The following is a 72089-nucleotide window of genomic DNA, read 5'->3' on the forward strand; positions in this document are numbered from 1 at the left end:
CTGAAAAACATCTGGGTTGATTCCATATTTTATTATTATTATTTACAATAATAATAAAATATGGAATCAATAATTTACATATATTATTTATTTACAATTTAGCAACTGTAAATTGTTAGGGTCTGTAAACAAGTCGGATGGCGCCTGGCATTTTGCCAGAGAAATGTTAGGGTTTGTAAACAAGTCACGATGGCGCCTGGCAAAATGCCAGAGGGAGTGGTTTGTGAAGTAACGCCAGCAAGCCATTAAGTGTGGAGATTCCTTATTGGTTGACTGCTGTATCTAGTTTATGTTAATTAAGATAAGCTGTGTGGAATGTATAAATACCTCTGTTGTCCTACAATAAAGGGCTCCCACTCCTGCTGTTTCAATCTACACAAGTTGCTCATCACTCCCCGGTTATTTTGCTGCAGCAGGACTGTGGCAGTAAATAGTGTTGCAATAAACATGGGAGTGTAAGATTCTTTTTGATATAATGATTTTACCTCCTTTGAATATATATTCAGTAGTGGAATTGCTGGATCATAAGATAGTTCTAGTTTTAGTATTGTGAGGAATCTCCAAACTATTCTCCATAATGGCTGTTCCATTCCCACCAACATATATACAAGTTCCACTTTTTCCACATCCTCACCAGCATTTATCTATTGATTCACTGTCTTTTTGTTGAAAGTCATTCTAACATTGTGAATTTTATCTGCATTTCCCTGATGATCAGTAAGACTGAAAACCATTCACATACTTAATGGTTTTATGTCTTCTTTTGAGAAGTGTCTATTTAGTTACTTCCTTAGCCCATTTTTAAATTGAGTTATTTATTTTTGTGTTTTTTTTTTTTATTTTTGTTGGTTGATTGGTTGGTGTTCCTTTTGAACTTGTTGGCTCCTTGTACAATCTGGATATCAACCCCTTATTGGATGAATAGTTTGCAAATATTTGCTCCTGTTCTGTAAGCTGCCCCTTAATTCTGTTGATTACTTCTTTTGCTGTATAGAAACTTCTTAGTTTAATATAATCCCATTTGTATATTTTTACTTTTGTTGCCTCACAGGCTTAAACACATAATTATTAAATTAGTTAACATAGATAATATATTCATATTAGATCACATTTTCTGTGTTAGTCTTAAGCATATAAAATAGGTGGTCCCCATTTTGCTGCATAAAATTAAAGCTGAAGAAACTATAATACAGTTCAAGTAAAGTACAGATATGAAATTCACATGAAGGCACTTATTTTATAATTTATAACCCATTAATATATGATTTCTACTTACATTCAGTTTGTAGTAGAAAAGTACAGAACTCATAAACTTGTATTTGAAAGAGATATTAGGTGAGTCATTTAATTTAATTCTCTACCCCCTACCCCTGCTCCATGCAGAAGTTTCTTCTTTTGTATTCCTGAAACAAAGAATAACCAGGATCTGTTGGATAATTCCACTACTAATGTTTCTTATTCAGGGGGACAGTTTATTTTATTTCTTGACCACTATGATGGTTAAACTAATCTTCCTGACTTCAAAATGGCAGGATAAAGATGTTTCTAGCCTTTTTCTGCTAAAATTTACAAGCAAACAGCACAAAACACAAGAAGCAGAAAAAGAAACTCTAACACAAGGAAACCAGAATTGAATCCACAAACCACAAACCACAATGAATAAGAACTAGAACAAAAGATATAATGGTAAATGATTCAACAGAAAAATAGTATGCTTCACAGAGAAGGAGTTGAGTAGAATTTGAGGTTGACACTCAGCAAGTGGAGACACAGTTGAAAGATACTGTGCCTGGGTGAATGACTTGATGTCTCCTGGGGTGTTTGTTTTAATTAGGGTAAGGAACATTGGGAATTAGGAATGAAGGGTCCCAAATCCCAAGTCACAAAAACAAATCCCTTTCACAATAGTTGGGGATAGTTCTCTGAGAAGCTTAACTAAAAATGTTCTGGACTTTGGGATATGAGGCCTGGAGGAGGATTAGGAACAATGACAATAGGAGATGGTGATTAAAGAAATGAAAGAAATGAGACTCCAGATTAAAAACCCATTAGGTGTCTGAACTAGGGTTATGGCTCAGTGGCAGAGTGCTTACTTCACATATGAAGCACTGGGTTCGATCCTCAGCACCACATAAAAACAAGTAAGCAAGGGCTGGGGTTGTGGCTCAGTGGTAGAGCGCTTGCCTAGCATGTATGAGGCACTGGGTTAGATTCTAGCACCACATAAAAATAAATAAAATATAGGTCCATTGACAACTAAGAAATACTTTTTAAAAAAAGTAAACAAAATAAAGATATTATGTCCATCAGTAACTAAAAATTAACAACCAATTAAAAAAAAAGAAAAAGAAAACTAAAAAAAATTAAATTAAAAAAACCCATTAGGTGTTCAACATAATAAATGAAAAAAAGATTCACATCAAATTTTATCATTGTAAAACTTCAGAACATTAGGGATGGAGATCCTAAAAGGTTCCAGAGGGCAAAAAAGAAATAGATCATATGCAAAGGATCAATCATCAGAATGACCTTGTATTTTTAAGAAAAAATTTGAAAATAGAAAGACATTACTTATTCTCTGACCATAATTATTTTTATAGAAATTATTTTCAACCTAAAACTTTATATTCAGCCAACTTATCAATCAAGAATAAGTAGCAAAGAATAAGTGGCAAAAGCATTTCAGACAAAGACTCACATATATGCTTTCTCAGAAAGCTGCCAGAGGATATATTCTAGCAAATGAGGAAGTAAGCTAAGAAGGAGAAAGAATGGGAACCAGGAAACAGGGCAGGGTTAAAGGGAATTCCCAGGATGTCATCAGGGGAAGCACCAGGCACCCAATTGTACCACAGGCCTTGAAGGCTACTAGATCAGACTGGAGGAAGAGAGCAAGGCTCTGAGACTATTTGTATAAGGGGATGAAATTGGCAAGAACATATCAGAATGTATAAATTATCTGACAGATTTGGTCTTGGGGAAAACTATAGAGAGAAATTTTACAGGGTTCTTATGCAGTTTAGAAAAACAGAGTAATCTCATTACTAAGCAAATGAAAGAAAATTAATGATTAACTCCAGGAAAAACAAAGTTGCACAAGAATGGAACTATAATCACAGTGTTGTGCTTAGTTTAGCAGTGAACACTATGTCAATAATGAAAACATAGAATACAATTTACAATTTGAGATGTAATTGTATTGGGAAAAGGGAGTTTAAATAACAAAATCTTCATTGATTATCACGGCAAGACAATTGGTAATGTCAAAAATTGATGAGCTGACAGCAATATAGTTAGCCTTCCACATCTACCTGTTCTAAATCCACAATTCAATATGTTTCAGATTAGAAAAAAACATTTAAATAAATCTGAGAGCTTGGGGTATAGCTCAGAGGTAGAGCACTTGCCTACCATGCATGAGGCCCTGGGTTTGATCCCCAGCACTTAAAAAAAACAAAACAAAAAAAAAAAAACTCCTTTGAACATGTACAGTTTTTCTTTTATCCTTTTCCCCTAAATAATACAGTATAACAACTATTTGCATAGCATTTATATTGTATTAGGTATTAAAAGTAACCTAAGATGATTTAAAGCACATAGGACAATATGTGCAAGGTATACAAATACTACACCACTTTATATAAGGGACTTGAGCATCAACAGATTTTGGTTAAGGGAGGGTGTCCTGGAATTTTCCAAGGATACCAAAGGATACCATATGAACATTATTAACAAATGAGAAAATAAGTTCCAGAATAAATATCCACAACAGTTTAATATTATTACCTCTGGAGAGCACAACAAGGTTGGAAGAAGGTGGTGGGATGAGCTTGTTATTTTTTTCTTATGACAAGCTTTTAGCATCATTGACTCTTTAAAGGTATTATCCTATAATATTTGCATTAAAATTAAAATGTTATTTTCAAAAAAATTAATTTATTCCTTACCATATCTAAAAGGCTTAGAAGTATAATTTGTGCTCTTTTAAGGTTGACTTCACAATACAACTCTGAGCTTTATTAATTTGTCTTCTTTATCAGCCTCCTCCAGATTTGGGGTTCCTATCAGGCCACAGATGTATTCTTAAGAGCTACAGTTTTGTACGTTTGTATTTATTGGAATTATAATTTAAAATTTATGAGCTTATTCTCCATCATCTGAGTAGCTGCCATTTTGGTCGTACTCTGATCAGGTTACTATAACAAAAATACCATGAGCAGGATGATTTATGAGCAATGGAAAATTATTTCTCGTAGTTCTAGAATCTGGGAAGTCCAAGGTCAAGGTGCAGGCAAATATAGTGTCTGGTGGGGGCCCACTTCCTCATAGATAGCCATCTTCTCACTGCAATCTCAGATGGGAGAAGAGGTGAGGGTTTGCTCTCTGAAGTTTTTTTTGTTTTGTTTTGTTTTTAGTTCTCTGACTTTTTTTTATAAAAGCACTGATCCCTGACATGAGGGCTTCAGTAAATTAGCCTTTGACCACCTCCCAAAGGACTCACCTCCTAATAGCATGACCTTGGGGAGACAAAAACATTCAGATGATAGCTAGTAGTAATTATATATTAGTGTCAATGAAGTCCAAATGATGATGACAAGTCATATGAATAAAACTTATGTAATCATTTAAATAGACTGAATTTTTTAAATTCCTTTTATTGCTATGACAATTTGCCAGAAATTTAGTGGCTTTAAAGCAAAACTCCAAAGGACTAGCAGTCATTACCATATTCACATTCGAAGTAGCAATTTGGGTTTAACAAAACATTATCTGTCATATAAAAGTAATTATGTCCATTTGAATCATAGTTTTGGTTTCATAGGGTTTTTAAACAATATGCATTTAAAAATACATATCTTGGGCTGGGGATGTGGCTCAAGCGGTAGCGCGCTCGCCTGGCATGCGTGCGGCCCGGGTTCGATCCTCAGCACCACATACCAACGGGGATGTTGTGTCCGCCAATAGCTAATAAATAAGTAAATATTAAAAAAAAAAATACATATCTTATAATAACTGTAAGCACAAGAAGGGTATACCTGTTTTCATATTGGTACATATTGGTACAAATAATAATAATTTAATTCAATCACAGTCAGACATTAATCCTTTAAATTATTTTCAATATTATTTGTTATTTTGCTAAAATAATCTGTACATTACTTAAATTTGAGAAGCACTGGCTTATTATTTGTGTTTGTGTAGAGATCTGATTGGGTCAGTTGCCACAATTCCCTATGGAATGCCTCCACTTTGTGGTGCTCACAAGTACTCATTAACTTAGAAGGAAGTACTTTCTCCTTTCATCAATTTTAATTTACCAGTTTTATTATCAAATAATGCAGTAAGCAGCCTTGTTGTCATCACCATTGCAATTTCTTTATCTTAACCTCTGTTTATTAAGTTCATTCATCCATATAAAAAACTTGTGTCTCCCCTCATCTTAGAGAAGAAATAGGAAAAGTTTGAGAGCAGGATTTTTAAAATTCCTTTTATTGCTATGACAATTTGCCAGAAATTTAGTGGCTTTAAAGCAAAAAAAAAATTATTATTTTATAGTTCTAGAGGTCCAAAATCTAAACAATTTCTGTCAGCAGGATTGCACACCTCTGGAGGGTCTAGGAGAGAATGCATTTCCTTGCCTTTTCCCACATTTGATTCTGACCCTCCTTAACTTATGAGGATATTGTGATTATAGTGGGCTTACCCAGACAACTCTGGATAATACTCTCATCTCAAGATCATTAATCATATCTGCAAAGGCCTTTTGCCATGTATTGTAACAATCACAGGTTGCAGAGATTAGGACATGGACGTCTCTGTGGTGGCATTATTCTGCCCTACTGCAAGGGACATAACGGTACCCACACTATCCCCAGAGCATAAACTCTTGATGGAGGCTTTGGAAAAGAGTGGAAAACACATTCTCCAGAAACAGAAAGAAAAGCAGGGTAGACACAAATTAAGAGAAAGCCATTGTATGTTGGTGGGGAGGACAGTCATTTTCTGAGGAAGCATAAGTAACATTGATGGCTTGAAAAGTGTGGAAAATCTGCTATAGAGGGTGAAAGCAATCCACCATCAAGGAGCACATGGTGGAGTGCTTCTCTTAGAATTCATCTGAGATGGGAACATAGTCACCAGAGGAAAATCTGAGATCGTTCCAATTTCCATGCACATCAAAGTTACACAAAACTCGGGGCCAAAACAGCCATCTAAATTTTTATTTCAAACTCTGCAAATATACCACTGACACCAGAATTCAGGTGGCTCTGACACTTCCTTTTTATTATGCCACTGTTTTTCTTTCTCCATGATTCTGTAAGAAACCTGACACTAATTAGGCTAACCCAAGAAGGAAAAAAAAAAATGATGACTCATAAACCACACTGGAGATAAACCAAGAAATAAGAAAAATTGATCTCTATTCAAAAGAATGACAATGGTGAAAAACTGCACTCATCAGGGGGCTAAGCAGGATTTAAATTTTTAAAAGAACAAAACATGGAGAGTCTGATAAGGTCTACCAGCTGCTCGTATTCTCTCTTACTATGTCATATGATGTTCATGTTCCCTGCCCCACCCCCTCCTGCTGCCTCCTTGTGCTTGTGGGCTGTGTGTGTTTATATGTGTGTGTGTGTGTGTGTGTGTGGTTTCTCTCAGCCCTGTAAGAATGCCACCCGCCTGCCTGCTCCTGCTGTTGCTGCGGCTCTGACTTGCTTTTTTGCTCCCTCTTTCCTCTCTCTTCTCTTCCTGCTTAGCTCCTTGCCTTCTGGTAAGTGTGACAAACACTCCCCCAGGCCCTGTGAGAAGATAGATGAGGGTGCGGTTTGTGGTGTTCCAAACTTGCAGCTTTGAGACTGCCAGGGAACTGTTGAAGAACTTTCCATTGTTGTATTTGAATAATTAAAATGTGTGGCTCAGGAAGGCATGGTGTGTGGGATAGTTTGCTGGGACTGCCTGTACAAGTGAAAAATTCTCAGAGGAGGGTGGGAGCCCATAAAGTTTATAGAAGATAAAATCTAGAAATAATTTCTTTGTTGTAAAATACGTTACTATAAAAGTAATAAAATTTTTTGACTATGTTTTCACAAAGGCCTCTTTAGGGATTAAGTTGTCCTGTGGCTTACAATGACTCAAGTATTCTGTTTTAAAATACATATGGAATAGGAGTTTAAAGTTAAATATCCACAGAACTAAGTATTAAAAACCTCAATGACTATGGTATCTGGTAAATGAATAAATCAAATACAAACAAAACACTTGCATGTAGTCTAATCACAGTAAAATTATATGGACAGAGTTTTAAAGTAATTGCCTTAAACTTTGATTTGGTTTATTTTAGATTTATCTCATCCTAGAATAATCTCCCCAACACTTGAAATGCCACATATGGCTTTAAACTAGCAAATGTTTACTATTTCAATTGATTTAAAAATTATTTTCTTGGGTTTCAAGGATGAATTGCTAAATGCCATGATTCATTTTTAGAAGAACTTAAAATAGCTCTGGCTGGACAGCAGGTGCTATGTGTATCTCTCCAAGATTAGGAGGCAAAAGTTATATATAGATGAATGTGCATCCTAAGTGGAGGTCAGGATAAAAAAAAAAAATCCAGTGACAAGACAATGAAGCTGATGGCTGCATAATTTGATAAACAAGTTGATGAATTAAATTGGTGAACTTGTTTCCTTCTAAGTTAATGTGTATTTGGTGAGAGCCATAGGTAGGTGGTAATGTCTGTACACTGAAATTTCCCCTCCCATTGTCATCCAAGCATTTGATGTCTACTCACCTAAGAATAGGAGAAGGAAGCTGTGCTGTTTAGAGAATAGTATGTTTTTGTTTTTATTTTCTTGCCAACAGAATAGCAAAACTTGTGAATTGTGAGAATCTTGCCATAGTTTTATACTGCTAATTATCATCTTCATTATTAAATATTATTTACAAATAAAAAACACCACAGCTTAAAGGACTAAGTTAAATTTATTGCAACCCTAAAAATAATAGTGGCCAGAATCTCTAGAATCTTCATCCCACTCTTTCATGCCTGTTCCCGAACAGCCCATATTATATCTAAATTATTTTTCCAGTTCATCTCTTCCCTGTTTATCATGCACTGCTATTTCTTTAAAAATATTACATTTTCCTAGAGCTTCATGACTTAGTAAATAATGATTTATTTTCTTCTCTAAAAAAAAGTCAAATTTTTAGAGTGGAATAAGAGGAAATTGCAGAAATGTAAGAAATTAACAATACAGGCATTATTATGTTTCCATATTATTTGGTTTAGGTATACCTTCCCTCGTTCCCTGTCTTATTCCAAAAGCAATGCTAGTTTGATCCTCCAAAAGTGTTTTGTTGATTGATAACTGCATGCTGCTCATCTGGGAAAAAGCATATACTAGAAAACCAAGAAATATCTCCTATAGTAGCATAGTGATGCATTTACATCAAAGCATACTAATCAAATCTTGACTTACAAATCAAAATAGAGTTTAGGGATGTTATTATTATGAATGATTTTAATAAGAACAATGGCTCTTGACAATTAAGTTTGAAGGAAAACATATATATCCTGTATCTTCAATGATTGTAACTCTATACAGAATTATATAAGAAAATCATGATACAAATTGGCCTAAGCAAAATGTCAAATAATACAAAAATCAACAGCACAAATTAATCAGTTAATATCAATAATAAGGGATGCTACAGAAAACAAAAAATATGTGGGTAATGTGACTTGATTTGAAAAAGGGCTTCCCATTGTTTCTACTTTACTAATTGTGATATCAATAGTTTATTAAAGTACAGTCATTAAATCTTAGAAAACATATTAATTGGTACCTATTTGGGAAGTATCCTGCCCATTAATATGTAACTGGATTAATAAGTAAAACCTAACTGTCCTTACCACTAGACACTACTTCCAGTATGGAGACTAATCACTCTGAACAGCTCTCAACTGAAGAGTCAACTCTGCCAGGAGACAGTTCATCATCACCTAATCAAAATGGCCTGGGGAAGCAAAACGGTCAGGATTCCTCAACCTCGCTCCAAGAACCAGAGCAGGCAACAAGTGTGCACCCTGTAAAGGGAGCTCAGGATATCTCCGAAGAGTTGAATCGACAACTGGAAGACATTATTAACTTGTATGGATCTGCTGCCAGTACAATAGGAAAAGAAGGCTCTGCCAAAACACAGGAGCAGCCTGAAAATGCAGAGGCACCTGACAATGAGGATGGGGACTGTGAGGAAACCAATGAAGAGGCCGAAAGAGAACCCCTTGCTTCTGAAGAACCATCCATAGTCAAAGAACCTGTTGGCAATAAAGAGCAAAAACTGGAAAAGAAAATCCTAAAAGGATTAGGCAAGTACTTATTTTCTAATACATGACTTTTATTTATTCCTAAAACAGGGTACTTCCTCCAACCTTTATTAAAAGCCACATCTCATATTTGGATTACCAGAATACCTTCCATCAGAGTTTCCTAAAGTTTCTAGTCACTTCCCTTCAATAGAGCACAAGTAAATTTTCAACACATTACATATCTACTCTCTGTCTCAATGGCTTCCTATTGCTTGCAGGGAGAAAACCAAAATTTATAACAGATTTTTTTGAGGCCCTAATTGTCTAACCCCAAGCAGTCCCAGCTTTACCTCACATACCTCTGCTCCTCTTCAGCATCCTCTACCTGAATATTGTGACCCTGTTACCACTCTCCCTGCAATCATTCTGATCTTCTCTTTCAAAGAATTGAATGTCATGTTCTATTCCCCAAGGGACTGTACATATCCCAATTTTATTTACCTAAAAATCTCTACACATTCCTCACTGCCACCCCAATTCAGCCATTTGGGCACTTGACTCGTACTCATCATTCAATTCACCACTAAAATGGCATTTCCTTAGCCAAACACTAGATAATTCTTAACTGTTTTGGGTCTTTACAGTACTATGTATCTTTCCATCATAGCTTTCATCGGTATTTGAAATGATTTTTTAAATTATCTGCTTAATGTATTTCCTCCTTACTAGATCTTTGTCTCAAAAGCAGTGTCTCAAGAGGGTGTATGTGTATTTGATGTCACTGGATGCATATTCCATAGAACAGAGGATGACACATTTTAAGTTCAATAGATATTTGTTATAAGAATGAATGAATGAATGAATGAGAAAGAAATTGTTTAAAGCAAAACTAGTGGAGTCTAGATATAAGCAAAATATTAAAATATAGATAGGTTTGTATATACAATGAGTGTCAATTAGATCACTTAGTAGTATGTGTTCCATTATTATATAAAATATTTCTCACTGCATAGAATTCACCAGAAATGTTATCAATTGCATTTGTCAACAACTGCAGAAAATATATACTTGAACTCTTATTAATTCTTTTGTTCAATGAATATTTATTTCTTAATGCCTGGTCTTTATGAGGCACAGTGAGAGGTACACAAAAATATATAAGCCATGGCCTTTTGGTCAAGGATATTTAGGTATAGAGAGGAAAGCAGACATGTAGACTAATTGTTACATAGGAGAAGTGCAAAATCAGGGAAAGGAAATATTTTTTGAAGAGCACGAAGGATTGATAGTACCTAAGATAGCTGTGAAAGAAGAATAAGAGTGCTAATTTTATAGCTATGTACTGAAAGAATGTTACTGCACATGGAAAGTCTTCCTGTCTTCCTCTTCCTGTCTTCCCTGGTGAATTTCACTGGAACACTTCCTACAAATGCCACCTCTTATGCCGTGCCCAGGTAGAATTAGCCTCACTTTCCTTAATTTGCCACTAATCTGCAGCAATTATTTGCTTATTTTTTTTAAAGAGAGAGAGAGAGAATTTTCTAATATTTATTTTTTAGTTTTCAGCGGACACAACATCTTTGTTTTTGTATGTGGTGCTGAGGATCGAACCCGGGCCGCACGCATGCCAGGCGAGCGCGGTACTGCTTGAGCCACATCCCCAGCCCCAATTATTTGCTTATATATCTGCCTTCTATACTAGATGGATAACCTATCAATAAAGGTGATGACATCTTATTCATTTCTAGAAGATAGTGTGTACAGAGTAAAAGGATACAGACACTGGAGTTAGAAATGGGTTCAAACTCCAATAACAAATTATTATCTGCAAACTTAAAAGTAAATCTCCATTGCAGTAGGATCTCCTTGATGATTGAACTCATTGTTGCAAAGCTTTCAAGAAGTGCTAAAAGATACATTCTAATGACAGACTTGATCCACTCACCATAAAGATGAAAAGTATCCAGAAAAATACCTTTAAAATAGCTTCAAGTTCCAAAGTACAAGGTGGAAAGAATTCCAGTGTCTTTAGAAAATAGGGAAATATAATAAAATTACACTGTGATATAGAGCAGATTTTTCTTTCTCTAATCAGAACATCTTAGACATGTCCCTTTGCATTAGTCATTGTTAAAGTTTCCATAAAACCGTATCCAAAATCTCATCCTAGAGTTGAACAATTTCAAGTGTTCCTAAACAGAATGGTTTTTAACCATTTGTTTTATCATCCTAAAACTTACATAGGAATCCATGTGTGTGTCTTGTATTGATGGAAAAACATGAATAGGGATAAAATTCAAGGTAACCAATTTGGGCTTCTTCTTTCTATTCTATGAGTTATTTCATAATTTGTTTTAATCTTACAATTACCAAATAATCAGAATACTTTTGTTTTTTATTTTTAGTATAAGAAAAATTCTGTTTCTCTAGTACTGCACTGTCTACAAGTTACCAAGTTCAGAATGAATGTGTTTGACTAGAATCAATGTTTGTGACTCAGAGACACACTCTAATCACCCTTGTGGAGCTAAGCACTTTTCTGTGCCATCCCATTCAAAATCATTTGCATGTTTTGTCAAACACAGTATTATTTTTGTTAGTAAATTAAGACACTTTTAGGCAAACCTATACTAATAATAACCACTTTAAACTTATTTCAGTTATTTATTTTAGGAGATTTCTTGACTGCTTATCAATTAAATGACGCTGCACTTTTTCTACATCAATGGTTTTTCAAACTTAACTTTGCATTAGAACCAAATGAAGAATTGGTCAAAATTCGGAGATTTAGAACTGGTAGGTCCAATGTGGGGGTCAAGGCACCATGACAATTTTGACACAAGTAGATGTAGAAGCAATGTTGCTATGGCTCCAGAAAGGGATTCCTCTACCCTATTGGAGAAAACAAAGTTCTGGCTGTAGTCTTCTTCGAGAACCTTTTTGTTAAAAGTTCTTTAAAAAATATTTGTATTACTTATACATGGACACACGTCTTTATTTTATTTATTTTTTTTATGGTACTAAGAATTGAACCAGTGCCTCACACATGCTAGGCAAGTGCTCTACCATGGAGCCACAACCCCAGCCCTATCAAAACTTCTTTTTAATAAGCATTCAATGCATACTTAAAGGTCTACCCTTAAACTTTGCTTTCATTCTTAATTAAAGTCTTTAATTATAGTATTATCAGATATTAGTTGCTTTGTTGGTAGTTTTGACACACTGAAATGTCCTGACTCCATAATTCAAAATTTTCCAAAGTATATTATTGAGGATATATGATTTTTCAGACAAAATTAAACAGTTTCCTCAAGGCCAGAATTTTCTGATCTCCAATATACACATACACAATGAAAATCCCAAATAGTGATGGGCATAGATTCCATCATTTCCTAAACTTATTAAACCAGCAAGACCTTTTTACCCCAGGACACCCTGAGTAAGTTGGAAATGTGTCTAAAGCCAAACATAAAGGACTTGCTTTTACCATAGAGGATGCTTATTCTCCACAGTCAATGCACCCACACTAAAGCAGTTGGGGAGCATTTAAAAATTCCTTTAGCTGGTAGAATTTCTTTCTCTTGGGCATCCAAAGAAAAAGAAAGAAACAAACAAACAAACAAAAAGATTCCCCATTATAAGGTACTATGTTTAAGTTTCCACAAGTGTCTTGTTAATATCTAAAGTATCCCCCATTCTTCCCCACCCCACCCTTCAGGGTCATAGTGATTTAGTAATCATTTCTTTGACAACCTTACATGGACTGCAAAAGTACCACAAAATAATAAGATTAAGACAATCATAATATATAATATACCTTCTAATACTTTGGTTATAACTGACTGACTAGGAAGTCATAGGTTTGAAGTATAAACCTGGGAGAAAAACAAAGCTGATACACAGGTCCATTCTGAGCTCAGAATCCATCTAGTCAACTAATTTTATACACAGGGAAATTAAAATGCAGAGAGTTTAGGAGTCTGACAAAAAAAAAAGTTACTCTAGGACTAAACTCAGAATCCATTGAGTTAACCCACTAATCTTATAAACAAGAAAATTGAGGGTATAAAAAATGCAAAGAAAGGTTGCTCAACAATGACAGAGTCAGTTTTAGAACTCATGTCTCCTCTTTTTAGTCCAGTGTGAATTTAACTATATTATCCTTCCTATTCTCTAGATATATGAAGCTTATTTCCTTGAAAAGATATGCATAGATGCTCAGTAATTATTTGTCTTACATATGTTATTTTTAAAATTATATTATTAGGGACAATTAATATTGAAATGTCAATTTGGGTCTAACATTTAAAGAATGTTTATAATATTACTGTTGTTAAGTTTTGATCACAACATATGGAAACCAGGAAGAGGATACAAAGGCACACAAATATGTATTCAAGACAAAATTTTGGTCCCAAAGATCAAAAAAATAATTTTGGAAAAGACAAAACATAGTTTTGGAAGTTTGAATACATCAAATCTACATAAGTTGTCCACTATATTTAGTATAAACAATCATTACTATGCTAGAAGTTCAGGAAAAATTCTGACCCACATTGCTACAGCTGGTTCAGTTGTCTTAATTTAAGATTTTTAATTTCTTTGATGTGAAAATAATACCTTCAGATTCCAGTACAATTGTGCCAGTGACCACAGCCACATGTGACACTCTAGCTGCACAGGTGGTTCAACTTTCATGTAGACTTCTATCCAACCTAGCATTTTCTTTGTTAGGATTTTCCTGCTCTTTAATTTTAATTTTTATGTTTCCTCTTGGTGCATATTAATTACATAGAATAGTGGGTTTTATTGTGGCAAAACAGAGCCTTTTGCAGTGTGGTAGCCATATGCCTTCCCCAGCTGTAATGGGGAAGAAGTAAAGCTTGCTGTGGAATGACACATCAAAGAGGAGGCAGGTGATCCCCCTCCTGATACGATGTTTCACAGTCAAGTCAGTTGTTTTTGCCCTGTATCTAACTGTGTCAGCAAATGACCCTGTTTCCATGGGAATGTAATTATAGCTTTTCTTAGAGGATAAGCAATTCTCTAGCTATTCCCCTCTTCCTTTGTTATGCACACAACATCCTAGTCAAACAAAAACAATTCAAGTTTAAAACCTAAAGTCTCTGATGTCACAAATTTATAAATTGGACACATACTCTATCTCAAATTTGTTGAATTTTTTGTTTTGTTAAAGGTGTATTTGTTTTTTCAAAGGTGTATTGATATATCTGAATGTTAACCTTCTATACAAAATAATGACTTTTAGAGCAGAAAGAACCTTAATGAATACAAAGGTTAAATAAACAATATTAACAATAGACTGTCTGTATAGCTACTGAAAACAAAACCTAAGGAGAGAGATTCTTAATTGGGGAGACAGAACCACTGGACTCACTCAATTGTTTCTAACTCCACCAAATAAAACAAGTAATGATTTCATATGTCAGTACTCAAAATGAGAGGTGTCCCAGCATACACTGAAAGTCACAGGTGAGAATAAGACCTGTCTTTCCTCTAGTTGTAGTATTCACATGATACCAGTGTGAGATAGTTGGCTTTGTTTTATCCTATTATTATCAATGTTTACTGAGCACTTGCCATTGGCCAAACACTGCTAGGCCTGATCCACTGTAATCACTTGCCTTTAATGAGTAACAATAACCCGGAGAGTAGTTGTTCAATTTCCTGGTCTAAAGTCAAGGTGCAGATCATCCCAGATGCTAGAGGAGTAACTGAAATCATGCATCCAGTAAGGGTGGGGCAGCAGTGACTATCAATTGCAAAGGAAAGCATCATGCCACAGGCTATAAATGAGGAGATGAGAGGCCCCACTCACGCACACCTTCTCCCTTGTCTTAGGCTGTGTCTCTAATCTGAATTAATTCACTGGGCAAAGACAGATAAAAACTAATGGCTGGGAATGAGGTCATTTTTCTTTATTTCAAAAGAATTTTCTTTTATTTCTCTGGGTTTCCCTAGAATCCAAATTCCCCATTTCAGTACAGTGAGTGATTTAGAACAAGAAGAGTAACCTTGGATTCAAGCCTTGGTCATGCCAGCACTAATTATATAACTTTGTTTTTTTTTTCTGAGTCTTAGATACTTTATCTATAAAAGTAAACCAGTTAGTCTGGATAGTCTTTGAAATTTCTTCTAGACCTAAAATTCTTAAATTTCATGTAAGGTTGCCAGATTAAGTAAATAAAAATAAAATATGCCCAGTAAACTTTGAATTTCAGGTTAACAGTTAATAATTTTTTAGTACATATTCCATGCCCATAGTTCCTCTTGGCAACCCTAATTCCATCAAACATTTGCCTGTCCGGTATGGAAGCAGATATTCTAGCCAAGATGAAATGTCAGTTCTTGAGGAATAGGTTGTCAAAATTGGTTAACATTCTAGTGTGAATTTGTGTCAGAAAACATGGGCTCTATTGGATGGTTTGACCACCCCACTTTGAAAACCCTGAGAATCCCTGTTAAATAATCATGGACAGATTAGTTTTAAAATGTAGCACCAAGTCCAATTGTGAGCAGAAAATGAAACTGCCATCAGAGATTAATAAGGCCTGGGTGGGGCAAAGGAAGCCCTGAGAAGCCCAAGTCCAGAATCATGGAGACAAAAAAAGAACTGTGGAAAAGTTCTTCCATGTTTCGAATGTTTTCCTCTATATTGATCTTATTCTGGGATATATGATTAGAGTTTACATTATATATGATAGAATATATGATCATAGAACAGGTTTGTGAGCAAATAGAGGAGAAAGGGATACTAAAAGAATATGGACGGGGATCAGTAAATGAGCACACTACACTGTCAAGTTTCTCTGCTTTTAATTTTAATTTTAGCAATTCCATGTGTTGATACTGGCCTTTTCATGCTAACCAGGAATTTTGACTTGTTGTTTTGCTTCTTATGAAAGTAGGAAAATAGGTGATTTATTCTTTCATAAGTCAGTATTTTGATACATAATGTGTCTTTTGAATATTAAGAATACAAGGCAGAAAGTAACAAGAATGAATTCTTAAGATGAAAATTTGGGCATTATTCTTACAGCAAACATTGAGAGTTTACCATGACATGAACTTGTAGCACGAATTTTTCATAAACTTCTCAGCTAATCATAATCCTCACTCTATGAGGTAGGTGTCATCCTTTTGTATAGGAAAAGGAGGCTGAGGCAGGAGGATCATGAGTTCAAGCCAGCCTCAGCAATAGTGGGCACTGAGCAACTCAGTGAGATCCTCTATCTAAATAAAACCCAAAATAGGGCTGGGGATGTAGCTCAGTAGTCAGGTGCCCTTGAGTTTAATCCCCAATATCTCCCCCCACCCAAGAAAGAAAGAAAATTGTATCTGAGGTTTAGAAAGGTTAGTAACTTGGTCAATGTTGGTAGTAACTTGCAAGTAACCAATCTGAGATAGCAGTCCATATCAACTAACTACAAGCTCAACACTTATTTTTTAAGTAACACTCCTCTATGCCCTTTTTTAAGGCAAAGAAGCCAACTTGCTAATGCAAAATCTGAACAAGCTACAGACACCTGAAGAAAAGCTTGATTTTTTACTCAAGAAGTATGCTGAATTGGTAAGATCTTTGATTGGCTCTCTTTTTTTTTTTTTGATCAGCAATATCAAAACTAAAATTCATAAAAGAATTTTTTAAGGAAAAGAAAAATTGATAAATAACAGTAAAAGAAAGAAAAAGGATAGAATCAGAATCTACCTTCACCTATGTGCATAATTTTGGGAATGAGAGAAAAGTACAGATAATTGAAAATCATGGATATTTTTAAGTTCTTTTAAACTTTAGAATAAAGCAGAAATATACTCAACATAAGGATAATTAAATCTTAAACTATTATTCAGTCATATCTCCAAGGAACAAAGAAAGGAAGGCAGAGAGTTGAATTAATGCTACCCCTCAGTTTATGGCACACTCTTGTCTGGTATGGCTCATTTCTCTATTTCTCCTTCTTCTCTCCTCCCCTACAATAGCAAAGTAATCGTTCCATGAGAATTGTTCTGTGCCTACTTCCAGGTCCTCCCCTGGCAGCCTTCCTCTCAACAGGGCCCCAGAATCAAGGGAAGCCAAACCAAGTTATGTAAGAGTTGTTGAATGGGCATCTTCTTCTCAGGCTTTAAAACTGGCCAATAAGAGAAAAGAGGAGGGCTCAGTGAGGGCAATATCTCTAGTTTCAATAAGAAACTAGAAAGAAATAGATTCCGGCTGCCCCTTCAACCTACCTACTCATACCAAGGCCATTCTTGTTTGGTTTCTAGAGCCCCGTCTGTACTTGGCTTTACTGGGTTGAATTCTGAATCAGCACAGGATGTCACTTACAGTGCTGCATTACCACAGTAGTGTGTGTATTGGAGAAGAATCACTTCTCCAGCCTGACCAAGATTCCTCCACGAGTCAGGGTTGTTCACCTTGGCCCCAACGACCACCTGAACCCACTCATCTTCCTAGTCAAGCAGTCATCTCCGCAGAGGTTATTTGCTAGGAAATCTAACTCAATTCAAACCTTAATTACTATACTTTGGCATTTGTTTATTCTCCTATAACAAACTTTAAAACTCCAAATATCATTCCCAGAAAAAGTGAGTAAGGAAAAAATTTGCTCTCCAAAATTCATTACATTTCTTTTTCAGGATGGAAAAAACATGAAGAATTTTAATTTTTTACTTGGAGAAGAGAGCCTATTTCCTTGCTCATTAATTTGGATATTAATGTAGAAAACATCTGAAATATCATTGTTAACATGGAATAAATCATAAATTTCAAAGCTCTGAATCAAACTGACACTTTAGTTCACTCATCCTTATAGCCTGAATCCTGTAATATTATCCACCATTGTATTCATTAATAAATAAGGGTAAGTCCATTAATAAATAAGGACACATGACTAAATTAAGAAATGGCCTAAGAAAAACAGTTTCTGCAAGTTTTTTTTTTAACTTTTAGGTAGTTAAAACAACATCATTAAAGCAATTCTAATTTAGCATTTGGTATTAATTTTACTTTTTTAAAAGAGAGATTGCAGATAAAATTCTATATGCCTGTTACGATTGTACAGAAAAACCATGCTTAGATGCATTGTTAAATCACAAAACCCAGCATTTAGCTAAGATTGACTTAGTTGCAATATGTTTACTTTCATTTATTAAGAAGTTCCATGCATTCATATGCATTCACATAAATCTGAATTATTTCAGTAAAATTATCCACATACTAATTTTTTTAAAAAGATCAGAAAGGGGGCTGGGGATGTGGCTCAAGCGGTAGCGCGCTCGCCTGGCATGCGTGCGGCCCGGGTTCGATCCTCAGCACCACATACAAAAAAGATGTTGTGTCCGCCAATAACTGAAAAATAAAATGTTGAAATTCTCAAAAAAAAAAAAAAGATCAGAAAGTTAAGAGATTTTATATTAAAAAGAAGTTTCACTTAGATCAAATAAAATATATTTAAATTTTAGATTTGTATGATCTTGAAGTATAATTAAAATGGTAAATAGTCAATGAGTAAGCACAAATCATCTCTTTTCCAGCTTAAAAAATACATGCAGGGTACCTTCCTTCTGACACTCACATAAAGCCACATAGGACAGTGTTCTCCAAATGGGAAGTTTTGTCCATCAAGGGACAACAGGCATCTGTCTGAATATAGACTTGAAAGTCAAAGTGGGATGGAATTATTAGCATATAGTGCACAGGGGCCAAGGATGGTACTAAACCACCTACAATGGACAAGATATTGCCCAATAAAAAATTATGTGGATCATTGTGTCAATAGTGATGAAGCTGAGAAGCCCTGTAATATGATTTAACCTTTAAAAGGTAGTCTAAATCATAATAGTGTTAACAATAATAATAATATATAAGTTTAAAGGAAGAATATATCATTTAAAATTTAAATATAAGCATGAGAAATTTCACCACTGTCTAATAACAATGGTGTGACCTGAAAGAACAACATCTATTCTGTAAACAGAAGTTTAGCATGAGAAACATAATAGAAGATCACTGCCTTTCCAAGGCGGCAATCAGTATTTTTAGTAGCATGGCTCTTGTGTTTTTCCAATGCTAATTCCCACTACTAAGTAGAAATTGCACATGAGTATGAAGGTAGAATATCAAATACACATATCTTTGGCTTAACTGAGGGTTTATATATAGTTATTTCAATGTAGGAGGAGAAAGGGAGGAAAAACCAAAATGTAAACTGAAGAAATTGTGATAGAGTGCTGTTCATGTAGCTCAGAAAACACAAATGTCTTTTCAAAAGAGGGAAACTGAGGCACAGATCATGGCTTGTGTGAAATTTGTACCCATTTGTGTCAAGCTCTTTGAGACACCAGGAACAGCTGGGGTCTAGAAGCACCAAGGGCTCTCCAGGGCTTTTCCTTTCTGCTAGCCAACAAGGTCATTATTAGGACTAGTACCTTCCTAGCTTAAACTCTATTCAGACCCTAAGAGAACTGAGTCTAACTAAGCAATGATCTTTAGAAAAAGGGATGCTGCTTCAACATGACCACACCAATGGTCAGTTTCAGACTGACATTCCTAGAATCCTCCTAGAATCTGCTAGTGTCTCTCTCTGTCTCTGTCTCTGTCTCTGTCTCTCTCTTTGGTGCTGGGGATTGAACCCAGGGCCTTGTGCTTGTGAGACAAGCCCTCAACCAATTGAGCTAGTCTCTCTCTGGTAGCTTGTAGAGTTTGGTCCCCATACTCCTCCACTGAGATAGGATTCCAAAATAATGCTTCCAAATTTTGCAAATAAAAATTCAGTGCACACAGTTAAATTTACATTTCATTTGTAACTTTTTTTTTTTGGCAAAAGTGTATCCCACCAGTTTTTGGGATATATTTATACTAAAAATTTATTCCTTATTCATCTGAAATTTAAATGTAACTGAGTGTCCTGTATTTCACCTGTCAACCCTATCTAAAATTTTACCATTCCAAGATGAAAAGAACAGGGGTAAACTGGTTTCATTTCACAAGCCACTCCTGGTAGTTTAGTTGTAGTTTCTAGAGGGGCGTGAGAAGAGCTTACCTGGGTTCGCAAATAACACGCACCATGATGTGTTTTCCGCAGGCATGGAGTGGGTGAGCAGGGATGGGTGGGGAGCAGGGTAAATTACAGAAACTTGCCTTTCATGCTGTTGAGCTGTGCACTGGCTATTCCCAATGCTATGGTGGAAAACTGTCAGTCCTTAGGTGGTTGAGGGATACTTTCTATTCTCCTCCTTCCTACACTCAAAGTCCAAAGTTATAAAGAAGACAACTTTATCTTCTACTTACCAGAAGACTACTTTTCTCTTTCCTATTTTAAAAATAGCACTGGAAGTTTGTTTTGTGAAAAACGAAACATAATCCAAGCAGACAAACTGTTGACCATTGTACGAATACAGGTTTTGCTATGAATTCTGCCAGTTTCCAGATTCTAAGATATGTCTTTCTATCTTGTCTCTGGCATTACTAAATAAACTCAAGAAAAATATTTTTAGACCTATCAAAAAAATTCAAAGTAAAAAGATACTACTAATTGTAATGTAAAACATAAATATGCTCTAAAAACTATATCTACAAATATTACAAAGGCAACATTTGTGAATTTCATGTGTTTCCAGAGGGACAGATAATAGCAAAAAAAAAAAAAAAAGTTTCTGAACAACCACAGAATGGTCTCTAGATTTTATCCTTTTCTATCAACTGCAAAGCATTCCTACCCAGTTTCTATTATTTTCTTTCTCATGCGTATCCCCATGCCTAGCTGGATGAACATCGCACAGAGCAAAAGAAGTTAAAGGTCCTACAAAAGAAACAGATGCAAATCCAGAAAGAAAAGGACCAATTACAAAGCGAACACAGCAGAGCTATCCTGGCTCGGAGCAAACTGGAGAGTCTGTGCCGAGAGCTGCAGAGACACAATAAGACACTGAAGGTATGTGTCACACTGGCTTAGAGGAAGAAAAAAAGAAAAAAAAAAAGAAAAAAGAATGACACACTTTCTTGAAGGCTACATTCACATGGGCAGTTACTACTACTTGTGAAAAGAGCATGAGTCTTAGAATCAGAGCAGTATGTTCAAATACTGGCTCTGCCATTTGATCGCTTATGACCTCCAATAAGTTATTTTACCTCCCTGTGCTTGTTTCCTCACCCATAAAATGGTGATTATCCCAGCTTCACCATGTGTTTGGGGAAAAATTAGATCCTATGTGTGTGGTGCTCACAGACGTAACACAGTGCAGACCCTTAATAAGTGCTATTTCCCTTACCTTCTTATTTGGTTGAGTATTTTTTTGTTGATATTGTTTTATTTTGTTTTGTTTTGGGGGGGTAGTCCTAGATTACTCTAAAATATTTGTAAAAATTCTTCATTTTATTTTATAATGAATTCTGCATGACATGAGATAAATAGACACAAATCTAGTTGATACAATAAAGTGAGTTTGAGATCCAAAATGTCAACTGAGAAAAGAAGATACTTGGAAAAACGCTGAGGCTCTCTGGATTTAATTATTCAATCTCAAAATAATAGACTGATTGCTTTCCTCAGACTTCATGAGTTTCAATAATTACAGCATAAGCCCCTAGCAGTGTGATTAATTTGATTATGTGCAGACACTTCCTCCATTCAATAAACCACGATGCAGGGCTCTCGCGATGATAGTACTGTCTGTACCCACATTTCCCTTTCCAGAGGAAAATCCCAAAGCAGTTAACAAATGGTAATTAATTAGACACCAATGTTCCTGTGAGGTAGTTATTATTAAGTGTGTTTAAAAGGAGATACCTTAAGAACTAAAGACATAAAAATCCTTGTTTAGTTTGCACAATGAGTTGGGGGTAGGGGAAGGAAAGACTAGTTGTTCTGTGTACTCCAAATTGTTTTTGATACCTGGAAATGGAAGTCCAGTGTGATGAACTCTTAACTCTCAAATGACAAGTCTGAGGAGATGAGCTTCTAGCATCTTTTCAATGATTGAACTAGGACTATCAGAAACCTAAAATAGATGGGGGCCTGGAGATGGGAACATTATCCTAGGTTTGATCAGCTTTTTCATTGCTGTGACTAAAATACCTGACAAAAACAATTGTAGAGGGGGGTAAACTTTATTTGGGAGCTCACAACTTCAGAGGTCTCAGTCCATAGGAGGCTGGCTCCATTCCTCAGGGCTCAAGGTAAGACAGCACTGCATGCCAGATGAATGTGGCAGAGGAAAGCAGCTTACATGATGATCAGGAAGCAGAGAGAGACTCCACTCACCAGACACAAAATATATCCCTCAAAGGTACACCCCCTGCCAATAACCCACTTACTCCAGCCACTCCCCACCTGCCTGCAGTTACCACTCAGTTAATCCCATCAGGGGACTAATTCACAGATTGGGTTAAGAATCTCACAATCATTCTCCTCTAAATCTTCTGTAGTTCAGGTAAAGTGCCTGGGTTCAATCCCTAGTTCTAGGGGAAAAAAAATACTGCAAAGAGGTATAATTAAACCTCTTCTTGCATTGTCTCACACATGAGCTTTGGGAGGACACTTTATATCCAAACCATAACAATCTTCAAGTCAATATATGTATTCCAGTGATAGTATTCTGTGTTTACATTAATTCTTCCAATTTACAGTACAATTATGTAATGAGGAGATACAACTAAATCAGATAAGGTGAAGAAACGTATCAAGAAAGAGATTAAAAGAGAGAATTATCTGCCTTGGACCCTCTGGGGAACATTCAAAGGCAGAATGATAGAATAACAGAAACCCCTAGAGGAATGCCTGTACACCCTCAGTCATGGCTTACAATCATGGACAATAAAATTACATACTTTTATTATGCCAGGAGTTGTGCTAAGTGTTGTATGTCTGTTCTTTTATTTGATCTTCACCAATAATGCTGTGAAAGTTAATATCTCCACTGAGGAAGAAACTGAGACTCAGCAATCCAAATCAGTTGTCCAAGGTCATGAATATTTTCAGTGCCAAAATCAGGATGCAGATTCAAAATATTTTCTAACTTCCCTTCTGATTTTTTCTTTAACCTCTAGGTTACTTACAAGTATTGTTTAATTTATATAGCCCATCATACTGTCTATCTTGATGAACATACTATGAGTACTGAATGTTAATATAGCATTCCTTAGGTAACCATTAAGTTTAGGTCATTTATGTCTTTTCTGAATTTTTGTCCCATTGCTGAGCAATAGTTGTCAAAAATCTACTCTGTGGAATTGTCTTCTACTTTTAACTTTATTCTTTCTTCATGTGTCTCAAAGAATTATATTAGATATATACACATTTATGAATATTTTGTCTCCTTGATGAATTGACCACTTTAACATTAGAAAATGTCCTTTGGTAATAATCTTCATCTTGATATTTATATTATCTGATATCAATATAGCCACTCAGGTGTTCTTTAATTGTTTTCCAGGGATATCTCTTTTCATTCCTGTATTTTCAACTTGGGTCTATAAATTAAAGTACATATCTTATAGATACTATGTAGCTGTAGGTACCATGCTTCTCTTCATTCATTACTTTAATTAAAGTAATGGTCCATTAACATATAATGTAAATACTGATGTGGCTGGATAAATTTGTAGACACCATTGTATTATTTGTTTAGTACTTGCCACCTATCTTCTGTTCCTCTGATCTTTCTCTACCTTCCTTAGGATGATTTGAATATTCTTGAAAACATTTTCATTTATCTCTTGTGTTTTTTAATTATACCTTTTTGCAGTATTTTGTTGTTGTTGTTCCTAGAACTGGGGATTAAACCCAGGCACTTTACCTGAACTACACCCCTTTTAATTTTTTTATTTTGAGATAGTTTCACTAAGTTGTCCAGACTGGCCTTGAACTTGTAATCTTCCTCACCTCAGTTTCCAGAGTAGGTATGATTACAGGCATGCAACACTGTGCCCAGTTTCTTTGCACTTATCTTCAGTACTTGCTCTGTAATTACAATCTACACTTTTAACTTTTTAGAGTCTGCCTGAATAATATGTAGAAACACTGCAACTAAATATGTCCATTTACTTTCACTATGTTAAGCTATGATTGATGTATATATATATATATATATATATATATATATATATATATATATATAAAATATACATTTATAAAGCCCATGAGACAATGTTATAATTTTATTTTAACCATCGTATATATTCCTTTAAAAGTTAAAGGCAAAAACTGTCTTTTTTCTTTACTTAGACATTTACCATTCTTGTCTGTCTATTATCACTTTCTTTCAGCCTGAAGAACTCCTTCACTACTCATTATTGGCAATCAATTCTCTTAGTCTTTTATGTTTAAAAATGTTTTGTTATTGTTGTTGTCATTATTTTTATCATTGAAGACAGTGTTCATTGGATATAGAATTCAGTGTTGATAAGATTTGTTCATGTTTTTTTTTTTAATTTCATCCTTACTTAACTGTTCTACTGTACTCTAGCCTCCATTAATTTCTGATGGAAATCAATAATAATTTGGGTTGTTGTTCCCTTACATGTGATATGTCACTTTTATCAGGCTACTTTCACAGTCTTTCTGTTGCTATTTGGTTTTAAGAACTTTAACCACTTTATGTCTGGGAGTGGTTTTCCTCATATATATCGGGTGTGATATTTGCTGAGTTTTTTTGTATATATATATTTTTTCCTCACAAAATTTGGGTATTTTTCAGTCACTATCTCTTCTAATATTTTTGCTACTCCATTCTCTCTCTTTCACTATCTCACCCTTCTCTTTCTCATCTCCTCTTTTTCCTCCTCCTGCCCCTCCTCTGTCTCCCTCCCTTTTGAGATCAGTTTCATGGGTGTTAGAGCACTTGATATTGTCCCACAGGTCTTTGAGTCTCTTTTCTCTTTTATCTCCAGATTACATGTTTCTAATGATCTATCTTCATATTCACTGATTCTTTCCTTTGTCCATTTCTATTCTATAAATCCATCCAGTTACGTTTAAATTTCAGATTTAATAATTTTTAATTTCAGAATTTCTGCTTGATATTTTTATAAATTATTGTTCTCAACTGAGGTTTTCCATTTTTTTAAAATTCACTGTGATAGTGTTATGTCTTCAAGCATAGTCTTAATACTTGCTTTAAAATTTTCCCCTGCTCATTCTCTATCAGAGTCATTATAGAACAGGCCTACTCTGATTATTGTTTCTTTTGAGATTGAGCCACTTTTTTCTTGGTTTTTCATGTAAGCCATTGTCAATTGTATCCTGGATATTGTGACTAATATTGTAAAGAGTCTGGATTCTACTATACTCCTATGAAGAATGTAAATTATTTTTTAACTAATTAATTTGGTCAGAATCAAAACATACTTTTGCCTCTTGGACAGCAACTAAAATTCAATTTTAGTTCTTTTTTCCTTAGCTAGATTGCTTTAATTCTATCCTGCACATGTACACTTCAGGGTCAGTCAGAGATCTGGGCAGTGTTTATTTACAGAATTTAGGGTTATCCCTCTCTATTCCCTGGGAATCTCCTTCTTACCTTTCAGTGGCTATAGTTGCCCAGAACTCTTCACTCCTGCAGACCCGAAAGATGGTATGTTGGCTTTCTCTGGAAGTTTTTCCTATCTCATTTTGCTGTCAACTACAGTCTTCCCTCAAGCTTACAGTTATAATAACTATGAAACTAAGATTATATACAAAATTTTTACCCTCCAGTTCCTTTAAGTAGTTGTTTCTTGCATTTTGCCCAGAGTTTATAGTTGGTATCTGTAGAAGATTCAACTTGGTTTGAGTTTCCCTGACCATATTATTCAGTACTTGAATCTAAATTTTATGTAGTAGAAGCTTGGGAAGACATAGAAAGAGAATGTATAGCCAGGTCTTTCTACCACTATAAATTTGAACTTTTACTATTTTTTATTAAAATTGCTTCTCTGCCATATGTGGTTGTGCCTGCCTATAACCCCAGTTACTTGGGAGGCTAAGGCAGGAAGATCACAAGTTTGAGGCCAGCCTGAGCAACTTACTGAGACCCTGTCTCAAAATAAAGTAAAATAAAAAGGGATAGGAATGTAGCTCAGTAGTAGAGTGCTTACTAGCATGAGTGAGAACCTGGGTTCAATCCCCGCACTGAAAAAAAAAAAAAATTCCTTATTCAGTGAATTAAACACACACATAAAACCTCATAATTTAGAATAATTTTGAAAAGACCAGTAAAACTCTGAGACATGATCTTGTTTCCATAAAATATTACCTAAGTTTAAAGCAGTAAACCTAAGTCTCAAACTATATTGAAAACTTCTTAGTAAGAGATGAATGCTTTAAGGAACATGATTTAGGTAAAGAAATAAGTAGCACTTGTTGTCAGCATTTTGCAGAATTTTAATATGAAAAGTACTATAGGAATCAACTAGTCAAAGCTACTCAGATGTCTGTACATAAATTAATCATTTACTGATTCATTAAATAAACATTTATTACATATCTATGGATTATGTACCAGGCATGGCACTAGTTCTAAAATGCACAATGAGGCCTACAAAGTTTGTTTCAGGCTTTGTCCCTCAAATTTGTTTGTACTATTGATTTTCACTTCAAAAAATGTGCTTAATAAAGAAAGAAAAGTTTGTCTAAGTCACTGTTCAAATGACTGAAAATTATTAATCAATGAAAAACTCAAATTTTAAAAGATTTCCTAGATTTACTTTTGTCTAACTGAAGAACAATATAATACAAAAATGCAAGATGCCACTTGTGGAGTGCTATGATGATTTGACATGTGTTTAATGCACTTTCAGTAGCCATCTTCTGGGAAAAACTCAAGAATTCTGGGGTAGTCTGGGATGGTTCTTTCATTTACTCATTCATTTGTGGAATGAATATGGCTGGGATATTTATAAATGCAAATGAATTCTGATCATTGTCTTTAGTTCTATAATTCAAAGCTTATTGACTTGTAAATATATAAGGAGCAATGAGGTGACAATCACTATTATATGTATATTCAACTGCTCTTAACTGACAGTCATAATAATTTTCAGTAAAATACATATAGTAAACATTAGTATATAAAACTCAGGGAAGTCATATCTCAGATGATTAATTTCCTCAGATTAGGAAGTACAAATATATTCTACAATATCCCTGAGAAGTTGTTGCTTGATATAGGTTTATGATGTGGATAAATTATTATTCAGACGGCTATATTAGAGTTAGGAAATGTGTTAATATTGTAAAAGAAAGATGAAATGAATTGCATATATTTTTAGGATCAGTATTTATTTTGACCACATTATTCTATCAAAATACAGATTCATGCAATTACATTTGCTAAAATAATTATTTCTTTTTAAAATTCCTATTATATAATTTGAACTTGGTAGATAACTGCCATGTAATTTTACTTGCCAACAATGAAGCAAGCTTTCATATTAACAATTAATCAGAATTGAATGGAATCCTAAAATGTCTGTATCATTTGTCAGTAGTGTGTCTCTATCTTTGGTATGATGTAGCAAGATCAAACCCTTTTATTCTAAAAGAATGAGAGAAACAATCACAAAGCAAACAATTCTCAATACAGATGTAGAGAGAATTTGGGCACACTGTTAGTGGTTAGAAATAAACAGAAAGTTCTGATTTAGGACAAAAGAACAGAAATAATATAAAATTTAATTTCCAATTCTTCAATGTTAACAAAGAGTAAAGGGAAATTATAGGTTTAATTTTAGAATTAAAGAGATTTTAAACTTAATATTACTTTCAGATTCAAAATTTACATTGAGCATTTAAATTACCCCATGTAACACATGCAATGATTGATCTTCCAGAAATAAAATATCTAGTATATTTGGAAAGATTTCCTTTTATATTTTTAAATGGCCTCCATTGAGCTATATTCATCTTAATTTATTTTTAAGCATTCTGATGAAAGGCTTTTTAAGAAAAAGTTCACATTGTGATCACTTATAAAACTGGAGTAATGAGATATGTGGTTAATTTGCCATGTTTTTTATAGACAAATGTTAAATCTACTGCTCTTCTTCCTGTACCAAACTAAAGTAACCCATGACCTGTCCCATCAATCAGTAAATCCAAGTGGTCTTTTTTCCAGGCCACAACCAAGAAATCAAAACCATGTGGCTGTGTGTTTGTCAGAAATCCCTGCCATTCATTTACTCAGTAGGAGACCCATCAACTTTAAAACAAGTCTATTCATCACCAAGATCAAATTCAATTCAAGGTCCTCACAACACCTGTTCTGAAGACTGTGTACTCACAGCTGAAACCTGTGCTCATACATTTATTTTAGGACTAAGCAACTTTAGCTGTAGAGAACTGAGAAAAAAATATCCCACTTAACTCTGCTCACTAGTCTCCTTTTGCTGACCTTGTCCTGAGTTCTTTAAACCTTCAGGGCTTTAAATTACCATAATAAAATATTTTGATTTCTTCTATAGGAGGAAACCCTCCAGCGGGCACGTGAGGAAGAAGAGAAAAGGAAGGAGATCACAAGTCATTTTCAAACTACCCTGACAGATATCCAGGCACAGATAGAGCAGCAGAGTGAGCGAAATATGAAGCTCTGTCAGGAGAACACAGAGCTTGCAGAAAAACTGAAAAGCATCATTGATCAGTATGAGCTCAGAGAGGAGGTAAGAACATCAAACAGTTTAGAAGAACTATATATATATATCTGTACATATATTCTGATCTGGGATGTAAGGTGGGGAACTTGGATAATAAGAAAGTTATGGTCAACTCAATTGATTAGTAGTTAGAATTGAATTTCTTTTGCTAGCCAAAATAAAGACAGATGATACAACAAAATACTTGGCTGAAAGTCATATAGGATTTCATCAAAACTGTAATTACTGCAAAGTCTAGGCAGTAAATAGAAAATGGTAAGCTTGGGCCCAGTCATCCATCGAAACAGTATTTATCAAGCCTTTAAAAATCCTCTCAAGGGAGAAAAAAAAATATACACTCTCTTTTAAGAATCACCATGTCATGTACATTGAGGGTCTACAGTTTACATATCACACAAGCCAAAAATAATATTAATAATTATAATATTCATTTGGTGCTTAGTTTATATCAGGAAGTGTGCTAAGTACTGTACTTTGAACATAACATGTCATTTAATTATCTCAAATTTCTTATGCACTAGAAAATAATATATTTTCTACATTTTATGTATGGAAAACAGATTAAATTCCTTCTTGTCACAAAAGCCAAGACTTTGAATTTCAGTAATTTACATTAGAAAGGCAATAAGAATCTTTTGTTAACCCAAAATTATATTTTAATGTTTAATGTTTTTAAGACTCAGATTTCCTCTCAAGAGTATGATAATATTCCTTTCCCCACTCCAACCAAATTTTATATCTCTGCCTTAAAATGTAACATAACATAGTCAAAATGGCTCTCTGTTAACCACATGCTAAGATTTTTTTCAAGGAAAAAACCAGCCAGTAGCATATGGTTGCAGCAGTTAGGTAATCAGGAAATTCCTTAATAAGCCAAAATTCCATGCTACCATTTTATCTTATCACAAAGAATAATTCTGCTCCATAATAGAGGTTCAGGCTGAAGAAGAAGGAAAAGAATGAAGGGGAAATATCCATACTCTTCATAGAGACCACAGATAGGAATGGTCTGGTATAATCTGTATAATCCTGGGATTGGTTCTATGTAAAGTCCAAGGCCAGAATTTCACATCTCACTGAGGTAGAATTGAAAGCTTCTCTTTATCTAGCAAGTCCAGAAATCAAAAGGTATGGAGGGCAGTAAACATCTACATATCAATTCATCTGTGACCCTTGGCCTTGCCATCCCCACCTGTGTTAGTTAGTTTTCTATTACTATAACAAATGCCTGAGATAATTATCTTATAAAGAGAAAAGTTTATAGTTTTAGAGGTTTCAGTCCATAATCAAATGACCCCATTGCTTCTGGGCCTGTGGAGAGGCAGCTCATCATCATGGTGAGGAGTGTATAGTGGAACAGAGCCACTCACTTCGTGGTTTGCCAGGAAGCAAAAGAGAGAGAAAGCAGAAGGGATGAGGTCTCATTATCCCTTCAAGAAGATGCCCCAAATGATTGGAAGACCGCCCACTAGACCCCACTTTAATTTTCTACAACTTCTCAACAGCACCAAGCTAGGCACTATAACTTTAACACATGGGTCTTTGGGGGACACTTCAGGTCCAAACTATAACACCACCAGCAACAGAGCAGAATTCAGGAGGCCTGGGCCTCACTCCCAGACCTAGGACCACATGTTGGTGTCCCACCACATTTTTACAACCCTTGAGACAAGAATGCAAGAATGTGGAGAATTCGCCATGATAAACTGCACTATTATGGTGTGGTTAAAGATTTTATATTCATAGAAAGAGTCAAAATTCCAACTAATATGCTGTAGCCTTTGTAGTACAGATCATTATCTTTGCTGCCTAGCATAATAAATATCATGTCAATTAGTTACCAGATTCAGAAAAATAATGTTGAGAACTTTAATCATTAACACTGCTGAACTCTGACCCCCTTACTTTTGCAGCTACCTTTGTGTAGTGTCAAATGTTGGGGGCCTTCACCACTTAACATATAAAGTTCTAAGTGATGCTAGTGATTTAGTCCCCCTTTTTAAAAACAGTATAATCTAAAGAATAAGTATTCATGTGAATTATTTTTTTCTATTTTCCATTTTTAAGCACCAATAATAAACCAAGCTTTCTTTATGTACTTTATTTTTGCTCAGCATCTGGACAAAATATTTAAACACAGAGAACTGCAGCAGAAGCTGGTGGATGCAAAACTTGAGCAGGCACAAGAAATGATGAAGGAAGCAGAGGAGCAACATAAACGAGAAAAGGAATATGTACTTATCCTTTTAGTTGGTGTGCATATCTGGTCTACCTTGATATCTGAGACTTTCTAGGAAAGTTGTTTTGATAATGGTCAAAGAGCTCTGGACTGATGAAGAGCCTGGGCTTCGATGGAGAACTAAATGGGTTAGCCCAGTAAGAGGCACCATATCTGCATTATTATTCACATGAACTAGTCACTCAACAAATACTCAGCAAATATTTTTCAAGTGCCTATTATCTGCTGAGCATAATATTAGGTGCTGAGATATAGCTGTGAACAAGACAGACAAGGGCCATCTCCCATCATGCAGATTAGAGTCTGACTGGGATAAGACATGCAGTAAACAAGCAAATGAACAAGGAAGGGTAATTTCAGATAATAGTTAAGTACTATTAGGAAAATAAGGAGAAAAGGAGAGGGGTGAAAAGAGGGGGCCTACTTTAGACTGAGTTATTAGGACGAGGCACCAGATGCTTGAGTCAAGCCCAGCCTGGTAGAAGCCACCATGTGGAATAATCTCCAGCAACAGTGTCTGCAGCATTAACAAGACCCTACTGCTGGAACCAGCCTAGCATACCCCAGAAATAGGAAAAGGTCAGGGAAGCAAGAGAATGTTGAATAAGTGGGAGAAAGGTTGGAAATGAAGTTGCAGAGATAAACAAGGGTCAAATTGTGTAGTTTTGTACAGCTTGGAAAATATATAATGGGCAAGTAGGGGGTGACATGGTCTGCTTTGCATCTGTAAATAATTAATTTGGCTCCTGGGTAGAAAATGAACTACAGAGGAGTAAGAAAGCATCTAAATGAGATACATGATGACTTAGATTAGGGAGGAAGCAGCCAAGACAAAGAATGGAAATGGTAAAAGTTGTTTCAGTGAAAAATAAACAGTCAATGCTGCTGACCTGAAGATCATGACAGTGAGAAATGGGGAAAGTCAAAGATAACTCCATAATTTGAAGTTGGAAAACTGAATGGTGGTGTTTACTGATCTTAGTAACCCCAAGTATTCCCCAAAAGCTGTAAGATCATTCTACAGATGAGAGAATTGAATCTCAAAGAGAATATGCAACTTGTTAAGGGCACATGCTACTAAGTGACAAAGATATGTTTCAAATTAACCTGCAGCTGTCCCAAAAAGCCCAAGTCTCTGTAACAGTGTATCATAGTCAGAGATGTTTCAAATGTATGAATTAAAACATGTATCATTGTGGGGGAAAGAAGGAAGTTTAAGATAATTCATTTTGTTAGAATTATAATTTTTAAATAACTTCAATTATCAAACATGACCAAAAATGATAAATTTTGAAGAACATAACCTTGTGGTCATTGGATAACTTCAAATCAGAAATCCATATTCTCTTAAGAGTGATAAGACTTCTGATCATGTAAACCCCCAGAAGGCAGGATTTAGAATAATAGCTCCAACTTCTGTTTCTTAAAATGTAATCCATGGACTACCAATATCCAAACCATGTTGGGTATTTGCTGTAGTACAGATTAGAGTCACACCCTATACTTCCTAAATCATATTCTCTGAGAAAGAATACCCCTTTCACATGTTCTCTAGGACATTTGGATGCATGTTACAAGCTCTCCAGGGACAAAGACCAAGTATATATTTCATACTGGATCATGCATGCTGTAGTGGGATACAGGGTCCAGGAAAATTACTCTCAGTTTATACAAAGGAACAGTTACTGGCAACACTGCCCAGGTGGGATGGTTCTGGAGATTCTCAAGCAGAGATTAGTAATAGTTGGAAAGGATTGTTAGAAAAGCTTCCAGAATTTGAGGGGAGGCTGAATTTTTTTGTGATTCATGCTTGAGTTAGACCCCCCCCCTTTTTTTTTAATTAAAACCACTAGTTTTTTTTTAAAGACAGACAGAGAGAGAGAGAGAGAGAGAGAGAGAGAGAGAGAGAGAGAGAGAGAGAAAGAATTTTAATATTTATTGTTTAGTTTTTGGTGGATACAACATCTTTGTTTGCATGTGGTGCTGAGGATCGAACCCAGGCCACACGCATGCCAAGTGAGCGCGCTACCACTTGAGCCACACCCCCAGCCCCAAACCACTAGTTTTTAATTGAAAAACAATCTATCTAGCATGTTCTTTTAGCTTTCTTAGATTTTTTACAAAGTTTCAAAAACATGAAAGAGTTAATAAGACAGAAATTAAATTTTATATACAAATTACAGTTAAAGGATAATTTTAAAAACAATTTGACATTCTTTCCATGCATTCTTTCTTCTCACAGTTACTGAACCAGGCAGCAGAGTGGAAACTTCAGGCCAAAGTGCTGAAGGAACAAGAGACAGTGCTACAGGCTCAGGTGAAGTACATGCATTGGGTGTCCTCTCCTTGCTGGTCCCAAGAGACTGGGACCAAAGGTAGTCTGCAGAACACTTCACAAATACAGGAGACTGAGGGACAAGAGTTGGAAATGAACACCCTCTTCACATTTATTGTTTTTAGTAAAAATAAAAGTATAGGATTATGTTTATGAAAAAGAAATTCTCTGTACCAATAATGTCCAGATAAAACATTTACACAGACAAAGGATGATGGTCAAATGTTCACTCAATGGAAGCTGATGCCCAAGTTCCCACCCATAAGCGTACATTTCTTCTCTCTTTCCTTCCCTATTATCCAAAAAAGGCAAAAAGAAAATGTGAACTTTTCAGATGCACCAATCATATCTGTCAATTCTTAAAATGTTCTCATCTTTTGATGTTATTTATAATACAAGGAAAATGAGATAAATAGAGTGGGCACTCAAGTTTCTGTACTATCAGGGGCGGCTTTGTCAGTGGTGAATGACAAGCAGTGACAAGCAAGTTAGGAGCCATTTGGATTTGCCTCATGGTGCCATTCATGTTTTGATTAGACCACTAGAATTCCTATGTCAGGCTCAAAAATAAAGCCTCCCATCACAGCTGCCTCTGGAGGAAAGCCAGGCCTGTCCATCTTCCCTGTTACCTTTGGGGTTCTCCCCCTCCTGCAAATATTTCCTGTCAGTTTCCAGAACCATCCTGCTATTAGGCACAGAAGGGCTTCAGCTCTGCTGCTGGGAGAAATGCCCGATGCTAAAAGGACTATGAGATCACAGAACAAATTCAGAGGGTGAGAAAATTAGAAGCCTTACATGTTAGGCAGTATTAATTTAAGATTCGTACATGTTTATGTGCTGACTATAAAAATGCTCATTCATTATAAAAAGAAAACTTATTCATTGCATGAATAAACAAGTCTGATGAATACTTTGTCACTGTGAAAGAAAAAGAAACTTAAAATAACAAATTATACCACTTCGTAGACAAAAATACAATAATATTTTCATATCTAGTCTTTCTAAAGTGTCTTCTACATATATATCTATGTACAGAGAAGGCAATAAGGAATTGTTTTACCCAGTATGATATATTCTCTGAAATATATAAGAATGGTTTAAAATATTAATTACATACAAGTTGGGAACATCATATTTCTGACTTTAATAGAATCCAAGGGCCCGATGTTACAAACTTAAGATCATCCTTGAGGCAATGACAGAACGTATAAGATCACATGGTGTAGAGAGATGGCAGCAGTGGCAGGTCTCTAACCAGGAGGAAGGAAGTGTGACTTTAATGTCTAGTGATGGGGGATCCCAGAGTATAGAATCAGTACTTCTTCTCTATCACTGCCTCATTCACAGCACAGAGTATAAGAGGAACAGTGAACAATACTTGAAGCTATATATTATTCACATCACCTATTACATGTAATCCCTACTCTTCTCTGCTAAATGAATATAAGGAGCTTTAGAAGAGTAGATTAAATTCTGGATTCTGGGGTAGAGAATGATTCATTCAACTGGCACCAGTAGTTAGATTTTCAATGAGTGCAGTAAAAATAGATAGGTGCAATCCAAGTTTCCTAACCACACAACCACAAACTTGAAAAAGCATCCATCAGAGGTTCTAGATTTGCCATTGTCCCTCAGTCCTGGACTAAGTCCAGGTACCACAGTCAGAGTCCTGGCTCTTCTACAGAGAAGCTGCGTGACCCTATGCAACTCACCTATACCTCTCTGGATCTAAATTTTCTTCTATGTAACATAAAGATACCATAATGAGTATGTGATCTGTAACTGAAGTCCTCTGACCTCTGAGAGCTCATTACTTTTTAATATTTCCAAAATAACAGCACATGAAATAGCAGCTATAGACTAAAATGTAATTGGTTTAGACATCATATCAGCTCTTGCTCTGTAACTGTGAATGGCAATAATTCATATATTTAAGCTTTTAACAGAAAAACAAATTAGTAGATATACAGATATAAGTACTTAGTAGATATAAGCAGCTTGTTATCAAATTATGTATACAAAACAGTTCAGTGACTGGTCCATAATAAGCATGATTAATTCAACTACTATTTATTAAGCATCTCTAAATGCTGATCATGGTTCTAGGTGTTGGTAACATAGTTTGTGATCAATAAGACAGATGAAAATCTCTGCCTAACCAAACTCACAATCTAGTGATAATAATGCTATAAAATGCTAATTTTTGATTAGCACGTGAGCCAGTATGTTTTATCAGAGGTAGGAGTATATGTATATGGAAATATATAAGACATAGGGAGTCTTCAGTAAAAAAAAAAAAGAAAGAAAGAACCACTCAACTGATCTCAAGACCCTGTTCAGCTCCAGTTCATGAATGTAAAGAACTTCCAGAAATGAAGAAGTATGGCCCTAGATTAAGTTAACCCTGTCTTCTATGTTGCCCAGATTCCCACAGTGCAGGTAGCCTTGTTTGTTACAAGGACTCTCTTCTGTCTTTCTCTTTTTGTCTCCAAAGCATACTCAAACTTTCAATAATTACCTAAATACCAAGAAGAAAATAAAGGCACCTAAATCACTGTGTATAATAATGTTTAAACAAGTCATCAAGAAGTATCAACATTATCATTTTTAAAATTTTTGGTGGGTGCAGTTGTACAACTGTACAGCTGTAGTCTCAACTACTCAGGAAGCTGACAGGAGAATCACTTGGACTGAGGCAAGAGGATCATTTGTGGCCAGCCTGTTGGACATAGAAAGATCCCGTCTCAAAATAAATAAATCTTTTTTTTTAATTATAGTTGTAGATGGACAGCATACCTTTATTTTATTTGCTTATTTTTGTATGTGGTACTGAGGATTGAACCCAGTGCCTCACATGTGCTAGGCAAGTGCTGTGCTACTGAGCCACAGCTCAGCCCCTCAAAATAAACAAATCTTTAAAAACAAACTCTACCACAAATGATTCTGCATAGCACTCAAGCACTTCCTTTGGTTTTACACTCTCCTTAGAGGAAGGCCAGGGCCTTCATCCCCATTTCTAACGTCTGAGCAAGAGATTATTTCTCTTGTTATTCAAGGATGGATTATGTTGTTTTCCTAGACTAAAGTCACTTTTCAGTCACGAGACAACAGCTGGCCAGCGGGGAGCATGATTCTCACTTAGGGAAGAGATGTCTGGCTTTCACTTACATAAACCAAAGCAACAGAGAAACTGTCAGAGATGATCAATGGGATACAATTGTCACTATAAATGAAGTGTTCATTAGATCAATAAAGACAAAGGCAGAGAGTAAGTTGGCAATATCTGGCAGAACAGACACAAAATATCACTTGAGGGGGAAAGATTAGTGAGTAAATTGTTAAAAATGTATAATCATAATCTTTAAAATTCCCTTATCTATATAGAATAAGAAAAGGGCTGGGTTGGAGTTGTAGCTCAGCAACAGAGCGCTTGCCTAGCATATGTGAGGCACTGGGTTCGATCCTCAGCACCACATAAATATAAAACAAATAAAATAAAAGCATTCTGTCCATCTACAACTACAAAAAAAAAAGAAAGAAAAAAAAGAATAAGAAAGGAAAGAAAAAAAAAGAGGGCACTCTGAAATTCCTCTTGTAATAGGACTTCCTCACATAGAAGATCTCACAGGTTTGGTAAGGCCATTCCTGGGTACAGTTCTATTTCCTACACTATAAAAATGTTTGTAATTACAATTCAGTGCTCAGTTAAAAGAATGTGTGAGTCCCCCGGCCCATTTAAAAGTGAAATATTGAGGCAATTATTGTTACTTCTAACTGTAGAGCAGTTTGTTTTTATTTTCTCTGGCAGGAAAAGTACTGCATATGACCTCTGGACATCCTTTCCATGTTTTTTCTGAAATCCCAGAGTGAGAGCAGGAACACCATAAGTCAAACTAAACATGCATCATGTCAGTATAATAGTCAGAGGGAAAATGCTATCAGATAAGTATCTATTAAGGAAATAGAAAGTACAAATTTTTAGTTAGTATATAAGAAGATAATGCTAAAGCTCTTCACCTGAGAAATATATAATCCACAAAGGTTTTGCTACCTGTAACAAAGAGGTCAAATAGGAAGAAAAGCACCGTATTATAAAGACTGGTCACTGGAAGGAGGAAATGAGGAGTTATTCAATGAGTATGAGATTTCCATTTTGAAAAAAGAAGTTCTGGAGACGGGTTGTACAACAATGAGAACGTACTTAACACCACTGAACTATACATTTAAAAATGGTTAGGATGGTAAATTTTATGTTACATGTTATTTTTTTACCACAAATTATTTTTAAGAGAAAACAAAACAAAAACCATAACTAGGAGAAGCTTACAAAGTGGTGATAAGTAAGACACTCTTCTTGGCACTTTGGGTATGTCCATCTTCATGTCACAAGCCAACACTAAGAAAACACAAGATAAGGAAGAAACATCTGCCGAATTAACACACCAAAAAGAACATTCTGGATGGTTGGTTGGTTGGTTGGTTTTCCCTTAGAGCCTTTACTTTGAGACTATGGGTGGAAAAAAAGTCTTACAAGTACACATGGAAAAAGGAAGACATGATTATAGTTAAGTGAAGACAGTCTAACCAAAACTTTAATACCTGTCAGCTAATGTTAAGGGTGATGTTCTGGGTGTGTTATTTTTGACAATTGTGTCAAGGTTGTATGTAGCAGTTGGACCATGATATGCTCACTCCTGCCCTTGCCTGTCTGTAGCCTGCAATTACAGCAAGACCTGCTCAGAGTTCTCAACCATAGTTTCAGAAACTCCCATGTAGTAATATGTTGGAAAAAGAGTAGAGGAAAGTAAGAAAAATAAGTTAATAGGAGGGTATTGTCCAATAGCAAATGAACAGACTTTGTAATAAAAGATAACCAGGATCCACTAGAATACATTGTTCTCACTATATACCACGGGATAAAGTGCAGTGTAGGTAGCCAGACCCACAAGAGCTTACCCTAGGGTATAGTGTCTCAAACTAAGAACCTGTCTGACCATTCTGGGCCTTCAAATCAATTCAGTGGATACCAGCCACTATTTTGAAAAAAATGAAACACAATTAAAGAGAATATGTCAGAGTATACTGCATGTTATAAGAGTAAATATCTTATACAAGGCATCTTCTTGGCCATAAATTCCTTTTATTTCATGGCTCTTCACTCAGTCTTCTATAATGTGTAAGCCAAGGAATCAAAATAAACAAATTTTAGTCCTATCATAGATTCATAGGGCTAATGGATGATTTCAGAATAATGGTTGCTTATTTTTTTAAATTTGTGTCTTGTGGAAAGGATTTATTAACATTTTGTTGTTGTTTACTGCACTGAAACCTATATTACTCTAAATTATTTGGGAATAACGCATCTTAGATAAGCAATTTTCTGGACTCTCGGGGTTGTTTGACTCACACACACACACACTCTACCCAACACCACCTTCAAGACAGAATTCTCCAGTCTGCTGCCTTTGGATGTGTGTGCTCTTCCCCACTTTAAATGAAAATCTCACAGATACCACCAGCTGGTCACCTGATGCCTTTCTTTTGGTCAACAACCTTGCCATTCTGGCCATCAAGTGCAGCCTAAGACATTTGGTGCCATTTGAGAACCTGGGGATGTTCTGGACACTCAAGAGTACCAAATTTGAAAATAAAGGCTTTGCTAACTCGAATCATCCATACTAAATCTCTCTTCACTCAAAGCATGCTATCTTAATATTGTTTTCAAAAGCAAGATTTTTAGTATTTTATTATTACCACTAACAACCAAGTATTTACACTCTTCTTCCCTGTGCTACCCCATTCCCATCCCAAATGTAGGTCTTGAAATTAAGGGTGTAAAGATATAATAGCTCTCCTCACTATCCCTACTGTGGATCACACACTCAGGAATGCTACATGATGCTTTTGGACAAATTAAGGGGAAAAAATCCCTTCTTTAAGATGCGTTACTTCTATTGTAGAAAAGTGGCACATAAACTTATTTGGATGGAAAGGGACATTTTTAACTGCTATTGGCTAGATATCATAGTTTTGTATATTCAGAAACATGCAAATACATAAGGACTACTGCCATTATGCAGGTTGTGGATAACTGTTAAGAAACTGCCATTTGTATATAATATTTATTTATTTATGTGTGTGTGAGTATGTGTGTGTGTATGTGTGTGTATATATTTATTTATTTACATATACTTATGTAAATAAAACATTATTTTATTTACATAAGTAAATATAAATAAATATATCTGAATATACAAAACTTTGATGTCTAAAACAGAAATGGCAGTTTCTTTTTTTTTAAAGAGAGAGAGAGAGAGAATTTTTAAAATATTTATTTTATAGTTTTTTTTTTCTTTTTGGCAGACACAACATCTTTACTTGTACGTGGTGCTAAGGATCGAACCGAGGGCCGCGTGCATGCCAGGCGAGCACGCTACTGCTTGAGCCACATCCCCAGCTCAGAAATGGCAGTTTCTTAACAGTTATCCACAACCTACATAATGGCAGTAGTCCTTGTTCATGTCCCACCATACTTCCTTTTTCTCTTATTTTCATTTGTCTACATTCTCCCTGCTTTAAGATCACCATCTGCACAAACACATGGCTTACAAGATAACCTGCCACAAATCTCTGATCACCTACTGACTCGACAGTTAGTCAAGCTATCTTTAAGAATGAATTTCTTTTAGGAGTACAGATGCCTCAAAAGCAGAATCTACATGTTAAACACTTCTGTACATATGATCCATGCATATGTTTGGGGCTCAATAAATGTTTGGTAGTAAAAGTTATGATATCATGAAATAGTGACAACATATTTTATTTCATTTTTCTTTAAAGAAACTCTTCAGTCATGCTCACTGACCTAGATTGATTTTGTAGTAAATAACTGAACATATGACTAATGCTGAATTGAGAATTCCTTTAAGTCATTTTTCTTCTCAAATAATGAACAATGACATGTTTTTTTATACTGCGAACATTTAAAAAGCAGCCCTGAAATAGATGCACTCTTTTCCTTGTTTACAGCTTACTCTCTACTCTGGAAGGTTTGAAGAGTTCCAGAGCACGCTTACAAAAAGCAATGAAGTGTTCGCCACTTTTAAGCAGGAAATGGATAAAGTGAGTATTATTTATCATCCATGAAATATTGACAGTTTCTACTTTGACAGGCAATTCTCCTTTGGGTTCATTTTTCTCCTGCTAAGATATCTCAGTGCATTTCATGAAGTAATGAAATGTTTATATAAGTAGGAATGAAGTTTGGGCTTTTTTGTGTGTGTTTGTGTAGTAATATCTGGGGAATTAATCTTTGTAAAAGTCCAAAAATGCTAAGATACATTTATTCTGAGGGACAATATTTCTTTTTCTTCTCTAGTTTTAGCTTAAAACAAAAACAAAAACATAACAACACAACAAAAAGACAAGCTCCAACACTATGTTGTGTGTGTGTGTGTGTGTGTGTATTAGAATGTTAGAGCAGAAAATACTATTTATTGATATTCTTAGAAGGAGAGATATGTACTATGATAGAGGAAGAGCCATGAATGAGAAGATAGAAACCTGAATTAAAATTCTAGGTCTGTTAAATTTCCTGAATTTCATTTTTCTTATAAATTGAGATGTTATATTCATTACCAACATCACGATACTGTGATGTTCAAATACATTAATGTATTTTAAAAGGTGTTTAAACTTTTTGAGAGTCTATTACAAATATAAGGTATGGTTTTAGTCAGCTTTTTCCACTGCTATGACCAAAAGACATGACAAGAACAATTTAGGGAAGGAAACATTGATTTGGTGCTCACAGTTTAGAGATCTCAATCCATAGATGGCCAACTTCATTCTTTGGGGTCTGAGGTAAGTCAGAGTATCATGGCAGAAGAGTATATTGGAAGAAAGAAACTCAGGACATGGAACCAAGAAGCAGAGAGAGTGTTTCACTCACCAAGAACAAAGTATGCAACACAAAGGCAATCCCCTAATAACCTACCTCCTCTAACTACACCATAGCTGCCTATAGTTACAACCCAGTTAATTCCTAACAAGTGCTTAATTCACTGATTAGGTTAAGACACTTATAACCCAATAAATGTACCTCAAACTTTCTTGCATTGTCTCACACATGAACTTTTGGAGGATACCTCACATTTAAACCATAACAGTTATTAATATTATTATTGGATATAATGTTTAAATCTTGGTCAAGTCAGTATTTTCCCAATATAAAATCAGTATCAGAAATGTATTTCTGACCAGGTATTGGTATTAACCATTTTTTAAGTGTAGAAAATATCCTCTTAGAAATATTTTCATGAAAATCCTTAATAAAATATTAGCACATAGTATTCAACAACATATTAAGAAGATTGGACATACATAATGACCTAGTTGGTTTTATCCCATGGTTGTAAAAATGGCTTACCATACACAAATCAATAAATATAATTCACCACATAAAAAGAACTAAGGATAAAAATCACATAGTCATATCAATAGATGCAGATAAAATTCAATACTCATTTATGATAAAACCTGAAGAAACTAGGGAAAGAAGGAACCAACCTCAACATCATAAAGGTTATAAACAATAAATCCAAAAGTAATATCATAGTTAATGGGAGAAAACACAAAATATTTCCTTTAATTCAGAACAAGAGAACTCTCATCACTTCTATTCAATATAGTACTAGAAATTCTAGCCAGAGCAATTCAGGCAAGAGATCCCCATCAAAATACCTATGACAATCTTCACGGAACTAGAAAAACAGTCCTAAAATTAATTTGGAAAAATAAATGACCCAAAATAGCCAAGGCAATATAAGCCAAAAATGCAATGTTAAAGGCATCACAATATCTGATGTCAAATTATACTACAGATCAATAGCAACAAAATCTGCATGATAATGGCATAAAAACTGATTACACCAATGAATAGAATATAAGACAGAGACAAAACCACACATATAGTCAGCTGATCCTTGACAAAGGTGCCAGAAACATACATTGGAAAAAAGATAGCCTTTTAAACAAACAGTTCTAGGAAAACTGGTTATTTTTTCTAGATATTTATCTCTCACCCTGCACAAAAGTCAACCCCAAATGTATCTAAGACCCAGGAGTTAGATCTGAAACTGCAACTCCTATAAGAAAACATAGGGTCAACACTCTAACATACAGGCAAGGATTTTCTCAAGAGGACCCCTAAAACTCATGAAACAGTGCCAAGAGTTAATTAATGGAATGGCATTAAATTAAAAGGCTTCTGCACAGCAAACGAAACAATTGAGAATGAGAAGAAAGAACCACAGAAATGGGAGAAAATCTTTGCTAGCTACTCTTCTGACAGAGAATGAATATCCAGAATATATAAAAAAAACTAAAAAAAGTAACACCAAAAAAATCAAATGACCCAATTAATAAATGGGCAAATACACTAAACAGATACTCCTCAAAATAAGAAATCTAAATGGGGGCTGGGGATGTGGCTCAAGCGGTAGCGCGCTCGCCTGGCATGTGTGCGACCCGGGTTCGATCCTCAGCACCACATACCAACAAAGATGTTGTGTCTGCCGAGAACTAAAAAATAAATATTAAAAATTCTCTCTCTCTCTCTCTCTCTCTCTCTCTCTCTCTCTCTCTCTCTCTCTCTCTCTCTCTCCTCTCTCACTCTCTCTTTAAAAAAAAAAGAAATCTAAATGATCAACAAATATATGAAAATATGTTCGATAACATTAGCAATTAAAGAAATGCAAATGAAAACTATACTGAGATTTCATCTTACTCTAGTTAGAATGGCATTTATCAAGAATACAAACAATAATAAATGCTGGAGAGAATATGGTGGAGAAGGAACTCTTTTATACTGTTGGTGGGACTATAAATTAGTACAACCCCTATAGAAATAAGTATGGATATTCCCCAAAAGATTCGGGATGGAACCACCATACAGCCCAGCTATATCACTCCTCAGTATTTACCCTAAAGAAATAAAGTCAACTACAGCAATACATGTGTACTCATGTTGAGAGTAGCACAATTCACAAGAACCAAACTATGGAACCAGCATAGGTGTCTATTAATGGATGAATGGATAAAGAAAAATGTGGTACATATCCACACAATGGAGTTTTATTCACCCATAAAGAAGAATGAAATTATGTCATTTGAAGGAAAATAGATGGAACTTGAGAACATTATGTTATGCAAAATAAGTCCAACTCAGAAAGTCAAGAGTCATAATGTTTTCTTTCATATATGAAAGTCAGAGAGGAAAAAGGGAAAGAGAAGTGGGAGAGAGATCTCATGAAAAATGAAGGGAGAGCAGTAGAGAAAAGTGATGGGGGAAGGAGGAGAGGAGGAAATATGAAAATAGTGGGAATGATATTGGCCAAATTATATTGTTATATTATGTGCATTTATGAATATGTAACAATGAATCCCACTTTATGTCAAATTATAAATGCACAAAAAATATGGAAATATTTTCATGAAATAATTATCATAAATTTCAGTTAAGTAAGCAAACTTAAGAAGGTTAATACTTGTTGTAAGTTACAAATTTCCAAATTCAGGGTTGATCTATAAATCAAATTTTTTAAATTCTAGAGTTATAAGATTCTAATAAATATTAGAACAGGAGAAACTATTTTACTTCAAATAGTAAAATAACATTAAAAAATTATATGTTTTAAAATTAGACTGAATATTAAATTAAGAGTTCTAAGAGTTTTATGGATTTTAGTGGTTGACCAGAGAATTCTCTGGAAATAAACAAACAAACAAAAGACCCCACATTGATGTGTATATTTGCATTTCTCCATAGTCCCATATATTTCATCAAATTCTTAAATTGGTGGGGCTGGGGTTGTGGCTGGGGTGGAGCACTCGCCTTGCACGTGAGAGACCCTGGATTCGATCCTCAGCACCACATAAAAATGAATAGACAAAATAAAGATATTGTGTCCATGTATAACTGAAAAAAAATTTTTTTAATATTTTAAAAATTCTTAAATTGGTTAATAACCTTAAAAGTTTAAAAACTACTAACTTGGTTAATATGAAATCAAAATTAAAAAAAAAAAAAACATTCAAAGCTCACCTAGTTTCTCTTGGAGCCTGGACTGACAATCTGGCCCTCTGACCACCACCAATACCCAACTTTGGGCATCTTGGTCCCAAGCAGCGAGTCTTACTTATCATTAATCCAGGATATTCATGCCTGATTACAAGTCTTGTACTTCATTTTATCCCCAGAGATCCTACAATAAGAAACAGGGAATACTCTCAGGTTCAAAAAGGACAGGTTACATTTTATTCACTCCTGTATCTACCATACCCATCGCATGGCTAGGTGACCAACAGACACTTTTGGAAAGGAAGATCTCCAGACCCACCCTTCTGTTAACTCACATGAATATTACACCACTCCTTTGAGTTTCAGTCTCCCCATTTATAAAGTAAGTTTGAAATTAGAAACTTCCTCATGAGACTGTTTCAAGGATAAAATGAATAACATGCAATTAGATTTTGTGAATCCTTCCTCATGCTACCAACATGAGGAAATGGAGAAAATGGAAAGGAGTTTTTCTGTGTGGCAACTTCTCAAATGTGCCTATTTATTATCAATATTTTGATAGCTAAAAGTAATGCCAACTTTCTCACTATGATAGTCTTCTATTCATTAAAATAAGTGATCTAAATTGCAAGCTATTTCAGGGATCTCAATAAAGATATTTTTATTTTAAATGAAAGAAAAAGCAACAACAAAACAATGTGCCCTAAGTAGTTTCCTTTTTTTCTGAATTGGTTCTGGTGCAAATATGTTTGCTCACTACTGACCTAAAGCACTCAGAAATAAATCATGACTCTTCCACAATCTTCATTCTTGACATCAAACATTTGTTTGCTTCAGCAGCTGGTATCAAAAGAACTGCTCCTAATGTAATATATGGAACTAATAGCTTCCTTATACATTAACTCTTCAGGATTTGACACTAAAACACTCTAATTTCTGTAGACAACCAAGAAAATGAAAAAGCTGGAAAAGGACACAGCCACGTGGAAAGCCCGATTTGAGAACTGTAACAAAGCCCTATTGGACATGATTGAAGAGGTGAGCAGGTTTTTCTCTTAGTTTTTATCACCTCCAACTTCGAAGATATTCATCTTAGAATATAATTATAGCTTAACAATACAAATTATTATGTTTTAATAAAGAGCTAAATTTTGGGGGGATGTAACATGTAAAACTGTAATAAAAATAATAAAGGCAAAGGTCATTTAGGAGCCAGTCCTGACTAAAAAAACAAAAACAAAAAAAGGTTTATACCTTAAGTCACACATTTATTGATTCAAAAGCTTTCCCCAGATCAGCATCATGCCTGCTAGACTGTGAGTAACTTAAAGTGGGATGAGTGTCTTATTTGCTTTTGTATTTCCCCAGTACCTGCACATAACAGGTATAGATGAATTAATTGATTTGAGAAGACAGTGAGGTTCAAGCACCCTGAATGTGCCATTTTAAACAGATATGGAGAAGTATTTTTTAAATTCCTCCAACAGGCATTTAAATCCTGATATTATGCCAGCATCTGAGCAGGTTTTTCAACTTTAAAGGTAAAAGATACATGGGCCCAGACCTGACAAGCAGAGCTTACAGGTGAAACTTTCTCCATGTTAACAATTTAAAAACCATCTTCAAGGTACAGAGTAGCTCAAAGACAGGAGTAAGGAGTTAGTTAATTAGGAACATATTCCTACAAACATGCCACCATTTCTAGAGAAAGGAAAAATTGAATAGTTTAAGCAGTCAGCTTCATGAATTAGCGTGTGGTGAGTTTCTATGGTTATATTACTGTTCTAACAATTCATCACAAATTGGAACCAATTCCAAAGATTTATGTTTATTATTCATCAACATAAATCGAATGGTTGCCAGGATTAGACTATAGCAGTTTATCTATAGAATAGACAAGACACCCCTGAGGGCGAAATCCCAATTGATCTCATTCATTTCACCACAGGCTTTGGCTTACACTTTCTAAGTCTCAAAAGCAGAAAATTTATCTATTTTAAGATTTGAGAGGCTCTGGACTACAGTAGAAACAAGGCTTGCCATCTTTCTTTCCCAAAGAACAGTCCATCGTGGTTAAAATTCTACCAGTGTCTAGCTCATAATGCAAAAAATAGTGAAGACCCTGAACTAGTGTCTGTTCAGCCATCACTCTATGGCCAGGGCCCAAGGCCTAGTGGATACTAATTCCAGGCCAAATGGGTTTGTTGTTTCCGGAGAGCCTGTGGAAATTTTGCTTTTCATGTCGTATTGTGTGTTTGTGTGTTTTCAAATCACAGAAAGCACTGAGAGCTAAGGAATATGAGTGTTTCGTGATGAAAATCGGGAGGCTGGAGAATCTCTGTCGCGCTTTACAAGAAGAGAGAAACGAACTCTATAAAAAAATCAGAGAAGCCAAAGTGCCTGAACAGGAGGACCAAAGTCAGCATAGTTCCGACGAAGAGCCAGAGGCAAATGTCTCTGTGGATCGAGAGATAGATGCAGAGGAGGCCAACAGTGTTCAAAACGCTGTGGCAAACCTGGCTGCAGCCTTCCAGGTAATTCAGCATCCGGAGTCCAGCCTCCAGCAGTCGGAAGCATTGCCCTCAGCACTGGGCGGGCCTCGGGGCAGCGGTGGCCCCGCCCCCCTGAAGCTGGAAGCGCTCCCTCAGCTCCTTCTCGGGGGTTCAACTGACCCGCGGCCTCCTCCAGTCTCTCAGGCTGAGGCCCAAGGTGGTGAGGAGGCAAAGCCTGCCCCTGAGGTCAGTAATCCCTTGACCCAGGCAGGAGCAGAACCCCGAGCTCAGAGTCTCCCCGAGGAGCCTCAGGCTGCTGAGTTGCCCCGGAAATCAGGGGTCGGAGCTTCCGGTCAGGCCTCACAGGCCGCATCCGAGGCCTCCCCGCGCGGGGTGGAAGCAGAGGGTTCCGCTCCACCACCTCCAGCCAAGGTGCAAGCTCCAGCAGGGTCGCCTGGGTGTGAGCCCAGCGAGCAGCCCCTGCCTGCAGCCTCAGAGGAGCTGGGCCCCGGGACCCCGGCCCGACTCCAGCTGCCCATGGTGGCTGACACCAACCTGGAACCAGTAAACTGAGCCTCATCGGCCCTCGGAAGCCATTCTTTCCGACCTTACATCTTCACCATATCCCACTGTCTCTGAAAGAGGCATTAAGGGTTAGAGATGGCAAACGGAGCACAGTTAGGATCAAGACATTTTAATATGCAGAACACATTCAGCCTTTGCTGTTTATTCTCAATTTATTACTGATGTGGAGCTTTTCTATTTAATACTGAGTGTTAATTTTTCCCAAATGGCAGCAAAACATACCATTAGTAAATTTATATTGTTTCCCTATTAAGATGGTACATAATTCAATTTTTTAGTGAACAGGAAGATTTGGTGTTTAAAGACTCCCACTACAAGATCTAAATATTGACAATGTGAGGTTATATTTATTTCTACGTATAGTGCAAATTCCTTAGTAATTAGTGGATGTCCAGGTTCCATTTAAACTGTGTACATAAAGTATACATATATTCATATATAAATGTGTGACTATATACATATGTGTACATATATACACATCTATATATTGTATATAAATGTATATGTTACACATGTATTTCACCCCTTACGGATTTCCCCCTATGCAAATTATGTAGATGCTAATCAAAAAATTCTCTTATTTGCACTTGGGACTACAGTAGATTCAGAACATAGATATTTAGGTCATCATTACTGTTGGTCAAAAACAACTAATCCTATGTTAGATCCATAAGTTCAACCAACTGATCAAATGACAGAATAGCGGTTGTGCAGAGTGCATTGACTCAAAGATGATCACAAGAGACCCCAACACCAAACGGAAAGAATCACAACTGTGGGTGATTCATCTCTCCCAGCTGCTTCTCCTAGAATCCTCAGCCAGCTGCCTCACCCTCCTGCAACACACACACACCAGGTGGGGAGGCAACCCTCTCCTGACTAACTGCAAGAAAAGGGTTGGAAGTGGGAAAAGGAGCTAGGAATGAGGGATGATGTTATCTCAGACTGAGGAGAGACTGCCCTGGTCCTTTTCCCCACTACTGTCTCAAGACAGAATATTCCCTTCTTGGCTGTCTCAGACCCATTGTATATTTTCAAAGCATCTGTTCCTTCCTTCTAATTCCCTCTATTGTAGCAGAAAATTCTGCCTAGCCTTCATCTCAACCAATGCTAAATGAAACTATTATTTTTCTAAGACAAAAATCCACACAGGATTTCTAAATATGAGTGATGAGGCTTAAGAGCCAATGCATTTTCTGCTTTGAAGGGTTTTCAGCAACAATGAAGTAAGAAAGAAGAAAGGGAGGGAGGAAGAAGGAAGAGAAGGAAAGGGGGAGACTTCAGGGAGGAAAGAAAGATGTCTAACCCATTCCTACCTTCAGAGTTAAACTCAAGAGGAAAAATGGATACAAACAGGATTCTCTACTACTCATCCAGGAACTCATTCTTCACTATCACATATGGCTGTTTGCCAAAGCCCACAAAGAGCTTGTAAGCTGCAGCCATATGTTACAAGAATTGTAAACTGCATAAAAAATTGTTTGAAGTAGGCAGTGAGGGTAATAACAGAAATGCTAGTCAGGGATAGAAAAATCAGGAGAAAAGCATGTTGCTATTTGAGAACCCATGTGCTTTTAAAGGCTTAGAATATTAAAACCACAGGGGTATCCAGCCAAATTCAACATTACTAGAAATTAAACATGCATTTAATTCAGAGCCAAATATTCACCATAACAATCCAGGAGGGTCTTTCCTTTCCATCTGCTTACAGAGACTGAACTTCCAAGAACAGAGTAAGATCAGATAGTTAAAGAAAAATATCAGTCTGAATGTTTAGCAAAAGAAATAGATGTGCCAAAATCATCAAATATTCTAAAACATCCTAAGTTCATTATTTTCATCCAAAAGGTTTTCATAATAACATATTACTCACTATTGTGTATATCTCAAGCAGAGTTTCAAATATAATAACTTGCTGGAAATATGTAATGCTTAATATAGGCTTTGGGAGAATTATTTTAATATTCAAAGAATGTCTTATTATAGATCTTTGTGTTAGAATTTGGTCTTACTAATCATAACAATAATTCATAAGATATGAAAGCAGAATAAATTCCTATTCTTTATTAATTTAATGTAACTATTTTTAGAAATGTGCATCTACTTTCTAGAAATGCAAGAGTCATTGGTGTTTTCTAAATTAAATTGCATAATTTATATGTGTATTAAAAATGTATTTCTCTTCCCAAATTTTCTAGTAGTGATTTTTTAAAAATTTTCATTGTTTTTTTCTTTTATTGTTATTTCTATGTTTTGACAAAATCTCACAAAAATTATGCTTTGAACCTATTCTTGGTTGAGTTTTGGGTCTCTGAGTAAAATTCCTGAAACATTTTACTTTTGAAAACATAGGGAGGGAGAAGTGACATACTCACACATGTTGAGAGAGAGAGAGTCAAATAAACCTCTATTCTTTATAAATTATTCAGTCTCAGGTTTTTTATTATAGAAACATAAAACTAACTAAAACATTTGTTAATGAGAGAACAAAAACCAGATTCCTTTGCCTGGTCAGCCAGCTGATGGGGGAAAATTTTCAAGTGGCCAATGTGTTTTTCTTCAGAACCATTCTTCCCATGAGACCATGTTTCCACAGTTTCTCTGCCATGTGTCCTCTCAGAAATACTCTTGAAAAGAAAGGGAGAGTATAGACGTTGACTCTTTTTTCTTCTCTCTGATTCTCCTGACTGCTCCAAAATTTTTTTTTTCTAACAAGACCAAAAGAGACCCAGATGTTCTGCCTTTTGATTACTTTCTTCCTCTCAGCCCATATTGATCTGGAATGGACTTCCTGAGCCCAGAATTTCCTGACTGCTTTGAGAATTGGTTAGCAAGAACAAGGGTGAAGTTGAACTAGCTCTTATAGATACACATTTTTTAATAGCCCCCCCCCCTGTTTTATGTGTTTATTGCAAAACTGCTTTTCAATAAGACTAACAAGGAAAAGAAAAGAGATTACTTCAGAAAAATCTACTCAACCCTTTCCTTTGTAACCAGTAGTTAATCATAGTATTTAGGAAAAACAAAATAAAGTATAAAAAATTTTGTGAAGGAAGATCCAAAATAAGAATTATGCCTCTGGCCTTTAAAGTTTGTTCCCATAATAAAATGGCAAGGTGTAGCGAGCCATCCATGGGCTGTGTGTGTGAGCATTTGAGCGGTATGGGGGGACTGGCCTGATGTTGCTGCCTGATTGGGCTATTCAATGTATGTGTGCCTTTTCTCTTACTCTGCCTGTGTTTCCACACAGCACCTGAGATGGGTGTGGCTTTCCAAGATGTCAAGCAACCTGCTGACCACAGGACATCACCAAGCAAGACTCCACCCTTCGAAACCTAATCCCTTGCCTTATTTGGGTGGAATATTCTAGTGATGACTTTTCCCTAGTAAATATGGGGGTTTTCAGGTGTGCTCTCTCTCTTGCCTCTTGCTTGCCTCTCTTGCTCCCCTTGTCCTCTTTCTAGCGTGGGAGCTGATATTTGAGGTCTCAGAGCCGTCCTGACCCCCACAATTGAGAAACAGGTATTTTCGTGTTTGTGGGGTTTCTTCGCCGTTTTCATAGTTATAGATATAGCCAACTCCTTTGAACCCAGCTCATCTAGACAGTCTGGCCAGCTGGCGACAGCAAGGAGGGTCTAGGAGGCAAGATGGAAGGGTTAAATTTTCATAAGGTTTAAATAATTTCTATTTCAATACTTTTGAACCTAAAAATTAAGGTTATCATTAGATCAACTGTGAGGACACTCCATTAGAATAGAAGCTTTCATGTGCTGGTAATGAACATTTTTCTTAACTGTATTAAGTTAGGCATCTTATTTAATACCTAAAGTTGGGCTGAGGATGTGGCTCAAGCGGTAGCGCGCTCGCCTGGCATGCATGTGGCCCGAGTTCGATGCTCAGCACTACATACCAACAAAGATGTTGTGTCCGCAGAGAACTAAAAAATAAGTATTAAAAAATTCTCTCTCTCTCTCTCCTCTCTCGCTCTCTCTTTAAAAAAAAAAAAAATACCTAAAGTTAATTCTCAGTGGTTAATTCTCGGTGATGTCCTATGAAAGAAATTTTACAAGTGCTACTTGCTGTTATATGTGCATGTGAATGTACTTACATATGCACACACATACAAATATACATGTTTAAAGTTTGACCTAGGTATACCTATGTTTCTGTATTTTGAAAATATCATGGTATTATCTTTCCTGCCAAAGACAAATGACAAATACAATAATTTCCTGTATGACTAAGGATATTTGTCAGAAACATTTAACTAGCAAAATAAATCTGAAAATTCATCGATACATAGCACAGAACTTACTCACAAAAGCTGTTTCACTTTACCAGAAAATAAAAGGGATAATCACTTCAACAGCACAATCAAGCTGGGCTAAATCTAAAAGCAGTCCCTCTTCATGCTGAGTGTCAGAGCCCAAGATTTCTGTTAATGCCAACAATTATCCCACTTTAATTTTGAAGTATTTTAAAGTCGTATAATATTGAATCATTTCATGTCATAAATAAAACATACCTACATATAAAACTCATTATCTCAGAACTAATAGTCAGTTGATAACATTTTATGTCAAATAACACAAACCCTGGCTGAGGTTGTGGCTCAGTGGTAGAGCAGTTGCCTAGCACGTGTGAGGCATTGAGTTTGATCCTCAGCACTGCCTAAAAAAAATAAATAAAATAAAGGCATTGTGTCCAACTATAACTAAAAAATATTAAAAATAAAAAACACAAAACCACCATAGAAGCCAAGCAAGAAGACAGAATGTTAAGGAAAGAAAGAGGGGGAGAGACGGGAGTGGGGGAGGAGACTTTTGATCTGGTAAGGAACAATTAAAAGATAAAACCTTAAGACTATTAAGAACAATAAAAGAAAGAGGCACACACATGGGTGGACCCTTTTGTGAAAGCAGACTGGCACTAAAGAGCAAGAGCTGTAATAGCATCAACACGCTTCAGCATCCTATCTCCCTAGCTGGGGGATTGTTACAAACACATTTGTTCAGTGTTACTGCTTTATTGATTTCTTCTTGTTTGCCTTTTTAAAAAATAATCAATGCATTCTTTTCAGTATAAAAATAAAATGACATTATAAAACAGTAAGAGAGAAAAGAGAAAAATTACCCACAATTTCATCGCCCTATTTTAACCACTGTTAGTATTCACTATATCATAATGTATTTTAAATTATTTAAATGTCTTTTTTACTTTAACATCATGTTTGCCTTTTAGGCAGAACATGGTAGTTCAAGTGAGAGTAATAGCTATTAATCGTTACCAGATTTGAGTGTTAACACTGTCTATTCAAATTTCATACCCTTTGCCACATACACAGAGCATATTACATTATTTATAGAAAACATATGACTATGTAAATAAATGCACAGCATTCATATATATTATTTGAAAATGGCATGTCATTCACTGACCTTAATTATTGCACATAAACAGGTTTCCATGTGAACCTAACAGACATGGGATAGAGGGAAATGTCTAAACTTAACACAGCTCAAAAAATGAAAATTAAGGAGCTGAGATTGGAGCTCAGTGGTAGAGCACTGGCCTAGTATGTGTGAGGCACTGGGTTCAATCCTCAGCACCACATAAAGATAAATAAATAAAAGATATTGTCCATCTAAAACTAAAAATTTTTTTTAAAAATAAAGATACTTTTTAAAAAATAAAAATTAAAAAGTCAACTCTAGAAAAATACAAATTCAATAAATAAGAAAACAACAGACAAAAAAAAACAAACTCCTGTTTATGAAATGACAAGAAGGATCACACCATAAGACTGCATTAGCTAAATAAAGATCAAAGTTCTAAAACAAATCTAAGCTCTTAAAATTAATGAGATAGTTTGTGGTTCTGTTGCTCTAGGGAAGTGATGTCACTGGAATTATGGACATTATATCTGTTAACTAAAGCAAGGCTAAAAACCATTGTCAACATGAGATTTCTCTGATGTATCTACCAGGTAGATTTAATAAGCCCTAGAATTTCAGAGATCCCATACACTAAGAAAATTTTAAATTCAGAGTTTAAATGTATAGAAATAATAGAAAAGAGATTTTCTATGACACCTAAAGTCATTAGACTAAATTCGTGTTAGCTGGGAATGCATTTGGTGTGATATCATAAACCGGATTATTACGACTACAGTAATTACTCTATTCAAACCAGTACAATTCCTAATGATCAAACTATTGTAAAGTTCTAAGAACCCATGTTCAATTCATTTTCTTAACATTTTTATCAAAGAATTATTCCTGTAATAAAATTATCCAAATCTAATCCAAGATAGAACCAGATCAAGAATCAGACTATCGAATCCCTAGTTGTTGGCCTACTGCCAACTAGCAAGGTGAATTTGGAGAAATTACTAACATTTCTGGGCCTCAGTCCATTTATCTAAAAACATGAAGACCTCAGACTAGATGATATCTGAGGATTTGGGTGTCTCTGATTAAATCCTCAAGAGTATGAATTTATGTAGGGTTTTCTACTCTTCAGGGAGGGTTTTATTCTCAGAGAACTTGGGCACTTCTATTACAAGTCAGGCAAAGGAGAGGAGAAAAAGAAATTACCCAAATAAAAGGATGGATGAAATATTTATTCTGCATATATTGAGCTCCTCCTATGTGTGAGGTGCAGTCCTGGGGATGACAGTGATAAGTAATAAGGCTAACAGTTTTAGGACCACCCAGGCCTCAAACTCTAGCTGCACCTTTTTGTATGACTCAGGCTTGAGGACTTCCACCACCTGCACTGGGAATTTGCTTCCAAAGAAAGGGGCTGGAAGATACTGCACTGTCCCACTTAACCCTTCAGTTAAGCAACTGAAAAACAGCAAAAAGACCTCTAGGTCATTTTTAGTACAAATACTCAGATTTCCAAGTGGGATAGTTTTGAAGCTTTATGGAAAATAAGCATTCTATGAAATATGTGTGGTTATTTCTGTGAGACTATATGTGTGAGTACATACATATATATGTGAGTACATACTTGTGTGAGGGTATGTGCGTGTATATGTGTATATGTGTCAGTATACATGTGCGGTTTTGTGTGCGTGTGTTATATGCATGTAGTTCTGAGTGAATGTTTATGATTGTACATGACTGCACTGATGTGAGCTTATGTAAGTGCATGTAGTTGTATGGCAGTTGACAGTGTGTATGAAAAGCTAAGACTGCAGATGTGATTTTAGTCATGAGACTAACTGCTTTTTCATAGGTTCACATCTTACTGCAGACTTTTGTTTGTTCAACTAATCCTCCTTTGCTTACAGTGTCACAGAGCTCACTTTTTTTGGCTGACAATCTGCCTTCGGAACAAACAGGCAGGTGGGTGAAGCTGCAAGTGTAGTGGCAGCTGCTCATGAAATAATTGCACATACCGCCAGCCCAAGGTGACAGTCACCACTGACTCACGACTCCCATTCCTAGGAAGAGGATGAGCACATCCCCTTGCAAAATTTTCTGTGCCATCTCTTGCAGAGACCAGCCACAGATAGAGCAGGGAGCACAAGAATTACTGAATTCTGGTCTTAAGTGAGAGAGAGAAGCTCTTCGTATAGTCACTGTCTCTTACCAGGGTGATATCTTTGAAAGCAGAATTGCAGTCTCCTTTTATCTTCCATGATATCATCCAGTTAAAACAAAATCCCTGAATATAAAGAGTGTCTCCCTGAATTAAAAGCCAAAGAGAAATTGTGTCCAATCCATAAATGCTTTAATCAGTGAGTCAGAAGAGTTGATTACAAATCCTACCAGCCAGTCAGTCATGCCCATGACTCATTCTTTGTGCAGAGAGATTTTTTTTGCTGTTATACAATTCATCTCCCCAAAATATCTAGTATTGACTAGCTCTGCTGTCACAGCTGGACCATCTGGCTGCTCCCTTGCCCATTATTAGAAAACTGATCCAGAAGTCCTCCAATTCAGTCTGGGAGTAATTTAAAGCAATGCCCAAAGGAAGGAGAATTAGAGATTTTTAAAATGAATTAATTGCCTGCCACACAAGTTAACTGATGGTCTTTATGAGTTAAAGGGAGCAGAACAAGTAAACACAAATAAAATTAAAAGGCAAGAATATAATGAGAGAAGATAGTCACAATAAACACAATAAAATATCAAGATCTGACATACAAACAGAAACAATACAAAGCAATAAGACAAACAACTTAAAAGAAAGTATACAGACAGTGGAAAACTTGTGCCCAGGTGCAGGTCATAGGGCCTGGGATACATTGTCTACAGAGATTTAAAACAGTATTAAAACCAACCTTGAACAAGTCTTTTATTATCATTTTGCACTGTAGTCCTAAATAATGTCAGTGGTACAGCTGTCCTTCCTGACAGGGACAATCATTCTTGCTGTATGCCCCACCCCTGTGTGTAAGCCTCTGGCATGAAATATTAACGGGCAGTTTATAGAAGAAATATAAGTGATCAAAATCCATAAGGCAAATAAACAATGAGATACTATTACATTTGCTCATTAAACTGAAATAAATATTCATGATATTCAGTATTAGCAAGGATGAGGACCACTGGTACCATATTGAGTCATCTGCCTTTTTCTTGTCCATTTGTAGGAATTCTTTCAAAGGACAATTGGTGAGTATTTTAATTTCTTTTATAATGTGCAAAACTAAAAACTATTTAGCAAAGAATAGACATGTGGTTTCTGCCCACCTGCATCCCTTCCTTGAAGGAAGCTCTTTGCCTGGGATACTTACTGTCTGAATGGGACTGCCAATCACAAAGCCCCCCCCCCTCCAACTTAGTCCCAGGCCTCAGAGCTGAGTCTACCCCAGAAGAACAATTGATAGACTAGTTGAGAGACAATGGCAGCTACAGAATTTCCATAGGAAAGAGGTTTAGAGACTGAAAACTAGTTAAAAGTGAGGCAGGAGGCTATTTGACTCATCATGAAGTTGCATGAAGGCAACCACACTGTATTTACTCAGATGTAATCTGGGATTTGCTGACCCTGAAGCCCCTCCAATCTAGTGTGGTCAAATTTGCCAAGAACCATCCTGTCCCATCCAGTTGGTGGTTCTTCCTGCTGGAATTCTGTCTGCCCCTGAGAAATGATAACCTACATACAGAAGAAAATGAAGAGAAAGTGAGTGGACTGCAAGTTGAGAGAAGGAGAAACATAATCCTGATAGCCATTTTTGAGCATAATCAATTTAGTCATTTGGGATCTGATAATTTCTCTTTTTAAGAGACTGTGAATTGCTATTATCTGCATCCAAAGAGCTCTGAGTAACAGAGATGAGGAGTAACAAAGACCTTAGCTCAAAGAGCTGAAGTATGGTGAGGAATTATAAAACAGAGTTCAACATTATAATTGACATATCAAAATACTTTAAAAATCACATTCTCTGACTAACTTCTCAACTTATCTTTAAAACCTCTATTGCAAAATAATGAATTATTACACAGTGAATGCTTTTATATAACCTGGGTTGTTAGGGTCTGTAAACAAGTCAAGATGGCGCCTGGCATTTTGCCAGAAGGAGTGGTTTGTGAAGTAATGCCAGCGAGCCATTAAGTGTGGAGATTCCTTAATGACTTAATGCTGTATCTAGTTTATGTTAATTGATTTAAGCTGTGTATAATTGTTAAGATGATGAGGATTCCTTAATGACTGATTGCTGTAATTGGATGATGCTAAATTGAAACAAGCTGTGTATTCAGTTATGTATATATACCCCTGCAGTCCTACAATAAACAGCTCCCGCTCCCGCAGTATCAACCTTCACAAGTTGCTTGTCACTCCCCCCTTCCCCCCCCTCCCCCCTTTAGTTTGCCCAGCCAGACTGTGGCACTGGGTCAAGAAACAAAACAGCCCACAATCATCCTAGAAGGTCTCCCTTCCTCTACTCTAGAGTGAATCACTTTCCTGGATTTGTTTTACCTGGTGTGTACATATGTTGGCTTTTTTAAACAAAAGTATTATTTTGCTCTGTGTGTGTGTGTGTGTGTGTGTGTGATTCTTCCACATTGTAACTTGTAGTAGTAGTTAATTCATTTTCATTGTCATATAGGAATCTATAGTATGAATATATCACAATTTATCCATTCCAATGTTGATTGATAGTTAAATTGTTTCCAATTATTAACCACTTCAAATAACATTGCCATGAATTTTCCTAAGTGTATACTTAGGAGAGGAATTAATGGGTTTACATGGCATGTGTATGTTGAACGATAGGAGATACTCCCAAACAGGTTTGAGAAGAGATTATAATTATTTAAACTACCAGTGTATGAGAGTTATAGTTGCTCATGTCTTCCCCAGCACATGATGTCATCAACTGTTACACTTTTACTCACTTGGAGTGATGTAGTAATACAGCACTAGTTTGAATTTGCCTTTTTCTGATGAGTATTGATGTGGAACAACTTTTTGTATAGTTATTGGCCAAGTGGATATCATATTTTGTGACATACACATTTAAAGTTTGTCCCTTCTTTTCCTATTGGGTCATGTCTTTTTCTTGTTCATTTGTAAGAATACTTTATATTTATAAAAAGAAGTACTTTATTAGTTGATATATTTGAAAATCAATTATCCTGCTCTGTGGTTTTTATTCTTTGCCTTTTTATTCTATCTCCTCCCCATTTTGGTATCTGGGATTAAGCCCAGGAGTGCCTAAGCACTAAGCTACACCTCTAATCCCTTTTTATTTTTTATTTGCAACAGGGTCTTGCTAAGTTCCTGAGGCTAGCCTTGAACTTGCAATCCTCCTGCCTTTTTATTCTCTTATTAACACATTTTGAGAAACAGAATTTCTCAATGTTAATGGTGTCCAATTTACCTTCTGAGATTTTTTGACAAATGTTTTTGTGTCCTGTTTAAGAAGTATCTTTTAAACCCAAATTGTGAAGATATCCTCTCATGATATCTTCTAGAAGCTCTATCATTTTACCGTTTACATTTAGATCTATAATCTTCCCAGAATTGATTTGGGGGTTAATGTGACATACGGAATCAGATAAAGGTGTTTTTTTTTTCTATATGGATAGGCAATTAAGCAATCAAGAAACATTTATTTAAACAAAACATTTTCCTCCATTACTGTTTAGTGAAATCTTAGGCATAAATTGAGTGGTCATATATGGGTGGGCCTTTACCTAGACTATTCTGATCATTTCATTTTTCCTTGCACCAATACTACATCTTTTTAATTACTCTTACAGTTTTAGTTATCTTTTTCGCTGCTGTGACTAAAGGACCCAACCAGCATAATTGTAGAAGAGGAAAAGTTTTATTTAAGGGGATCCCAGTTTCAGAGAGTTCATAGAAAGTGGGCTCCATTCCTCAGGGCTCCAGGTGAGACAGGAACAACATGGCAGAAGAGTGTGGCAAAGGGAAGTGGCTTACCTGATGATCAAGAAGCAGAGAGAAGGGGCTAGGGCTGTAGCTCAGTGGCAGAGTGCTTGCCTAGCACTTGTAAGGCACTGGGTTCAGTCCTCAGCACCAAATTAAAAAAAAAAAAAACAACACATAACTAAATAAAATAAAGTTGTTATGTCCATCTATAACTAAAAATTAAGAAAAATGGGAGGGAAAGGGATATGAAGAAGCAAAGAGAGAGAGGTCTCTACTCATCAGATACATTATATACCCCAAAGCCACGCCCCAATTTCCAAATCCTCCAGCCACACCCTACCACTTCAGTTACCACTCAGTTAATCCCTAATAGGCGATTAATTCACTGATGGGTTAAGACTCTTAAAACCCAAAAATTTATCCTCTGAACCTTCTTGCATTGTCTCACACGTGAGCTTTTGGGGGACACCTCACATCCAAACTATAACATTTACTTTACAATAAATCTTTTGGGCTGATAAAGAAGATTCTCCTACTTTAAAATAGTATTCTAACAAAGATAGCATTCTTCAAGGAAGTTATTAACTATCTTTAAGTTTCTTTGAGAGAGTATTACTATTTTTAGCACTTTTATTTCCACATATAAATTAAAATCAACCTGTTAACTTATACATATTGGCATTTTCATAGGGTTTATATTTAATCTATAAATTAATTTAGGTAGAATTAATATGTTACAATAGAGAGTTTTTTTCAATCATAAATGTGATAATTTAAATATATCGATTTACATCTTCAGTAACATTTTACAGTTTTCCATTCTTCATTAGGTTTAATTCTAGATGTTAGGTTTTTCTGAGACCATTGAAAATTATATTGTTATTTAAATTTCACTTTGTAATTATTGCTGAAATGTGACAATATTATTGAACTTTTTAATCAATCAACCTTGTAACTAGCAACCTTATTAAATTCACCATTTAATTCCAATAGGGTATTATTTATAGATGGCTTTGGATTTTCTAAGCACACAATCATGTTATATACAAATAATGACATTTATTTCTCTCTTTCCATTTATCTTTTCTATTAAATTTTCTTGCACAAGGTAAAGACCTTTGGTAAAATCTGAATATATATGGTGATTGTGGGCCTCCTCCCTCATTGCTAATCTCAGAAGAAATTTTATAAAATTTCACTAATAATAGGTTGTTTGTGTAATGACTTCTGTAGACATTTTTATCTGCTTAAGAACATTGCCATCTATTCCTAGTTTGCTAAGTTTTTCATAAATGATTGTGATTTTTATCAAATGCTTTTTCTGTAACCATTCAGAAAAAGACATGAATTTTTTTCTATATTTTTCTTCTGTTAAAGTAGTAAATTACAATGATTTGATTTTCAAATGTCAAGCTAATTTCATATCTGTGTTTTTTTTGTCTTTTTTCTTTTTTTATTATTAGTTGTTCAAAACATTACAAAGCTCTTGACATTTTAATAAAGTCATCTTGGTCATGAAATAATATCTTTTTTATACTAATAGATTTGGTTTGCTAATATTTTGTTTAGGATTCCTGGAGAGATTATCTATAACTTTTTTTGGTTATAACACCTTTGCCATTATAAGTTGGGAAATATGCCTTGTTTTTCTATTTTGAGGGGAGAGTATGTGTGTGTTAAGTGTTCTGTTTTTCCCTAAGTGCTCAGAAGAGGTCTTCAGTTAAGCTATCTGAGTCTAGAATTTTGTGGAAATAATTTAAATCAGGAACTTAATTTTTTAAAATAAACTTTCCATTTTTATGTCCATTGTAGTATGCTATATTTTTTAAGAAATTAATTCATGGTGTCTACATTTTAATATTCATTAGCACAAATTGGTCATGATATCCCCTTAATATTTTAATTCTATTCTCTGTGGTATTTTCCCCTTTTTCATGCCTGAGAGTGGTAATTTATTTCTTTTCCAGATACTTTTTATTATTCTTGTCTGAGGTTTCTCCATTATGTTACATTGTTCATAGAACCAACTATTAGCTTTTGGTTCTCTCTTTTGTTTTCTCTCTTGTACATTTGTTTTCTATTTCATCAATGTGTGTTACTATCTTGACATGTAATTTGCAATTCTTTTTCTAACTTCTTGAGTTAGATACTTAGATCATTTTTTTCCTTTCTTCTTCTCTGACAAATGTTTTAAAATTATCCATGAATGACTTTAACTACATCCTACAGGTTTTGACCTATTGTGTTATTATCATTCTATTCAAAATATTTTTTCGTTGTGATTTCCTCTTTGACATGTTTGATCAGTTTCTTTTTAATTTTTTAACCTGTTTTAATTAGTTATACATGACAGTAGAATGCTTTATGTACTTTGATATATCATACATAGATGGGGTATAATTTCTCATTTTTCTGATTGTACATGTTGTAGATTTCTAAACATTTAAAATTTTGTTTTTATTTAATAACTTTTAGTTAATTGATTCATTTTATTGCAGGCATAGACCATACTCTGTGTGATTTAAATCATTTGAAGTATGTTTAAAATTCCTTCATGGCCCAGCACATAGTCAATTTTGGCAAATGTTCCATATGAAATTGTTAAACGCAGTATGATATATCAGGTTAATTTTGTTAATCACGTTGTTCAAAATTTTTTAGCCTTACTGATTTCTTGTGTTTGTTTGTTTTTGGTGCTGGTTCTATTAGTGAAAGTTCCTACTATTTTTGCAGAATATTTATTTATCCATTTTGTTCTATCAACAATTATCTTGAACATTATGAGGTGTACATAAGTTTATCCTTGTGATATCTTTGTGTTGGAATGACCATTTGATTATGAAATATCCCTTTTATCTTTAGTAAAGTCTGTTGACTTAAAGTCCAATTCATCTGGTAGAAATTTACAGGTTATGACTTTCTTGTGACTAATATTTGCATGTGTATTTTTCTCCACTATTTGTCTTCAATTTACAACATATATGTGTGTACAACATTGAGTTGAGTTTTATCATGTTGTTTTATCCAGTCTAACAATTTTTGTCTTTTAATTGGAGTTTTTTTATTCATTTATGTATAATATTATAGCTAATGTAAAGAAAATTTAACTCATCACTCTGCCATTTGTTTTACAGTGTCCCATCTATTTTGTTTCTTTTAAAAAAATCTTTCTTTATATTCTTTTGGACTATCAATTTTTATTATTTTTTATTATCTCATTTTCATTTCTGTGAGCTATATGTAGTTACACATCTTTCACTATGCTTTTAGAGGTTGCCATAAGGATTTCAACATTTGTCTTTGACTTATTAGCATCTAATGAATAAAATCGCTTTTGCAACTGCCTGGCCAAGGTAAAGCCTTAGACATTTTAATTACATTTATTCCTTTTCTACTGCCTACCAGTTCATCTTCCAATTTATGGTCCCTCTCTCTTCAACTATATCCAAGCTATTGTTAAACAAATCCATTGATTTATTAACATAATAATATTTCCCAGTTTTAGGTATTCCACTTGATTTTTCACAGTTTCTAGTTCTCTGGTACAATTCTCTATCCAATCATTTAATTTATTGAATGTACTAATCACAATTATTTTAAATTTTATGCCTGATCATTGCAATGTCTAGATTTTTCTAGCAGACAGTTAAGGTGAAGTGGCTTACCCCACCAAATCATGAACTGTGTTGATTTGAAGCCAACCTTTAGACTTCTTAGAGTCATCTATTTCTGCTGGTATAGGAGAGTCCTATTAAAGTCTGGAATGTTGCTGCCTAGGCCCTAAGCCATTGGCTGTCTCTAAACTCCCATTGTGTTACCATGCCCCATGATACCAAAGGAAGCTTTGCTTACCTTCTCAGCCTAACGTTCACAGCGATCATATTTATTTGCAAGTGCCTTGAGAGGGAAAACCAGTCTGAATACTACTTCGTTTCTCCTTTTCCTTTGCTTGTCTCTTTAAATTTTTACTGCCTAGATAGCTCTCCAAAACCTAAAAACAGATTTTCTATGTATTTTATCAAGCTTTGCTAGTTATTCCTGGATGGAGGGCTGCCCTGTAAGCACTGATTCCACCCTTACAAGAAGCAGAATACCCACCCAGCTTGTCCTTTGAATATCAATTTTATCTTAAGATTCTAGTGATTCATCATGCTTCCTTTGAGCTTCTAAAATTAAATTGTTTCCTATGACTTTGGCTCCATTGAGTTTCTGTTTCTTTTAAGAACCAGCTATGCAGAATCTGTTTCATTAGTTTAGCTAAGACTTTAGCCTTGATTATGATCTATTATAATGGAAACATTAAAGGTCAACTATGGTAGAAGCAGACAGATATGTTTTATCCTATGTGCAAGAACTGATAGGCCACAACGAGTCTAGGAAGAAAGTGTGCCATGAGAAATTAATAATGTCTGTCCTACAAAGAGGGGTGGTGGCAGATATATGCCAGTCATTTGTCAGACTCAGATATGATGATCCATGTAGATCCATTTCTCTGAAGAATTATTTGTATATACTTAATGTTTTAAAGAGTTACAGGCACTGTCCCTCTCTTAAAAATTAATGAGGATTTGCTAATATGGCAGATGTTAGCAAATAACTAAAATAATGTTAGCAATAAACTAAAATACTAGCAAATAAACAATCCCAATTACTCATGGTTTCCCATTACTTTTGTAATGGGAATTTGATAAAAAATTTAAAAAGGCACATTATTGGGTGCCAGTGGTCAGGGCTGTTATAACAAAAACACCATAGACTGGATGATTTATAAAAAACAGATATTTACTGCACAGTTCTGGAAGATGAAAGGACAAGACCAAGCTGTCAACAGATTTGGTATCTGATGAGGGTCTATTTCCTCATAGACAATTGCCTCGTCACTGTAAACTCAAATGACAGAAGGGATAACAGATCTCTCTGGGGTTTCTCTTAATAAGGGTACTAACCACATTTATGAGGGCTCCACTTTAATAACATAACCAACTCCCAAAGGCCCTACTTTGTATACCATCCACCTTTCGAGTAAGAATTTCAACATATAAATTTTTGGGAAAACCATTCAGTCCATAATATCAGTGGAGACTCAGCTGTCAGAATGAAGGGTAATAATAGTGACCATATTTTCTAAACCCCAATAGAGGTACTGTCTCACAAGGCTGAACATTCTTCTAGAAGCAAGAAAATAGAACATTAGGAAGCAGAACTGACCAGGAAAAACCAGTACCTAGTATCACAGATACAATTCTGTCACTAATTCAATACAGTCTAGATGTTTGTTAACTTGGTTTCAAAATGGGGCATAAGAGACTTGGCCATTGTAAGATTTTCAAGACCAGAGTTATAGGAGGAAGTTCCTGCCTGCTGGTTCAGCCTCCCTGCTGCTCCTGCTGGTCTGCAGGAATCCAGATAACTGATTCCTAACCTGCTTATTTTAGACCAGTAGCTTAGCTTTTTGACATCTCCAGTCTCATAGTCAGATTCCAAAGTCCCTCCCTCTGAAACTATCCTGCAAGCCAAGACAGACAGCAGCAGCTGCCACCTCACTGATAATGAGTTTGTGCTGCTGCTTGCCCAGAAAGTTTGCTTTGAGTTGCTGATTTGCATCCCTGCTTGCTCAAGCACACAGCTTCTGCGCCTCCACCACCTTCGGCACAGAGAGAACAGCAGTGCCACCTACTGAGCTGCTGGAGACGCAGCCAGCTTCCTGGCCAGTCCAGGCCTGCTTGTCACTTAATCTGGCAGGCAGGATTGCCTTACCCAGCAACAGGACTGAAAACTACCTTTGTACAGCGATTAAATAAGTAGGCCTCTTCCTCTGCCAACTTTAGTGATTGTTCACCACTGTCAGGCTTAAAAAGGTCTCAAGGAAATTTGTTCTGCTCTGAACAAATGAAACTCAATTGCAGCTGGGACCCATGCTGTATTCTGCTTACATGAGAAATGGGTAAGCACTCAACTACCAAGTTGAACACTGAACACAATCATTACACAATCATTAAGTACTTGTGCTAGACACTGGGTGAGGCACAGGGGGTACACATATGAATGGTCTACACCAGAAGAGCACCTGAAAGATAAAAAACTGACACCTGGAGCCCACTATGACAAAATACACTCACAAAACTCAGCCACAACTTACTCTGCAGTAACACATTTCAAAGAATGAAATTGGGGGCTCTGAATTTTCTATGTGTCCCTGAGTTGTATTGCTCCTCTTGCCACACATAAATTAAGAGATCATGGAGCTTTCTTCATGTTTGTTTTTTTTTTTTGGCATTTGTTTTGCTTTTTGATTAATAAATAATTATATTTTGACTTTTGTTCTGAAAATAGCTGCTTTGCAGATGCCCTACGCATCTACTTGGCCTACCTCATGGAAAATCTTACTAGGACACTCTTAAAGGACAAATCTTTCTCCTGTATTTGCAAACTGCTAATAGCACATCTCTGGCAATGATCAATAATAAAATAAATTTTTTAATATTTTGAATGTCTAATGATATCAGAAACCCCTACTTCAACCCATGTATGTGTATGTGTGTGTATGTATATATATATATATATATATATATATATATATATATATATATATATGTAAATACACTATTAAATCAAGAACCCACACACACTGATTTGGTCACATATTTGCAGCTGGGCAGCAGAATCTGAACACCCTAGGGGAATCCTCCTCCCTTCTGAAAGACACTTGTTGTTCAGCCACTATGCACAGCTGTCATCCATGCATGTAAAACCTACTGCATGAGTGTGATTCCTCCTGTAAGAGGAGACCAGGTGAAAGCACGTGACAGGAAATGGACAAAGCAGTGTCAAATGGGACAACAGAGCCATCGATTTAAGGAAGATTGCAACATTAACGAACTAAATTTCTTAAGCGACTGGGACGCAGGATGAGATAGGTATTAATCCTAGCAAGTATTTGGTACTTTACTCTGATTTTTTGAATACAGTCCAGGTGAGCAATAATTTAAAGATTGTGTATTAAGTGTTTACATTAGCTCTTATCAATCATCATGCTCCTACTCATCCCTGCTCCCCTCTTTTTGCAAATATCCATGCAAAGTAGTTTTGAAACTGTGGTTCCTATGCAGTCTTTCAGGTGCAGACTTAATGGACTTTCCTTACACAACTTTTTCTTTAATTTCCATGATTCAGGTGAAGGATAATTTGGATCACTAAATGCATAGTGTCAAAGAGCTGTCAGTGGCTACAAATCCACATGTACATACTAATTGCACCACTGCAAGAACAGACACACCACTGGGACATATCTCAGAACCCTAAATCACAATGTTCTGAGGCCACTTCAGCCTTCATTCTTGCCAATGTATCTGAATTGTTGTAAGGATGGGCCTCCTGGCTCATCCAGGTTTGTTGTTGTTCTTTGTATATGTGTAACAGTAGAGTATGTTTTGACATATCATACATTTGTGGATTATAATTTCCCATTATTGTAGTTGTACATGATGTGGAGTTTCATTGGTGGTGTATTCATATCTGACCAGAGGAAAGTCATGTCCAATTCATTCTACTGTCTTTCCTATTCCCATCCCCATTCCTGCTTCCCATCATTCCCCTTTGTCTAATCCACTGAACTTCTATTCTTCCCCACCAACCCCGCAACTTGTTGTGAATTAGCATCCACATATCAGAGAGCACATTCAGCCTTCGGTTTTGGGGGGGAGTGGCTTATTTCACTCAGCATGATAGTCTCCAGTTCCATCCATTTGTCTAGGTTTGTTTTTGAGATACACAAAACTGATAAGCACTGGACGGGTGACAGGATGAGCCTTGGCTTTCACTCACCTCCTTTCTTTCTTCCCTCTGTTCTCATCACTTCTGCTAACTCACTCAAGGTCAGCCAGGAACTGTTAACTGTCACCTGACCAAGTCAAGAATGCACAAGGCTTGAGGATAGCCTTTGTGAAAATAAACACAGGATGAAACAAAATGAAATAAAATAATCATAGATTCTTACATGGGAAGGAACCTTCAGACTCAAATTCAGCCTCCTTAACTCAGCGTTTTGATGGCCTCTGAACTCACTGCCAAAAAGTCTTAGTTACCTCTAGTCAATTCAACATTTAGATGATTCTTCTTTATATTAGCCAGAGTATGATGCCATAGTAATAACTAATTCTTGTTAAACATATTCTACTTTGCATACATTGTATTATTTATTCTCCCTCAGAACGCTGTCAGGAAGATACTATTAGAAAGGTTAAGTACCCTACCCAAGGTCACCTATAAAGGAAGAGATAAGTGCAGAATTTGAACATAGGCTATCTGGCTCCAGAAGCCCTCTAACCTATTTGGTCTACATAGCATGATTCCTGCTTTCTCTAACTTCTGCTATTTGGTCCTTGGGCCATAAAAGCATCTGATTCTTCTTCCACCTGGCTTAGCAAGAGAAGGTGATTTCTCTTCTCCTACCCAATCACATAGTTCCTTCAACACACCTCATATGACAGTTTTTATTTCCCTTAGCCCCCAGGCCTACTAATTGTGCATGCTCCATTTGGTCTATGTCCCTCCAAAATGTGTTACCCAGTTCCCAAGATAATCATATCCTAGATGTACTACAACCAGTGCAGTGTGCAGAGACATGGCTGCCACCTGCTTCCCAGATGAGTACTACCTAATATGACTTTCTATGATGATGAAAACGTCCTATACTTGTGCTTTCCTATTTAATAGTCACTAGCTACATTTGACTATTAAGTGTTAATTGTGGTGGCTGCAACTAAGGAACTAAGTTTTTAAATTTTATCCATTAATTGGATTTTATGTAGCCATATGTGAAGAGTAGCTATGTGTGAGTGAGAATATGGTTCTAGATTCCATAGTTCTACATTGTTGAGGGCCACAGCCGAGTAGGGATGACGCATGGCATTTTTGCCAGAAGTAGTGGTTGAGAGGTAATGCCAGCAAGCCATTAAGATGATGACTTTTGAGTTCTCGAGGAGTTCCCGTTGAGTTCGGGTTGAGCTCTCGCGGGGATTCCTGAAGAGTTCGCATTGGTTGGGGAAGTGCCGGAGGAGGGATTTCCGGTTGGTGGTTCCTGGAAGAGCCGCATGGCGTTTGGGGAGAGTTCCTGGGGAGCGTGTGTGGAGTGTGCTGGTGGAGTTCAGAAATAAAGTTTGTTCCTGCTTCAGTGGCTCGTGATTTGTGCCCAGCCAGACTGCAGCACTACATCATGTCCAGATCCATGTCATCAGGACGATTATGTCATTGCCATTCAGAGTACTCAATTGGCTTCTAAGACTCCTGAACATATTTACATTTTTTTTCTGATAAATGTCACCTCATGATTATTCTACCCTATCAAATTAATTCCAATTTTTGTCATTCACAGTATTTAGGATCTTGGAGGCTCTGCATCTTCAGCAAGTTGGTACATCTTCACAGAATATATAATAGTAATAATAATGATATAATAGTAATAAATAAACATTTATTGAAGGCTTAAATGCCAGGAGTTGCACCATGCACACGCCAACACTCTCTGTACCCAGGACAGTCTGGCTCCACAGCCCAGACCTTTGCCTACTGACCAGACTGCCCTCCACACCAGAGAAACACACATGTGCAAGCATGTGTGTACACATACACACACACACACACACACAGATCAGCACTTAAAACTTTCTTCTATTTATACATTGGTTATTATCCTATATTTTGCATACCATCATTTAATCCCAATTGTCATTGTATCCATGCTCTTACCATGTTTACAAGAATCTGATGACAGCTCCTGTCGAATATCTTACAGCAGCACTTATTCACAATGTCTATTAACACTGCCCTAAACCTGACAACCTTTTAAGAAATAGAATGAGATCAGTCTACCATCATTTCTTCTAGAACTCATCCTGACTTTTGGAAATATTTAATACTTATTTTCTCTTAGTAATTCAGTCAGTCAAGAGAACATTCCCATGTCCATCAAGGAAAATGTAACAATTGAGACATTAAATGGAAACTTTATTTCAGTAAGCTGTCCAACATGTCAAACAGGGTAGAAAAAAGCATTTAAAGTTTATAGCAAAGAATAATTTGGAATAAAGAACAAGACTTTTGGGCTGGGCTTATGGCTCAGTGGCAGAGTGCTCGCCTCGCACATGTGAGGTACTGGGTTTGATTCTCAGCACCACATAAAAATAAATAAACAAAACAAAGATATTGCAATCATCTATAACTAAAAAATTTTTTTAAAAAACAAGACTTTTGGGCTGGGGATGTGGCTCAAGCGGTAGCGCGCTTGCCTGGCATGCGTGCGGCCTGGGTTGAATCCTCAGCACCACATACAAATAAAGTTGTTGTGTCCACTGAAAACTAAAAAATAAATATTAAAAATTCTCCCTCAAAAAAAAAAAACAAGACTTTTAGTAAGAATTTTTTAAAAATTGCCTGTATTGGACATCAAATAAGATTTTTTTCTCCTAAATTTCACCTAAAATCTCAAGACCAAGTTTTATAAGCACCAAGGTATCCCCACATTCTAAAATATAAGGCAAGATTATCTCTGCAGAACTTTCTTAGGAGGTGGCCTCAAACCAATGTTGGTAGTCTGTCAACCACTGATAATGAGAATTGTGAAGACAGGGAACACTGACAGGTGCTGATGTCTTTGAAGGGAATTGTCAGGCTGCTGTGCCAGTCCTCTTTCCTCTCTATAGCAGGGTGTATCATGTGAGAAGACTTAAGGGCTGGAGAGAAAGACTGAAAAGCATCCAGAGATGGGAGGGAAAAAAACCAAGAGAGTGTATTGTCATGGAAACCAAGAGAAGAAAGTGAGTGGGCAGCTTCCTCAAGTGCTGCTGAGAGGTTAAGCTGAGGAATGAAAAGCATTTATTGTATTTAGCAATAATAGGACATTGGTTTTCTTAATTAGTGCAATTTATCAGAGTGTTAAGGATGGAAGTGAGACTGCAAGAGATGAAGGGCTAATGCCAGAAAATCTAAATAATTTTTTGAATTAGGGTGTGAAAAGGAGAGAAAGACTAGAAACTAAAGGTAAATGTGAATTCTAGAAGATAATTGTTAAGGTTTAAAATTAAGAGTATAAAGCACTCAAGGAAAATCAAACTGCAGTTGTAATACATGGAGATCAAATCATATTGTAGGGAAAGCTATGGGTTTTGAAAAGATATATGTGCACACACATAATTTCAAAATAATCTTTTAAACAAAGATCAAAGTTCTCATGTTTAAGTCCCAATGCATTAACCAAAATAAAAATAGAGTAGGAACTAAACGATCTTTTAAAGTTGAAACTTCCCAAATGGTCATTTTGTCCAATAGTAGGCAATAGTAGAAGACTTGGTGAAGTACAGGATTATTTCAGCTAAACCAGAGAACACAAGATTTGCATCACTGAAAAGGTCCTGGATTCCTATAATAAAATAATATACTCTCATAAATAGGGATATCATCTTTGTTGGTTAGATTCCAAATAAAGTAGCACTTTCAAATGGAAATTTCATATACTGTAATGTCATTTTTTAAGATATTTTTTTAGTTGTAGATGGACACAATATCTTACTTATTTATTTTTTTATGTGGTGCTGAGGATTGAACGCAGTGCCTCACATGTGCAAGGCAGATGCTCTGCCATTGAGTCACAACACCAGACCTATAATGACAATTTAATAACAAAAACAAAGAAGCTCTTAGCTTCTGATATATAATAATCTTATTATATATCACTGTCTGAAGAGAAAGCAGTTGTTGTGGTTTGGGCACTAAGTAGCAGGTGGGTGACAGCTGGCTAGAAGGGTTAGTTTGCATGAGTAGGAAATATTTCTCTGGTGCTTCAGCTTTAAGGTCAGGCTAAGGCCTCTCTTCAGTGTTAGCTGTCCACTGTTGATCCCAAAGTGTGTGAGCCAGTTGAGGGCCAGTGGAGGGAACTGTGGGAGACTCAGAGCCAAAAGAATCTCTGATACAGCAGAAGAAAATAGATAAAAGGTATTCTCATTAAAAAGGTGTCTAAAGACAAAATTTCAACAGAGTTAAATGGCTTAATTGGCTTTCGTTTGCAATTCATGAAGCAGGTAGCATCTCCTATAAAAATAGAGAGATGCTGGGCAGGGCAGAATAGTCAGTTTTTGTAAGATCACTAAAGCAGGAACAAGAAAACAGCATCACACAAGCAGACCTCATTGTTGCTGCAGGTTCCCTGTCAGACCACTACAATAAAGTGTTTGTTGCAATAAGATGAGGCACACTTACTTGTTTGGTTTTCTGGTGCACATCAAAGTTATGTTTATACTATGTTGTAACCCATTAAGTATGCAGTAACACTATGTCTGAAAAATAACAATGCATTTGCCTCAGGAAAAATGTCAAATGTAACAGAGTCACCAAGTAAGCATGTGCTGCTAGGGAAAGAATTATCACAGGCCTTCAATTTGTAAGGAAAAAGGAAAGAAAGAAAGAAAGATCTGCAAAATACAATACACTAAGTCCAATAAAATGAGGTATGACTGCAAAAAAAAAAAAAGCAGATTGATTGACATTAGTTTATTTCTGGTTACTTTCCATCTAAAAGTTCAAAAGCAGAGGGGATTTCCCTATCATATTAGTTGAAACTGGCCTATTTGGGAATTTGACTATCATCTCTCTCCTGATTTCCCAGAAGATCCAATAAACAATTCAGCTTGACATGGAGTTTGAGCCTGAGTGATTTCATTTTGGTTTGATCTGTTCTGTTGGGACCTAATGCAGGTGCTCAGTCCAAAACAACATTTATGGCCTCCCTAAATTTCACTTAACAGAGGAAAACAGACAACTCTTGAAAGATGAGAAAGATGGAATGAAATTCCAGATGCTGGGAAGTTTGGTAATTTGGTGAAAAGAAGTTGAAGGATTTTTTATTTATGGCTTTCAGTTCAATGTGAAATAAAAGGCATCCTGGGAGTAAGAGGAAGAACTGGTGGGTTAGGTTTAAAGAGAACACAGAGGAGTTAAAAACAACACCACCACCACCAGCCTTGAAGAATGAGGGAAACTGACTAAAAGAGCA

General features: G+C 35.8%; 1 protein-coding gene across 2 annotated transcripts; it reads left to right on the forward strand.

Annotated features, from left to right (window-relative positions):
• The first annotated feature begins 6622 nt into the window (after window positions 1-6622).
• On the forward strand, window positions 6623-51661 carry Txlnb (taxilin beta). 2 transcript variants are annotated; one of them, XM_026391897.2, is made up of 11 exons: window positions 6623-6772; window positions 8921-9370; window positions 16810-16901; window positions 21094-21264; window positions 28770-28964; window positions 31073-31192; window positions 33440-33514; window positions 40562-40654; window positions 45555-45650; window positions 46889-47146; window positions 50940-51661. In XM_026391897.2, exons 1-11 carry the CDS (start codon window positions 6625-6627, stop codon window positions 51057-51059), a joined length of 1818 nt encoding a protein of 605 aa, XP_026247682.2. In that variant the 5' UTR covers window positions 6623-6624; the 3' UTR covers window positions 51060-51661. The 2 variants fall into 2 exon arrangements, with proteins under 2 accessions (XP_026247682.2, XP_026247681.2); XM_026391896.2 differs by lacking the exon at window positions 50940-51661 and having other exon boundaries at window positions 46889-48797.
• The last annotated feature ends 20428 nt before the right edge of the window (window positions 51662-72089 follow it).

Source organism: Urocitellus parryii, chromosome 8, assembly GCF_045843805.1.
Source record: "Urocitellus parryii isolate mUroPar1 chromosome 8, mUroPar1.hap1, whole genome shotgun sequence".
Classification (NCBI taxonomy): domain Eukaryota; kingdom Metazoa; phylum Chordata; class Mammalia; order Rodentia; family Sciuridae; genus Urocitellus; species Urocitellus parryii.

What these genes read in the sequence shown, in the direction of transcription:
- Txlnb (XM_026391896.2), top strand. Translation starts at nt 6,625, where the DNA reads ATGTGTGTGTGTGTGTGTGTGTGTGGTTTCTCTCAGCCCTGTAAGAAT. An exon ending in TCAAGAAGTATGCTGAATTG is followed by an intron (nt 16,902 to 21,093) that starts GTAAGATCTTTG and finishes CCCCATGCCTAG; the next exon opens with CTGGATGAACATCGCACAGA. An exon ending in GACACAATAAGACACTGAAG is followed by an intron (nt 21,265 to 28,769) that starts GTATGTGTCACA and finishes TTTCTTCTATAG; the next exon opens with GAGGAAACCCTCCAGCGGGC.